General features: G+C 43.9%; 4 protein-coding genes across 4 annotated transcripts; 2 read left to right on the plus strand and 2 right to left on the minus strand.

Annotated features, from left to right (window-relative positions):
- Positions 1 to 13,483: 13,483 nt before the first annotated feature.
- Positions 13,484 to 15,172, minus strand: LOC115531110 (putative nuclease HARBI1). The gene has a single exon (XM_030340164.1). It carries the CDS (start codon positions 14,567 to 14,569, stop codon positions 13,523 to 13,525), a length of 1,047 nt encoding a protein of 348 aa, XP_030196024.1. The 5' UTR covers positions 14,570 to 15,172; the 3' UTR covers positions 13,484 to 13,522.
- An 11,607-nt stretch (positions 15,173 to 26,779) lies between these two features.
- LOC115531109 (uncharacterized) lies at positions 26,780 to 28,539 on the plus strand. Its single transcript, XM_030340163.1, has 2 exons — positions 26,780 to 27,750; positions 27,958 to 28,539. Exons 1-2 carry the CDS (start codon positions 26,926 to 26,928, stop codon positions 28,288 to 28,290), a joined length of 1,158 nt encoding a protein of 385 aa, XP_030196023.1. The 5' UTR covers positions 26,780 to 26,925; the 3' UTR covers positions 28,291 to 28,539.
- Positions 28,540 to 28,689: 150 nt separating this feature from the next.
- On the minus strand, positions 28,690 to 32,542 carry LOC115531105 (uncharacterized). Its single transcript, XM_030340156.1, has 3 exons — positions 32,287 to 32,542; positions 31,257 to 31,332; positions 28,690 to 31,114 (listed from the first exon to the last, which is right to left on the minus strand). The coding sequence occupies exons 2-3, from the start codon at positions 31,329 to 31,331 to the stop codon at positions 29,225 to 29,227; spliced, it is 1,965 nt and encodes a 654-aa protein (XP_030196016.1). The 5' UTR covers position 31,332; positions 32,287 to 32,542; the 3' UTR covers positions 28,690 to 29,224.
- An 18,750-nt stretch (positions 32,543 to 51,292) lies between these two features.
- On the plus strand, positions 51,293 to 57,511 carry LOC115531636 (uncharacterized). The gene is made up of 8 exons (XM_030340994.1): positions 51,293 to 51,336; positions 52,146 to 52,237; positions 52,377 to 52,454; positions 52,590 to 52,934; positions 53,041 to 53,315; positions 56,650 to 56,772; positions 57,061 to 57,166; positions 57,495 to 57,511. Exons 1-8 carry the CDS (start codon positions 51,293 to 51,295, stop codon positions 57,509 to 57,511), a joined length of 1,080 nt encoding a protein of 359 aa, XP_030196854.1.
- The last annotated feature ends 14,578 nt before the right edge of the window (positions 57,512 to 72,089 follow it).

Consider the following 72,089-nt stretch of genomic DNA (forward strand, 5'->3'; position numbering starts at 1 on the left):
TAATCTATTGTTAATCACTTCATTAACTGAAAGGCAGAAAAACAAGCACTTACTTAGTGTACCTAGGTACACTAAGTTAGGTACACAGTTAGGTACACAGACTGTGTACCTAATTCAGTGCAGACAGCTGCAAGGGCTCCTTCTCCTTGTTCTCTTGTGATTCTCACTATTCTTTCTACAGCTGAAAAGAGTGAATTCCACCTTGTCGGCACAGGCCTTACGAGTTGTAGTTTACAGTAGTCCTCAATTACTTCAGCTGCAGTGCTTGATCTTGAACTTTTGTTCCACAAGCTAGAGCATTTGGAAAATGTGTTGTACAATGGGTTGCTCTCTGCTTTAGAAGCATCAACTGTTGACACTAAATTGAGCTGGTGGCAGGCGCAGCGATGGTGCTTGGGTAGCTGGTATTCCAAGTAGTCATCTTCTTTTAACAGGGCTCCGGCATCAACAAATTCAACACCCTCAATGCTTTCCTCTTCATTGGAATCATCATTTTGGCCACCGTCATCCTCTTCTCCATCACCCTCTCCTACAGGTTCAGGATTGTTGTTCTCGTCAGAATGCCCATAAACTCTGAAGGCTTTCAGGAAGTTCGATCCGTTGTCGGTTGTAGTGCGAACGATCTTCTCTCTGATATTGAATTCTGTGTGAATATCATTTAGGGCACCAGCCAGGGCATAAAAGGTATGTGACCCTTTGAGTTGCTTGCATGCCAGGGCAGCACAGGATCTCTGCATGGTCTGGGGGTTAAACCAGTGTGCAGTGACACCACTGAAACCACGACGGTGTGCCGTCCAGCAGTCTGTTGTTGTTGCTATGAACTCAATTTCACTTAGGGCAGCTTTCAGGTTTTTTTTCATTTCAACAGAGGCCTTTGTGACTTTGTTTACAACCGTATTGCGCGTCATGACATTTGTATTTGGCTGAAGATGTTGCACAAGCTCAATGAAGCCCTGTTGCTGAACAATGTGTGGGGGGTGCAAGCCTTGGACAACGAATTTGAGGACTACTTTATCCACACTTGCCTGGGACACTCTTCGAGTCTCCCACAGCTTGGTTTGTTTGGAGGGTGGTGTCAAAGAATCTTCAGTGGATGGCTTCCTTTTGAGGGCTGATGAAGAAAGTTGTGTGTACCTCTCTAGACGGGTGCGGCGGCCGGGCGGCTCGCTCCCTGTTCAGCGGGCACGAGCGCGACGTCTAGACAGCTCGTTGTTTTTACGGCGGCTGGTTCTGGTACGTCTCCTACGCTCGCTGAGCCTCCTCCCTTTCATGGGAAGCCCCCCCTGGTTCACACGCAGTGTGGAGGCGGTAGGGGCATAGGGATACGGGTTATTCCTGGACGGTCTTCCTCAGCTGTCGGCTCGCCCTCTCTCCGACCGCTATGCGTGTTGGCAAGAGCGGTGCGTTCTGCCATCGTGGTTGGACACCACGTTGAGATGGGGCCATCCCATACAGTTCAAGCGTCGTCCCCCACCCTTTATGGGGTTGGTGGAGACCACGCTACGGGACCCGGCTGCGAGCAGGGCTCTCGCAGCAGAGGTGGCACGTCTCTTGGTAAAGGGGGCCATCACTGTCGTTCCCCCCCACGAGTGTCACCTAGGGTTTTATTCCCGCTACTTCCTGGTTTCCAAGAAGTCAGGGGAAAAGAGACCTATTCTGGATCTTCGTGTGTTCAACAGATTCGTTTCCACGAGGAAGTTCAGAATGCTCACTGTCGGAGCGTTGTTCCGGTGTGTGAGAGAGGGCGATTGGTTCACATCCCTGGATCTCAAGGATGCTTACTTCCCCGTCCCTGTTCGGCAGGCGCACAGGAAGTTTCTCCGCTTTGCCTTTATGGGGATGGCGTTCGAGTACCAGTGTCTGCCGTTCGGCTATTCCCTGGCACCTTCTCGAAGTGTGTGGAGACGGCGTTGGAACTGCTCAGGCGTCAGGGAAAGAGGATTCTCTTCTACCTAGACGACCTGCTTATTCTGAGCAACAGGCCCACGGGACGGTGCACCACCCGCCCGATGTCTCGGGACGGCTGTTGGTTTGGCTCCTGAGAGGTTGATCCTGCAGGGCAAAGGTTTGCCTGAGACGGTTATCAACACTATTCAGAGCGCTCTTGCGCCTTCTACTTCTTCCCTCTATGCGGCGAAGTGGTGCGCCTTCTCTAATTGGTGTGAGAGGAACCACGCTGTCCCATCTCAATGCAAGGTGGGAAGCGTGCTTTCGTTTCTGCAAAACTTATTGGAAAAAGGTTTGGCCTTCTCCACTATCAAGGTCTATGCGGCAGCCGTTTCGGCTGGCCATGCAGGCTCTGATGGTGGACCGATCTTCAGCCATCCACTGGTCAAGAGATTCTTGCATGGGGCTAGACGGGTTAGGCCTGTTTTTCACGCCTGCTTACACCACGCTGGGATCTCCCGACCGTGTTGCGCGGATTGTCCAGGGATCCTTTCGAGCCTCTTTCTCAGGCCCCCTTGGATGCCCTGTCATTTAAGACGGCACTCTTGTTGGCCTTGGTTTCTGCCAAGCGGGCCGGTGAGCTACCCGCTCTGTCTGTCAGCCCGAGTTGCTTGTTGCTAAACGAGGACAGCTCCTTCGCGTTGCTCAGACCTAATCCTGCGTTCCTTCCGAAGAACATTAGTAGTTATTTTCGGTCGAGGGATATTGTGCTTAAGGCTTTTCATCCCTCGCCTCATTCTAGTGAGGTGGGCGTTGGCTATGTGCGTGAATCGCTCTGCCGCGTTCCGCTCCACACAACAGTTGTTTGTGTGTTATAGCGACGCTAGCAGGGGCCGCGCTCTCTCTAAGCAGCGGTTTTCTCGCTGGGTATGTGAGGGTGTTTGCTTAGCCTACTCTCGGCAGGGCTTGGCGCCACCATTGGGCGTTAAAGCTCACTCCACACGGAGCGTGGCCTCTTCAACGGCTCTACTCAGGGGCGTTTCGGTGGAAGACATCTGCGCGGCTGCGTCTTGGTCTTCCCCTGGCCCCTTTGTCAGTTTTTACATGTTAGACATGTCCAGGGGCTCACTCGGCAACTCTGTGCTAGAGTCCGGGACCCCTTTTACGGCTTAAGAATGAAGGCATGTTCTTTAAAGGTGGTTGGATTTTCTCTCGCCGGCTGGCGAGTTGGACTTGATTACCAGTCTTACTCTCCCACCTTTTTTCAAATAGAAAACAGGCTAGGGGGGTTTATCTATTGGCTCTCCAATTATCAGGTGGCTTTGTTTGCCAGTGTGGCACTCCCGCCGTTTTCTTCTAATAAGAAACGGCCGAGAGAGTCCCCTTATTGGAGAGCCGGATTCTGAGGCTCCGCCCCCGGTAGTAGCGGACCTAATGGAAACCGTGTTGCTCTGGTTTTTCTTTTCCTTTTCATGGGTTCCATGAAGCACGGATTAGAGCCGGAGTCTTTACAGACTCACTTTTTTCTCCCTTGATCATTGCCTTGCTTGATTTAGGAGGAATTCATTTTTTATTAAGCTGTTGTGTTTTACACTTCCTTGGCTTCTTTGAGTCTTAATGTGTTCTGGTGACTCAGGTCGTTTTTTTTTTTTTACAATTTTCTTTTTATTCATCAATAAGAACGCAAATACAAGTCATCAACAACATCGACGACCATAATTGAAAATTAAACAATAAATAATAGAAAACAAAAAACAAGGAAAAGAAAAGAAAAACCTGCTGTCATGTCAATTCTGTGTCAACTGCCATAGGGTCCACTTCCTCCATTTACTGTCCATCTGTGGTCCTGTCAGCCGTAGCCTGTGTGTCAGTCTTTCCATCATATATATTTCCCCCACTGTGTCCACCCATTGGGTCAGAGTGGGTAGATCCTCACCCCCCCATTTCCTTGTAATTACCTTTTTCCCAGCAACCATAAGTATCTTGAATAGATATGAGTCTCCATCATGTACAATATCCTCTGAGTAAATATACAGATACATCAGCTCATGGTTCATAGGAAATTCGTATCCCAGGATCTCTTGTGTTAACCCATGTACCATTCCCCAGAACCCTGTTATTTTGTGACAATTCCAGAAAATATGTGCATGGTTAGCATCAGATGACCCACAATTCCTCCAACATGACTTTCTTTTCTCAGAGTAGTTATTAGATATTTTAGGAGTGATGAAAAAACGTATACGATTTTTCCAGGAAAACTCTCTCCAGGCTCGTGAACAGGTTGTTGTCTTATGTTTTCCCACATATAATCCCATTCATCGTCAGGTATTTCCATGTCAAATTCTCTTTCCCATTTTTCTTTAATATATCCTGTTGTGCTTTTGTCATCCATTAATGCCTTATATAATATAGTTATAGTCCTGACCCGGTTCCCTTTATATGTATCAGCCAATACTTGTACCACCTGGTTCATTTCTAGTGAGAGCTCCTGTCCAATCCGTTTCCCATAATAATCCCGTATCTGTAGATATTTGTAAAAATCCCGCCAATCCAGGCCATATGTAATTTTTTAGTCTTGAAAACTCATTATCTTCCCCTTTTTCACCAGTGTGCACCATGCCGTAATGCCCTTGTCCGCCCACTGTCTGAGTCCCCCACGCTGCCCATCTGATTTAAAACTGCTATCAAAAGCCACCCATTTTAATACATTTGCATCCTTCTCCGCCTTATTATGTCTAAGTAATTTGAACCATAATTCCAAGGTAAATTTTGTGATCGAATCCATTTGATTGCTAACCTTCTTAAATGTTTCTCTATCTCCTATAATACTCTGTATCGGACACATTCCAAATGATTTTTCCATTAATTTCCATTTTGCTTCATAATCTAGTTTACACCAACAATGTACATATCTTAGCTGGGCCGCGTGGAAGTATTCTCTCAGGTTGGGCAGACTCAGGCCCCCCTTCTCCCTCTTTAGCTGGAGGGTTCTGAATCTCACTCTTGGTCTCTTCCCCCCCCATATAAATCTAGATATCATCCTGTCCCATGTTACGAATTGCGTTTGAGGTATCTCTATCGGTAATGCTTGGAACAAATATAAAAGTCTGGGTAGTACATTCATTCTTATTAATTCAATCCTTGAGCTAAAATCCAATGTTAGGGTGGTCCATCTATGTATATCTTTTAATAATTCTCGGTTAATTCTATCATAATTCGCCTTATATAGTCCTGGTATGTTTCTAGTCACTTCTACTCCTAAGTAGTTTATTTTCTTTAGATTCCAGTTTAAATTGAATTTTTCTTTAATCTCCTTTGGTGGTGTATAATTGATGGTGAGTATTTGGGTTTTAGTGATATTTATCTTGTATCCTGATAGTTGTCCATATGTGTTCAAGAGATCTAGAAATTCTGGCAACGACTCACTAGGCCGTTCAAGGAATGCAATGACGTCATCTGCAAAGAGGCCGACTTTATGCTCTACTCCGCACACTGTCACTCCTTGGATTCTTCTATTTTCGCGTATGGCTTGGGCTAATGGTTCAATAAAGTAAGCGAACAGGGTTGGTGACAAACAGCATCCTTGTCTGGTTGATCTCTGTAGATCGAACTTGTTAGATAGGCTTCCATTTATTTTAATTCGAGCTGTAGGTCGTTGATATAGCGTCCGGATAATCTGTATTGATTTCTCATTGAATCCGAACTTCTCTAGCACTGTGAAAAGGAAAGTCCAATTTACCCTGTCAAACGCCTTTTCGGCATCTACGCTAACCAGTATCGTGCCTCTTTTCTGTTTGTTTGCCTGATCTATAATATGCAGTGTCCTCCTAATGTTATCGTGCGTCTGTCGCCCGTTCACAAATCCTGTTTGATCCTCGTCGATCAAATCCCGTGTAAAGGCGTGCAGTCGTCTAGCAATGATAGATGTATATAACTTGTAATCCAAATTTAGTAGCGATATTGGTCTATTATTTCCGCATATTTCCCTATCTTTCCCCGGCTTAGGTATGACTGTTATTACTGCTTCTGTCCATGATGGTGGTATTTTGCCTTTTTGTAATGTCCAATTAAAGGATTTAACTAACAGCAGAGACAGTTCGTCTTTGAATGCCTTATACCATTCTCCCACGTAGCCGTCACTCCCAGCCGCTTTCGCGTTTTTTAATCTGTTTATGGCCTCCACCACCTCCTCTATTGAAATTTCCCTCGTTAGGGAATCGTTCTGTGTCTGTCCAATCTTTGGTAGGTCTAGTGTGTTTAAAAAGGAGTTGATCTCCTCTCTTGGTGCAGACTCTGGCTGTGTATATAATTCCTCATAGTATCTCTGGAATGTTTTTTCTATTTCCTCTGGCTCTGTTATTAACCTGTTCGTAAGGGGGTCCCTAATTTTATGTATTTGACTGGTTGCGAGTTGCTTGCGGGTCCGTCTCGCCAATAGTTTAGTGGCTCTCGGGCCTATCTCATAGTAACTTTGCTTATAGAAGAGCATCTTCCGTTCTATCTCCTCTGTTAGATGCTTTTCTATCTCTAATTTTACAAGCTTAATTTTCTTTTGTGTATCTAAGTCAGCCGAATTGTGGTGATCTTTTTCCAATTCTCTCAGTTTCTCTATATTTTCAGAATACGTTTTTAATTTCATTTTTTTTGCGTAAGTCGCTTCCGAAATTAATCTGCCTCTCATAACTGCCTTCAAGGCGTCCCAAACCATCGTTGGCTCGACCAGCTCATTGTCGTTTTCCGTAATATATTTTTGTATTTCTAATTTGATTTTGTTCTTCCTTTCTTCATTATTCAGCATACTCACATTCAATCTCCAATTGGTTATTCTTTTCCGGTTACTAATGCCTATGTCAAGGTACAACGAGTTATGGTCGGACACATCTGCACCTCCTACTGTATATGGCAGTCATTAACCCTGTGGGCATTACCTGTATCCACAAACAAATAATCTATTCTAGAGTGTACTTTATGCACCGCCGAGTAATGTGTGAAGTCCTTCTCTAGTGGGTGTAGATTCCTATCGACTAATCCCATCTCCTCCAATAATGTATTTACTTATCTTGATATTTGTATTTTAGATTTTTTTAAGGCTCGTTGTGTCCATGTTATAATTTAAAACAACATTCATATCCCCTCCACAAATTAAAATTCCCCTCAGTTTCCGCTGCGATAACATCAAATAGTAGTCTAAAAAAGTGTTTGTCACAGTCTGGGGGCGCATACACATTCACCAGAGTAACCTTCACATTATCGAGCTTCCCTTTCACAATAATATACCTTCCCTCCCCATCTCTTATCTCTTTTTCGTATTCGAATTGTAACTGATTTGATATCATAATCGTCACACCTCTTCTGGGACCTCCCCTAAACTAACTACTGTACACATGTCTATATCCGTATCTCTTAAGCTTGTCATGTTCTACTTTGTTGAGGTGAGTCTCCTGTAGGTAAATAATTTGGGCTTTGTCCCTCTTTAATTTAGTTATAACCCTGTCCCTTTTCTTGGGGGTATTTAAACCAATAACATTAAGTGACACCATTCTAACAGTCGTACCCATCTAATCCTAGATCAAAATCCCTATTAAGCACCATGAACAGCAGTAGGTTGAGTATACAAGGAACATTTAACATTGCATAACGTGCAATAAAACAGAACATGAAATTATAAAATGCAATAAAACAAAACACAAACTTCTTCCAAAGAAGGGGATGTCGTCTCCCCCAAGTCCCGTTGGTAGGTTGAGGGGGTATCCTTCCTCTCAGAAAGGGCCCCTCCCTAGAACCGAAATCAAACCCATTCCGTAGGGCTCCCCTCCGTCTAGTCAAGTCCAACTATCTTATTTTAGTCTCTCTCAATCAGCGTCAGTTACGTTGTATTTAGTAGAGGTCCGTTAACATACCTTGTAGGCCTTCAAACTGGGCCTTAACACATCCATTCGGGTCAGCGAGCCAGGCTCATTTTCCCCTTTGAAACCCCCTCAGCTTCTCCTTGGCAGCAGCCGCTGCCATCCTCCCCGTCCTGCTTCGAGTCGCCTGTTGCCATTCTGCCCGATCTCTTGTCTTCTCCCTCCCTGCGGTCGCGGCGCCTTCTCTCGGGAGATCCACCTCGTAACCTCTCTCCTTCATGTCCCTCGCCACGTCCTCTGCACTATCGTAGGTCTTGACTCCGCTTCCCCAGTGTATGCGCATCCTCGCTAGCGGTGTCTGGAAGCGGATCTGTTCTTCCTTTAGTATTTTTTTAATGGGTCCGTATGCTTTTCTTTTCTGGACCACTTCAGTTGCATAATCATGGTCGAAAAAAAAATCCTCTTCCCTCCCAGGTGAATTTTCCTCTTCCATGCACCATTTCTTTGGTCTCGAATTGTAGGAAGTTATCTACCATTGATCTTGGGGGTGCGTTCGGCGGTGGTTTCTGTGCCAGGGCCCTGTGTGCTCTCTGTATCTGGAGTGGAGTGTCACTAGGTAATTCGAGTTCGGTGGTTAGGAAGCGCTCCAGATACTTGCTTGTTGAGTTCCCCTCCGTGTCCCCCGGTATGCCAAAAATGCGAATGTTATTCCTCCTCAACCTCCCCTCGAGGTCCGTCATTTTCTCCTGCATTGTTAGGGTCTGGGTCATCATAGCTAGCATCTCGCTCTTAGCTTCTACTTGCCATTCTTCCAGTTCAGCTACTCGTGTTTGGGCTTCCTCCATGTGGTCGTGCTGCGTTTTCATGTCGGCATTAATTCCTTCGAATTTGCTGTCAGTTTCTTTCCGGAATCTATCGAATTCTTCCTTTACTTCTCTCCTCACATCTATTATCCCTTGTTTGACTTCTTTGACCTCCTTTTTCACCTCATCCAGTTGTTTGCCTATGGGTGCTAGTAAGTCAATGAGTTGATTTAGGCTAGCTGGTTCTGCACCTGCCCCATTCTTCTCTTCCCGCTTTCCTTTGTCAGAATTTGGATCCATTTTTCTCCTTTTTTATTTTCTTCTGACATGATTTTCTTGATATATCCGGCCTCTTTTTTGGTTCCCTCCTATATATTATTGAAAGTATTTGTTTAAATTATGATTTTTGAGGGTTTATCGTCGCCGAGTTGAGAGAGCTCAAAATTACGTGACTTTTCACTCCAACATCTTGTCACCGTTTTTGACTCAGGTCGTTTTGACTGGGGTCCAGCAGGAGTACATTGATCGGGCTCCGCTCGCAGCTTCACCTTAGCCCATAAGGCGAAGCCTAGACGGCGTAGCCTACATGAAATAGAACGATAGTTATGTTATTATAACTCTAGTTCTATGATTGTAGGCGTAGCCGTCTAGTTTCCCACCTGCTGTACCCTCCAAATGCTGAAAGAAAAGCGCGGAAGATGAGCGACGGTATGCACCGCGTTATATAGACACGATACCGTGGGGAAATGTGGGCGGTGCCCACGCTGATAGGTGCATAGTTTGAATTTTCTTTTTTTTTAGGGTCAGCCCAGCAAACGGAGGCTTATGTGCACCTAAGGGTGACCCACAAACATGTTGTCAAATAAATGCACCACTGATCATTTGCAATGTTTGTAATTTGTAATGAACGTATATAATTGTATTTTATATAATATACTTATGTGTTCAAAGCACTGGTAGATTGTAGGTATATATGAATGAATCGATCAGTTAAATAATATATCCAAATAAATACATGTTTCTCATCACTTTCTTTGTCTTTTTTCCCCTGCATAATAGTAATCAACCATACTGTAAATGTGATGCATGAATTAAGTTCTCAGACAATTTCACTTAGTTTTATAAAAATTGAATGGATTATTTTTTTAATAAAGACGATTCGATCAACCGCAACAAAGCTTTTTGTGACTTCCTCAAAGAGGCTCCATGCGAAGGAGACATGACCGCATTCATAACAGACAAAAGTCAAATATATATCGATCAACTTGATTGCTGCCATGTTTTATTCATAAGCGCACATGTGTTTACAAGCGTAAACGCAGTATTAAAAAGCGGAAGCGGAAGCGCTTCCTCACTAGCAAGTCGTTCCAAAGTTCGAACGTTACAAACGCTAGGAAGCACTCGAGCTAGCACTCTAGTCTTATCTCCATAGGACGCGTCCTAGCAAGGCTGCAGCCTTCACATTGGGAAACAGCCTCTCTGTAATGAAAGGAAGTATGAGAGTCTGGTAGGACCATGCTACTGTGACTCCACTGTAAAGGCGGAGAAAAGGAGTCAAACCCCAACCAAATGTTTTGTGCTAATGCGCAAAGAATCGTCCCAGCACACGATTCTCCGACTTATTTTGTGCGACACAGAACGAGATTCAAACCATAGCCTTTCAATTGGGAGATTTTGTTCGACTTCAGAAGGGGTGTGCTCAGATAGTACAGTGCACCCTCTAGTTATGTGTACGTCAAAACAACAAATGCAACAAAGGGTAAATGCTTTGTTTTATGGATACCCTTGATTTTTTGGCAAAAAGGAGTCGAACCCCAACCAAATGTTTACATGTAATTTAATGATATAGGGCCCTATCTTGCACCAAGAGCAATTTACTTTCTACACCTATGCATGTATGGTTGCTAGTTTGCACCCGGCGTGGAGCGGTCTTTTCCATCCAAAGGCACGCGTCGGGAAATTAGGGTATGGTCTTGCGCACCCAGGGGTGGTTCAGCAAAAAGAGGCGTGTTTTGGCTCAAACGTTCCCCGGTGCCATTTTGAAGTTTCAGTAAACAAGTCTCCCACGGACCAGGGAAAACGTAGTCTAAAGTCAGGAGCGCATTATTCAGATGCTATTTTAAAGGTTGTTTCATCGATGTTGGGTGACGTCACCTCTGTTGGTATTTGAAGCGAGATCCCAAACAAACAGTGACAGCTCGCCCCTCCCTTCCGTGTTTCGTGTGGAAGTGGTTGGTGGTACCATTTGTTTTTGTTTACGATCTAAGAGCATAGGCTGCCTACAGGGACGCGTTTTTTTAGGCTAAATTTGTTATCATATAATCCACTGTGCTACTGCCAAGAGGTGAGCAGAAGGTGGGTCTTCCCAAGGAGTCACCTAAACCTACCGTTAACAAATCTAATTAAATCTCCGCCTGTGACGGATATATTTTTTGATATTTTCATCCAAATTGTTGAGTGGTCCGAATAAATTTTTGTTGTATGTTTTGATATTTCAGATTTGTACCAAATTATATTGCCTCCTGAATCTCTCCCTCTTTTTATCCCTGGGTTTTTCACTGAGGGAACGAATATTTCTGTGTAGTTTGGGGGGCAATGAATATCGGTTCTACACCAGGTTGCTTGAAGAATTAAAAAATCTAAATCAATTGAATTCTAGAGGAAATCTTTTGAGTTGTACTTTGGTCCATACAGGGAAGAACGTATTCCTTGTATGTTCTATATAGAATTTTTAAGGGGATTCATACCGTGTATAATAAAATAAACAAATGCGTAACATTTTAGATTGTGATAAACAAAAATTTGTAAAGATTAGTGAACAAGTTAGTTAAATGATCGGAGTGGTGTGTGTTTCGGTTTCAGTGTTTGTGTGTCTGTGTTTCTGTTTCAGATTTTCTGTTTGTCTGTTGGCGATTTATACAACCTGTCTGATTAGTTTGGTGAATATCAGGCTGAGGGGCTGTGTGATCGCCCCTATGTCTGCATTGTTCCTGCTGCTTGGTCTCTGCAGGGCCTGGGCATAGCTCAGCTGCTGGACCGGGGGGGTGGGTGGGAAGGGCTGGGCTGCTCCGTGGGGCGTGGGCTTAGTGAGTGCTGTGCTGGGGGGGATGATAATGTGCCCGGGCTGACCCAGGGTGGGCTCAGTCAGCAGCTCGAGGGCAGTGTCTGTTGGGCATCATACTTTGCAGTCTTTTTTCCCTGGGAACGGCTGTCCTTTGTTGATCAATTTACCGTTTGAATCCATTAAAATGATAATGTCAGCGTCTGTGGGTATCTTTGGCTTTGTTTTGTTGGTAGGAGGGGTTGTTGTGGTGGTAATAGTCGGCATTGGTTGTGGTGTTGTTGTGGGGTTGTTTTTTCTTTGAGGCCTTCAATTTGCTTTGTCAAATTCTCAATCATTTGTCTTTGAGGAGCAACTCTTCTTTGACGGCGCTGAGGCCTCTCCTCATCTCCTCCCTGTCCTGCTGCAGCTCCTTCAGCTCTCCTCTGAGCTCCAGCAGGGAGGCCCTGAACTCAGCCCCTAACAGGCTCCTCTGCTCTTCTAGGTGCTGCTGCTGCTGCTACTGGCTGCTGTTGTTTAGCCGCTCCTTCAGTTCCACCAGCTCAACCTCTTGAAGAGACAGGCTCTGCCTCAACAAAGCCACAGTTGACTCCAGTGTGGAACAGCTCTCCTCTTCTTGGGTCTTCTCTATCACTGTGTTGTGGTTAATGTCTGTTGGGGTCTGATTTGTGGTCCCAGTCAGGCTTTTTATTGTTTAGAAATTTTGGTTTATGGAGCTGAGGCTTGCCAGACTGCCTTGAAACATGACAGTGCCATTGTGGTATATATTGACGGTGAACAGGGGGTCGCGGTCGGTCTCCTCAATTACAATTTGTCTCCAAGGACAGACCCCCCTTTTCTTGTGGTGGCTGTAGTGGGTACATATGGCCTTATGCCAGGCTTCAGTGTTCTCCCTGAACATTAGCAGGCTGTTTATGATGGCCTTTCCTCCAGTCCCACTGAGGTCAGTTCTCAGAGTGTCTGGCTGCTGCTTAGAGTGTTGGCCCTGTGAGCCTTTCTGGCCTGAGGGCTTTTTGATACATTCTTGTATTCTATGTGTGGGGGGAGGGGCAGAGCTTGCAGGTGTGTCATCAGGGGCCGATATTTCAAAACTTGTAATCCAGATCAGAATGATCCGGATAACCAAATCCCCCTGTCCTCAGCCACGGATCAACCTGATCTATCCCGGTATTTCAAAACTTTGCTGGATTGGATCAGAGTGATCCTGATACCGGCAGATTGGGATGTCCAAATCCGTCCCGCCCCCTGGATCACAGACTGGAAACAGGAAATGGAGCCAACATTTTACAGAAAAAGGAGAAGCTAGCTCAACTATTGTCTCTGAATTAAAGTATAAACTTAGCCAGTGTTGATGCGTCCTCAGACTAGATGAAAGGCAATCATTATATTGGGTTAACCAATTATGTAAATCAGCACAAAGTTGAAAGAAGAGCTCGGCGATCTCTAATTAAGCAGAGTTCGCGCTAATGCGAGCTAACGCTTCTCCATTGACTCCTGTGTTAAGGAGCTAACAAGCTAGTAAATAGGCTAGCGTCTGTGTGTCGCGGTCCACAGTCCATTTGAATGCATTCACTCGCAAGGCATTGTGTGTAGATGTTAAAATGTGTTGTACATATCTTTTTAGGAAACAGTTGTTAACAAAGGGGACAGCCCTAAAACCTTAATATTAGATTTTCTTTACAGATGTCTGTGGGAAGAGACTTGCACAGACTTGCTCCAAATGGCATTACTTTTTGAGCTTTGGCTATGAAAATTAAGTTTGTGTGCTGAATGCATGTGAATAAAAACATTTGACAGAGTTTCAGTGGAGGCCTTTATCAGTGGGTAACTTAACAAAAAAAACTTACTTAAATAAGGCATTCATATTCAAACTTAAACAAATCGAAGTTTTGTTAAACAAAAGCACCAGACCTTATCAATGAGGATCAAGAGAAATACAAATTAACCATGGCATTTCGAACTGCTCTTCCTGCTGGTTCATCGGCTTGATGTGGTGGTGGTGGTGGCTGCAGCTGTGGTACTTCTGCCTCAAGTGGTGGTCTGTCCAGGATGTCTTCATTCAGAGGAACTCTTCTCAATTGGGCAATGTTATGAAGAACAATGCAGGCAGATATTATATTGCAGGCCTGCTTCGGCTCCACACGAAGATAGTTCAGGCAGGCAAATCTGCGTTTTAAAACACCATTGATACGCTCAATTGTTCCCCTTGTTGCGCTGTGTGCATTGTTATACCTCTGCTGTGGGTCACATGTGACAGTAGCAAAGGGGGTCATAAGCCACCGTAGAAGTGGGTAGCCACTGTCACCCAGGGGGATACCATCCGGCGCAGTTTGTTGCAGTCTTCTGTAGAGATGACTTTCTCTTAGAATCCGTGCATCATGTACAGAACCAGGCCATCTCACAACACAGTTGGTTATTTTAAGGTCAGCATTCCCTATGAGCTGCACGTTGATACTATGCCGTCCCTTTCTGTTGACAAATTCCCATTCTCTTTCATGGGGTGCCTGAATGTGTATGTGGGTGCAGTCAATGGCACCAATAGTGTTAGGCATCCTGGCAATTGAGAAGAATTTTCTCTTGGTTTGTGTTATTTCTTCCTCAGTATCTGGAAATCTCACATACTGGTGAATTAGACCAGCCAGGGCTGCTGCCACTGAATGCATGACGTGTCCCACTGTAGACTTTGTCACAGCCAGGCCATCTGCAATGACTTCATAGAAGGATCCGCAGGCAAAGAAACGTAGGGCAATAAGCACCTGCTCCTCCACAGTTAAGGCATGACTCCTTCTTGTAGGACGTTGAAGATGTGGGCGAAGAATTTCACATATATACAAAATATCTTCTCTTCGAAATCTAAACCGTGCATAAAGCTCATCATTTGAGTACTGCTCAATGAAATTACCTCGTTGGACATACTGACGAGGCTTGTATCGTCTCTGACGGTGCCGCAGGACATGTACTATGGATGTCATGTTGCAGAAGCAAAGGTCATTGACCTAACGAGCCCAGTTTTAAAGTCTGTGACCTGTTCTTTCTCACCTGCTTTCAATTTAGCTTTATGGTATTTAAGGCCTTCCTTAGTGATAGGGCTTTCTCAGACAACATGGAGAAGAATAAAGGAAGTAATTTCACAACAGCAGAGACAACGGCCCTTTTGGAGGGTGTTCGTGCCAATTACCAGGCCCTTTTTGGAGGTTCTAGTGGTCCTGGACAGAGTTCTCTGTCCTCAAAAGTAAAAAATAAAATATGGGCCGACATAACAAGGCAAATTAATGCCACTGGTAGTGGCCAACGGCGGAGTGTTGAGCAGGTTCGGCTTAGGTGGAAAAACTTAAAGCAAAAGGCTACGAAGGACCATTCTGAGGCGAAAAACCCCCAAACAGGGAACAAGTCCATAAAACGTGGGGAGTTCACTGATACGGTTTTGGACATCATAGGAGGTGAGAGTTCCCAAGCCTTGTTTGGAATACTGCCAGCTGGTACAGGGGAGTCAATCGACCCCACGGAGCCTCTGAACCTGTCTGCTGAATTGGTCACCCTCACCCCTGTGGAGCTGGCATTTGAAGAGCCCAGCACAAGCCAGAGCCCTGTCTTGGAGGAGATGTGGAATCCACCGGCACCACCACCACCATGTAAGCGCAAAAGGCAAGCTGAGAAGGGGGATGGCTACAATGAACTACTGAAGGTGGAAACGGAACGGGCTCAGCAACAAATAATTCTAACAAATTAACAAATCAAACTAACACTTCTTAAACAAGAAGAAGTGAAGTTAAGAATTCAGTTGCTGGAAAAGCAGTTAAAAGACTGAAATGTATACTGCATAGTTTAACACTGTTTGTTTAATAAATCACATTGTTTTTCCTTCATAATTCCTTGTTAATTGGAGTTTGTAATGTCACTTACACGCAGTAGTGTAATGTTTATTCTGTGTTGCACTTCTGACGCCGATTTGTTAAAGCATTGCAGTGAACAGCGTGCATGTTTGCAGAAAAAAAAAAGGAACGTGAAAAGGAAATAAACATTGATCAAACAGCAGTGAAGCTTAGTTGTATTAAACAAAGAACTTTGGGAGCAGTTACACTTCAACTGTTCAAATCTTAACATGTAATCTCCCTCAAATCCACCTCTGAGGTGGGATCAGGGTGATCCTGATTTTTAGGATCAAACTGATCCAGATTTCCCACTTAAGTTTTGAAATACTCAACAGCAGCTTTTAATCCGGATCAAAGGCAGGATTGGATTGCCAAATCTGAATTTGAATCTTCAGGATCAGATTTGCTTTGAAATACCCGTTTTTAGGATCTGATCAGGATTTAATCCAATCCAGGTGGATTAATCCTGTCGGATCATTTTGAAATACCGGCCCCAGGGGTTGATTTGCATCAGCCAAGATTTTAGGTAGCATGGAAGCCCTTAGCTTAAATGACCTTCAAAAAGCGTGTGTTAAATTAGCTTTTGGGCTCTAGCCCTATTTTCGAAAAGGGTAAGGGTAACGACTTCTATAGGTCTCAATATAATTTATCCATATAGCTTGTCCTTTTTGTTTTGGTGTCCATGATCATGTCTCATTAATGTTTTGAGGATTTTTTGCTTCCTACATCTCTTCTGCTAGCAGCCTGCTTGATGGGCTCTCCTCTTGGTTTTTCCTGTTTTCCCTATCGGCTGTCTTTCTTCCATTAGCTGCTGTGCTCAAGGGCTTCCTTCAGTTGGTCATCTTTTAAGTTTATCTCAATCTAAAAAGTTAAAACACGTGTAATTTGTCATTTTGAGTGGAGCTCTAGTGAAACATGACTCTTCCTCCTGTTCTCTCTCACTCGCGTGCGCACACGCTGTCTACCAGCCATTAGTTGCACTGACGTACTGCATTGTCACTACTATACTACTATAGAGCTCGTAAGTGCGCCCCTTCCGGTAGACCCCTCATGGGACCTCTTGGCGAGGAAAATTAGAATGGGAGTCAATAGAAAGAAATTAATTTTTTTCTGATGCCAGTCATTGAATGCCTTGGATTACCCGTATGTTTTTTGTGGGTCCAAATAACAATTGTTTGTGAAAATAGTTTGACCGTTTATTGTGCAATCAGTTAAAGGCTGTAGAGAAAACACAATGAGCAAGACTACATGTCTCGTCTGTGACATAACCCCTGCGACCGGCGTGGACAAGACCGACAATCTCCCCATCTGCATAACTGAAAATCTACACATGCCCCGACTTATAATGGTTTTCACCTCTTTCGATGCTGTTATCCTCCCTTTGGAAAAAAGCGGTGAAGTGGAGAAGAGAGATCGCCAAGTCTGTACCTGAGTGGTGGTGACGTATATCATTCACGTCGAGAGCAGCGAGGGGCTGTAGTTCACAATGCGGCCTCACACAAAACCTAACTTTATCAAACTTCTTTGCAATTATTTTTTGCTTTCTCGGCATGAAAAATTATAATTTAAATCCACAAACAACATATCCCAGGCATATAAAGACTGGGACCAGAAAATAATTACTTTCTCTCCATTGAAACCCATTCTAATTTTCCTAGCCAGAGGTCCGAAGGGGGGCTCCCGGAAGGGGCAGACTTACGAGCTCTATATAGGCCTATGTTCCAAGACAAATTAATAAAACCTGTCAACAAATAATGTCAATTTGATGTGTCATGCCTACTCCACAACACTAGCAACACATTAACAATCATTCAGACACTCAGTAATGTTAAACAGTTAATTTGGTATATCAAACATCATTGCCGGTGTTTCCACATATATTATTTTATAGTCCATATTATAGTATTATAATTATATAGTAGTACAGTTAAAATTGCTTTTTAATGATGCTTTGTAGCCAGACAAATCGTTTTCCTTTCAGGGATTTAAACCAAGAGTCATTTTAACAGCTTTAACACCAAAACATGCACATATTTTCGACAATAAAAGCAACACAGCCGCAAATCTATTGCGGCCACTGAAGTGTGCTATATCATTTGTGGATACCATTGTGGTTCATATTAGGCTGCAGTTGACTGAAACATAGTAGACCTAATTGCATTATTTTTACGCTGTTACAACTGCATCGTCGTAATTATAAGAATGACAAATGAACATCATGTTTGAGAAACAAAAGTGCCCACACCAACAAGCAACATTTTAAGAAGTGCGGGGAAAATAGCTGAGAATGATTGCGGTCACTGGCAACACTAGGTCCGATGTGGTGTGAAAAACCAGTCTTGTATAAAGTACTTGAAAGCGATGCTTGAGTAAAAGTACAAGAAACAAAATTACTTTGGTAGAAGTTAAAGTCACCTTTTAAAATATTACTTGGATTAAAGTCTTAAAGTACCTCACATTTAGTGTACTTAAGTATCAAAAGTATTTGTCTGACATAAAATGTACTCAAGTATTAAAAGTAAAGGCATTTAAAAAAAGGTGAGTTAGATGGTTAGAATTTAGATTATGACAGATATTATGGCTTCCTTTCAGTGAAAGCATAATATCCAGGCACAGGAGAAAGAGGCTTGAAATTTTTCAAAATCCAAAATTAAACTTCTTCCATCATCAATGTTGACTAGCACTCTCTCTCAACCTCCCTGTGTGTTATATGGACAAACTGCACGTCTTTCAACTTGCATGAAGTTTTCAACTGAAACTGAAAAGGTGTCTGTTCATCTTCACAAGAAGTTGGTTTTCAAAGTTGCGAGAATTCAGTCTCGCTCTTCTTGGACTGAAGACAAGTCCTGCGATGCTGAAGAGCCTTTCACAGGCCGCTGAGGCAGGTAGAGGAGGGTTCAGCTTCACGTAAAGCTTGCACACCGCTGGAAAGGATTTCAGCAAGTCCATGTGATCTGCTGAACAGGCCAAGTATCCAGTTGTTTGGCACCATCTTGAGCTTGGGACGACTGCAGGGCAGAGAAGAAGTCATCGTCATCAGACGAACTGGACCGGTTGGCATCTGCTAGCTGGAGGGATGGTTTGATGTTCTTTCTGATGTAGTCAATTCCTGAAATAGTGACAATGAAAATATAAATTATAGATCTAATGCAACCTTCTAACATGTTATGACCCCAAATTTAAGTTTTGATTTAAGGTTTGTTATTTTAATTTTATGTCCTATCCATGCATTCATTATTCAAGATTTATTTATTAGTAACCACGGATAAATTTGTTGTGTGGACAGATTCAAAATATACACTTATTTTTTCACTATCCCAACCTGTTTTGATTGTGGATTCATCCTTCGTCCACATTGTACGGAATTTTGGAAGTAGAATTGCTGCTGCGATCAACTCAGGGTCTCCTGACATGTGCACAAAACGGTTCTTGATTCCAACCTGCAAGGCAATAGCCCATTTCAGCAACAAGCACTGACACAAAGTGCCAAAGTAACACATTTTGAAAAGGACATTTGAATATAATTGAAATCAATCATTAAAGAGTTAAGACAATAAAAAATAAATACAAGAATAAAAGTTACCTGTAAAGCATCCACCAGAGGCTTGCAATACTTTAGTGGCAACTTGACTGTCCAGTTTGATGGTCAGCAGGTTGATGGTTGGAAGCAGCCATCCCATCATGGCATTTGCTGCTGCTTGCAAGGTGTTGGTTGCCTGCACAACTGGGCTGATGGCAGCGCAACCCAGTATCACGCGATTTCGTGTTCATGCGCACAAACATTAATCTATTGAATCGTGCCCCAGAGCACGATTGTCCGACTTTTTTCGTGCTACACAGAACGAAATGTAAACCAATGCATTTTGAATGGGAGCGTTTTTCAGCGCAGACAGTACAGTGCACCCTGTAGTTATATATCTGTCAATATTTCCAATTTTTTAAGCAGAACTCTTCAAAAAGTGAAACGAACGTGCTCCACAGACCGCGCGTTTCTCAGACAATTAACTTGATCCACAGAACGAAACGAGAGCGAGAGCGAGAGCGAGAGAGAGGCTTCAGAAGGGGTGTGCGCAGTGCACCCTCTAGTTATCTGTCAATCAGAGATGTGCAGTGAGGTCGGTGGCTGGTGAGGCACTGACTTTTTTCAGAGTCAGATTTACAAATATATGAACCCAATTGTTATATAGTACCGGCCTATCGCAGTAGAGAATCTATTCTTGATGATCCAAAGTTTTACAAAGAAATTGGTTTTGAATGCGAGTTGTTGATCTTTCATGTTTGATCAGGCTTCTTGGTAGGTTTTTCAAGTCACCAAATCCTGTGTATGTCCAGACATTTTGTAGAGATGTTGAGAACAAAAGACAGGGAAAGCAGAAAAGGCGATTTCAGGTAGCACAGCCACACAGCCAGTCTTTTCGGCGGTACCCTCTGTTTGAAAAGACTGTGTTAATTTCTGTCCCCTTGTTTAAAGCAACCCGTTAAGCTCCGGCATTGGTATTGCATCATTTATTACCTATTTTTTTGATCGAAAGTCCAGTTTTGAGAAATTTCTGAGCTTGGCTATTGAATCATTATCTTCCATGTTTGCAGTCAGAAATGTTTTTTTTTAAATAAACAAACTGATGTAGTGCACTTGACTGCTTAAAAGAAGTTAACGGAAGCATCCTGTAAGGGCTCCCTTCTACGCCCCCTTCAGTGAGGCAGCCGTACTGGCTGCATCACTTCATGCGTTTTCAGCGCGGTTTTATGTCAGATCAGAATATTTAGTCTTGCAGCAAGACTAAATATGTTATACACATACCTCAAATACTTTAACTAGTTTAAGTAAAGTGCGATCATACAATAGAAGTGTCTACAAACATTACATTGGTGACAACGGTGAAATAGCAAACTGGGTTGAGCGCATGCGCTCTGAGGGATTTCTCAATTCTAGGTGAGGCAGCACTGCTCGCTGCCTCAGCCGGCCTCAGCCCGCGTATCTCTCAGCGATTTTGATAATAAAAAATATTTAACTTATTGGAATCATACGTTAATTAAATTTAGACCACAGATCAGTAGACAAAAACCAATATATAATATTTTTTAATGATTTAATTTTATCATTTGTTTTTTCTTTTCATGATTTTCTCCCCTGACTGCATGTCACTGATGTCAATATTTCCATTTTTGAAGCAGACCTCCTCAAAAACTGAAAATAAATAAATAAATAAAAATAACCATGCTCCACAGAACGAAATGTAAACCAATGCATTCTGAATGGGAGTGTTTCTCCGATTTTTACGTGCTACACAGAACGAAATGTACACAATAGCGATCAGTGTCTCTCTCTTTTCCACTGTGTTTCGAGAAATTATATCGATATAACGAGAAAGGATGTAATGATAACGGCAAGAAAATAAAGGCTCCATGGTCATAATAATTTAAAGATAATTAAATTAAAGCGTGTAACGAGAAAATGAGACGATCTAGTTGTGGGCCAGCAGAGGCTGAATTTCAACTGAATACGGCCCCTAAACTTATTTTGTACATTGTTTTTATATTATGAATATTTTAATATTTTCTGGTATAACGGAACCACACTTAGGCCTACACATTGGTGGAAGTGCAGATAGGCTACAGATCTTGTTATAACGATAATTGAATAAAAGCCACATGTCTACTTATAATATTATAACTAAATAATTTTATATTTATATCTAATATATATTTTAATATTTAAATAATTCAATATTAAACCAATGCATTTCAATCTGGTGACTTTTTTTTTGACTTCAGAAGGGGGGGCGGGCTGCGCAGTGCACGCTCTATACAGATCTTGTTATAACAATAATTGAATAAAAGCTACATGGTCGACTTATAATATTATAACTAAATAATTGTTTATTTATATAGGATATATAGTCTATATTTTAATATTTAATCAATTCAATATTAAACCAATGCATTTTTAAGCGGTTGATTCTTTGACTTCAGAAGGGGGGGCGGGCTAGTTATGGATTGGTCAAAACAGCAACCGATTTTTGCAGCAGACCCCCTCAAAAACTGAAACCAACCACGTCCCTTAAACACAGTCTCACACCACAATGTAACTAAGTTGGTCCACCGCAGAAAATGCATTACAATAACGGCTGTTATCATGACATGCCCTATTCTTTTCAATGGAGCTGCGTCCACGTCACTTGACTGTCATGGTTGTTATGGTGGTTGCTATCGACCGCCCCCTCCGCCCCTTGCATGGCTCTAAAAACCACGCGGCACGGAGCTGCCGTCAATTGTGTTGTTTTTTGTCGTAAACTAGGGTCCGATGGATAAAAAATAGTCTGATATTCCAAGGTTTCCTTCTAAAGGCACCTTGGATGTTTTTATTTTCTGCAGTTTAGACTTCGTCTATAACCTATTTTTGAAAGCAAAACACCAAGCTCATTGATTTAACGATGCAGGCTTATTTGAAACAATTAACTAAATATGTCTGCGAGGTCATTCCTCCTCCTGAGTTTGCTTCCTATTTATGTCTAGTGTACACCCCTACTGTCCACAAGCCTGGGCCTCTCTTTAATAATGACATAAAGTTATGAGAGAAATGCACATTCACTTTTTGTTATCTCATAAGCGGCGTGGTGCCGGCTCCTTTTGACCTTTTGACCCCAGTCTTCAAAACCTTGGCCATAGGCCAGCTGTGTCTACACACCTTAAGCCACAAATGTATAACTTCATCCCACAAAAAATGGGGACTAGAAACTAACCTCTGTCTTACATACATTTACTCTACTTGGAGGTCACGCCCCTATCCGGCCTTTTCGAGATAGCTATAGATTCCAAAATGTTTACACACATTTCCCGGGGTCCTGAGAACAACATATCCGAGATTTGGAGTTCTCTAAAAAAAGTTTTCCCAAATGGGCTGTGATTTGGACATAGCCCCTCAGAAGTGTTGCCTTAACGTTTGTGTGCATGAGCACGACATCACGTGATACCGGGTTGGGCAGCGGCATACTCGGAAGGAAGGCAAATTCAGCTGGATTGAACCTGTGACGAAAACAAAGACACAACACCATTGTATATAATAACCCTAAAACCATTTCATTGGTTCAACAAAATAATTGCTGGATGAGTAATTAAGTAAATTGGATCAATGATAAATGGCAGTTGGGATACAATGTGAAACTTATTATTCTCCAAAAAAGGATTGGAAAAATAAATCATAAGACTTCATGTTTAATTGTGATGGAATAAAACAAAATAAAATATACATAATTCTTACTTACATTGGAACCTTTAAGTTCGTGCAGATGCCTCTGATGGCCCTGTCAAGGGGTAGAATGTCGAGCGATCTTAGGATCAGCACAAAAGGCAGTGGTGCAGCAAAAATTCATTTTATTTACATTTTCCAAAGCATATACACAGAGCATGGCCTAGCTTCTGCCTTCTAGCTCCCCCCCCCCCATCAGGACTGACACGGCTCCTTTATATGGGCTGACCCGAGATTGGTGCATACCAATCCCTCAAATATCAGCGGGGGTGTTTACATATCAAATCAACAAAATATGCACCAAAACTGGTCAAAACAAACATATCTTAAATGAATTAAACTACAACACCTTATTTAATATTCGTGCGTCTATACCCGCCACAACTTACAAATTATATATTCCAAAAAAGATAATTGATTTGGCGGAAACGCCACGGCGCAACTCGCACACGCCCCGCACCATATAGCTGTCCCCAGTAGTGGTGCCGAGATGATGCCTCATGAAACGTCAAAGCCTCTCAGCCAGATGAACCACCAAAGTGGTTCGTGCTCGAAGCTTCAAATGAGTACCCTAGGGACATCTAGTGGTGAATGAAATTATGACAACCCAACCCAAAATGTGATTTTTGCTTCGTGTGCCGATACAACATTAAATCATTTGAGAATGGAAGTCATTTCAGTGATACATGTGTGTGAGTGTGCCATTCATAAAATGGCACAGAGCTCATGCTAGAAAATAAATCATTTGGCAAAAGTGTGTCTTAGCAGACGCTTTTATCCAAAGCGACTTACATCGGTAAATACACACATTGACACACCGACGGCAGAGTCAACCATGCAAGGCGACAGTCAGCTGTCAGGAGCAAAGTGACAGGGACACAACAACACTGAACTTGGAGGACCTGGGGATTGAACTAGCCACCGGTTACAAGTCAACTGCTCTACCTCCTGAGCTAAGCCGAGCCACCCTGCATGACAACTGAGAAGGAGTTATTGATGTAATAACGGCGCGGCGCGAGACACGGCGCGACACGGCGGCGTCAGCGCACTGAACTTGTGATTCTGTGACATTCAAGGAATGAATTGGAACAGACAACTAAAGCTGGAGGTTCTTATTTGAAGTACAAATAAACTCAAGACCTACCTGCACCAATATTTTAGGAAAAATAAAATAAATAGTAACAATATAGGTACAACAAGGCAACTAACTAAAATAATGAATGCAATGCACATATTGTCAGGGAGGGCAGCCGACTGAGGTCTAAGGACATGGAAGGCTCCTAGGATGTCCAGCTCCTGGAACCTCCTTTTCAGTTCTATCTCCAGGCCAGTAATGTAGGGTTGGATGACCTACAATGAACAGATCAGCACATTTTCTCTACCAGGAACAGAAGGATCGAAATTACTTTCCCTACTCTTATTTTTTTAAAGTTAAAATCTACACTAATCTGTTTCCACCTCACCTGTTGTTTCAGCAACATTTTGTCTGCTGTCCTCCTGGCCTATATTAATCACTATCTCTCCTGAACAGCCCAGCCCCTGAGAAGCACTGGGTTGTTCAGCACTGTTTGATGCCTAGGAACATTCGAAATAAGTTTATTATATATTTAATAAAAATGTACTAGCCACAGCCATTTGACTGTTCAACTTAATTTCAGACTAAGCTAACTACCTCCTCAAGCTGCTCCGTCTCGTCTGGACGAGGCCTTTTTTGGTGCAGAAAGAACTTTTCAATACTCATCTGGATTAAAGCAACAAACATTCAGAGTCAGAATAAAATAATATTAAGAACAGAATGTAATATATGTTTTCTATTCTAATTGATATGGGCACCGTATAGGCCTATCTAAACTATAACCGCATTTCATCTTAATCGCAGTGTTCGCTGCGTTACCAACGACGTCTATTGCCGCTTTTCCACTGCATGGTACCAGGTCGACACGACTCGACTCAGCTCGCCTTTTTTGCGTTTCCACCGCGAAAACATGGTATCTGGTACCTGAAGTGGCTGCTTTTTCTAGTACCGCCTCGCTCTGGGTTCCAAGCGGCTGAGCCGATGCTAAAAGGTGACGTCGGCAGACGGCCGGCCACTGATTGGCCAGAGAGTGTGACGAAGTCACGAGAGCGACATGGCAACCATGCTGGTAACAGCCATAGCAGCGCCGCAGCCAACATATTCCACTTCTTCAACATGCCAGCTAATAATACGAACACGAATACCATCGCATCGATGTTCTCCATTGTTGTTATGTGGGTTCTGTCCATGTGTGGGTTACGTAGGTGTTGTTTGCGTCGCATACAAAAATACGTCACGGCCCTTTCGCGCAGCCGACCCCGCCCACGTCCCGGAGGTACTATTTGCGGTGGAAAAGGACCCGCGCTGCTACCGTGTCGAGTCGTGTCGAGTCGTGTCGTGTCGAGTCGAGCTACATGTGCGGTGGAGAAGCGGCATATGATGACGGGTGCGGGATGTTCAAGATCAATAACGTTCAGTTCATAAAGCTAATATTACCTTTTCTGAGTTAAAAAAAAAATTGGGAAGGTGTGTTAGACCACAGTATATCATACTAACCTTTGGTAAACTGCAAATGTCGCAGACCGTCTTCTCTGTGCCAAATATATTTTTCTCAAATACCTCAAGCATTGCGCGTGGACAGGAGGAGCGGGCGAATCAGCCATCAGTGAGTGTGCATCTAACTCCGCGTTTACACATCTGATCCGCATAGATGTGGAAGAACAGCTCAATCGGAATAGAAAAGTATCATATATATACTCAATCGGTTCGGAATAGAATGCTATGCGGAATAGAAGAGGTGGTGTAGTCCGCTATAAACACTTATTCCGATTAGTTTGGGGTTAAACTTAGAGCAGCTGCAGATGTTCGCAATTGGTCCACTCCGTCTGTACTTTAATGCACACCGAACTTTACCGCTGTCAAGGAAAGTGGATTTATTGCCTGATTCACGTCTTTGTTATTATCACTCCGTAGTAGTTACAGTAGTCCGGTAACTTATCAACCCCAGCGTGTCCGGTTGCTAAGCGACGGGTGACATCGGTGGGTTCATGTGTCAGCGTATCGTCGCTCTCGCTCCGTGTGTGTGTGTGTGTGTGTGTGTGTGTGTGTGTGTGTGTGTGTGTGTGTGTGTGTGTGTGTGTGTGTGTGTGTGTGTGTGTGTGTGTGTGTGTGTGTGTGTGTGTGTGTGTGTGTGTACGAGAATGACAGGGAGAACGAGTGCTATGCGGAGATGAATGGACGGAACGATTTTTAGATTTCCAAATCGCGTTATTAAAAAAAATAAAAAAAAGACCAAATCAATTCGTGGCGCTCGATGTTGATTCTGTGGCGCCGCGCCACACAATGGTCTATGTATGGGAAACACTGCCATATTTCGAAGCAGTAGCCCGAGGCGAAGCCTCGAACGTCACACCCTACGTCATTTCGCCAATGTGAATCCTACTCGAAGCGGAGCTTCGCTGGGGGAGGAGCCGAGGTACTCGACACACGCCCCGATGCCTCGACGCAAAACGTAACATCACTAGTCCCCAGTCGGGGGCGCGCTTCCTAGAAGCCGCAGGGAACGCACAGCTGACCACGACGGTGAGCAGTTCTACTTTTTTAACACTCCATAAACAAACCCGCCCCACGATCGCATCAAACACCAAACAAATATGCAGACACTATGCAGAAAGTTGATTACGGGTAATACGGACGCGTGAGGACACACACCCACCCGCACTCTCCGGTCCTCCTCTTCCATTCAATTCACTGTGCCTCCCGCCCGCCTGGTTACCATGGGGTCCAGAGCCTTCAGCAGATCTGCCCCCCACCTCTGGAACACCCTCCCACCTATGGAAGCCCATTCCCGCCACAGGAAAAAAAAAAAACACCACAAACTATCTCATAATTATGAGATTAAAAGTCATAATAACGAGATTTAAAGTCATAATTACGAGATTTAAAGTCATAATTACGAAATTTAAAGTCATAATTACGAGATTTAAAGTCATAATTACGAGATTTAAAGTCATAATTACGAGATTAAAAGTCATAATTACGAGATTTAAAGTCATAATTATGAGATTTAAAGTCATAATAACGAGATAAAAAAGTCATAATAATGAGATTTAAAGTCATAATTACGAGATATAAAGTCATGACAGTAGGCTGCATCTAGATGGTTTACATTAAGATCAGTGTCGTAACGTCATGGAGTTGGATCACCACATTGAGCAATATTTCCAAAGACGATATACAAATGATGAAATTCTGGCAGTATTGGCTGAGGTGCATGGGGTAGTGCTGAGCAAGCGGACACTTGAAAGGATTCTGAGAGAGAAAAGATTGTGGCGCAGGAAGGGCAAGACAGATGTGGCCGAGGTGGCAGCTTTCATTAAAGCGCAACTCCAAACGTCTGGGCAGTGTCATGGCTACCGTTGGATGTACCAAAAATGTTGGATAAATGGCATTATTACCGACAGGGAAACAGTACGTGTTCTCTTGCGGCTGTTGGACAGTGAGGGAGTTGACCTGAGATCAAGAAATAGACTACGGCGGAGAGTATATCACAGCCGGGGTCCCAATTACGTCTGGCACATTGACGGCTATGACAAACTTAAACCGTATGGGATCTGTATAAGTGGATGCATAGATGGTTTTTCTAGGAGACTCATCTGGCTGGAGGCATACAAAACTAATAATGATCCGAACGTGATTGCTGGTTATTTCATGGATGCTGTACTAATAGCTCAAGGTTGCCCTGAACGATTACGGGTAGATTTAGGGACAGAAAATGTTCGTTTGGCCGAAATGCAAAGATTCATGCACTTTTCAGAGGGTCAACTTGAAATCGAACATGTCACATTTGGTCCAAGCACTGGCAACCAGCGCATTGAAAGATGGTGGCTGACATTACGCAGTCAGTGCGCCCAGTTTTGGATGGACTTTTTCGATAAATTGAAATCGGATGGATACTTCGCTGACACCTTCCTGGACAAGTCATTGGTCCAGTTCTGTTTTCTTTCCACAATTCAGGTAAGTTTCACTATTCACTGCTTTATTTTTGTCTGTGGCTTATTCTTATTTGTATTATTTTATTTTTATTGTTACACTATACTATTGATTTGGTTTTACCAAAAAAGTTAAATACAAGAACCACACATTGCTTTCTGTCTGCAGGAAAGCTTTTTCATGCAATTCATTGCATTTCATTTGTATTCACTTTGAGCCTTGTCTTATCAGGCAGAACTGGAGGAGGTCGCATTCATCTGGAATGAGCACAGGATGCGTCGAGTGCACAACTCACGAAGTCCTCATGGCCGTCCATCCATCATCCATGCAGTGCCTCAACTCTACGGGGCCACGGACTACCTGTATCGCCCAAGTCTGGAGAAGATCGAGGCCTGCTTGGGGGAGTGTGTTTACAAAGACTTCCCATGTGATGAAGATGTGTTTCACATTTGTGTGGGGCTTATGTCTGAGCATGGCCTTGAATTAACTAACGACGTGTACAAGACAGTAGATCTGTATGTAAGACTTAGACAGCTAATTAACAATGAATTGCTACAGCCTTAAAAGCAGGGGTAGTTGTTTGTGCTAGATGAGCTGCAGTAGGCCTAATTCAGCATTAGGCCTACTGCAGCTCATTTAGCAAAACTTAACTTGCACCTATTTGTAACTAGAGTAGGCTTTAACTGGTTCTGCAACAATACAAGCCTAACAATATACTGTGTGTCTTAACCCCTTTTTTCCAATCGTTGTAGTGTCTTTAACATTAAGTTGACATTTCTACTGCAAAAATAAATATATTTGATATAAACATTATACTTAATATATTAATCATGCGTCAATATTGATTATTGGGAAATAACTAAACAGTTAGCCACAATTTAATGAACTTTTATTATTTTATTATTTTATTATTTTATTATTTTATTATCTTCCCATAAAACAGCTTTAGAAAACAACATATAATAATTTTATTATTATTTTATTATCTTCCCATAAAACAGCTTTAGAAAACAACATAAGTATTGCTGGGGATATATATAAGCTGCTGATGGCAGCTGAAACGGCTAAACGATGTATTGGTGGTGATAACTTTAATACATTACATTAATACAATAGTTCATTATATAATTAAATATTTACACATTAAATATAATCTAGCATCTCAAAGTCTCTACATTAAATCACATTACATTATATAATTTCCTATTTACATATAATCCAGCATCTCAAAATCATAAAATTAAGTAATCTCGACATGAAGAGGCTGTTGATGGCATCTGAATCTGCTAAACTATGTATTGGTCGGGATGACTTCAAGACATTTCATTAATACAACAGTACATATAATAACATATTTACATAATCCAACATATCAAAATATGTACATTAAATCTCATTACATTAATACATCAGTACATTATATAATTTCATATTTACATATTACATATTGCATTAAATCATCTTGACATGAGGAGGCTGCTGATGGCAGCTGAATCAACTAAACTATGTCCATTGCCCACACACCACTCTCCAATACTTTGTTCATTTCGTGTCTGAAATCCGGGTAATTGTCATAATCAATTGGCAACTCCAAGTAGCATCCACATGTGTGGGCGATGGGCCGTCTCTGCATACCTTGCAAATTCGTGAAGCTCAAAGTAATGGTCTTACCAAGAAACAAATCAGAGCCAGTGCAAAACCGAAGGAATAGAGACAGGTGCTGTGCGTCAGATTCTCTAAGGTAAGTGCTAAGATGCTTTCCTATGTTCTTCTGCTGGTCGTTCGTAGTAGTGGGGTAAGAGATAGACCTAATCACCTTCCTCAGTGTTGGATGAAGATTTACATACGCTTCTGAAATGCCTTCCAAATCTGACCTAAAGGGTGCAAGCACCTTGCTCCACTGCTCTAGGACAAAGGCGGGTTCTTGAACCAGCTTTTGGTGGGCAAGCTCCTCCAAGAGCTGTTCAATATTATCAGCGGTTGGCATTCTTCGACAGCTGTGGAGATCCATTACTTCAATCAATTCTTCCTGATCCACACTTTCAAAATCTGAACGGCAGGATTCAAACACCAATCTCTCTGACTCTGTGACATATTTCAGGAAGCAGTCAACAAGACTACTCTTCACACTTCCCAGGGCAACTTTCTCCAAAATTACTGGGGCTATTTTTATAGGCAGGTACTTCTCTTTTTGCCAACCCATTGCTATTATTCTGCCAATGCTTTCCCACTGCTGCTTACCAAAATCATGGCGTAGAAAAGGCACCTTGAAAGCATTTCCTAAAGTGCATTGCTCATAAAAGTCCAGCCAAAATTCAGTTAGCACATCCCTTAACACGCCACCTTCATCAACTGCCATTTCCAAACTTCCATTGGGAAGAATTACTTGGATGAAAACATCATCTCGCATGACACTCGCGTCCAAAAAATGTGTGATTAGTTCTCTCAGGATCTGCCCACGGTGAACAACAATTATTCTCTTTGTTCTTTCACTCTGATCAATGGGCACATGAGCAATATCTAGGGTCGGAGTAGATGAACTTGATGCCCGAGGAGACGTTTGTAAGGTATCATCAAGGCTAACCCAGTCCAGATCATGTAGGTGTCCTTGGAAAAAGGTAACTGTGCCACTATTCTCAGAGTCATCTACAGCATTGGCGGCATCAACTTCGCTCACACTAGCCCAATCTGTCATTTCAACAGTGGAGCAATCGAAGGGCTCAGGATCACTGTTTGTATCAGACAGGACATTGCTGCTACTAGCATATACCACATCTGCGGTTTCCTGACCTTCAGCTAGAGGTAAACTAGGCCTAGGGGGGTTGGGTGAGGCTGCAAGCTGATTCTCACTGCAACCATCCCTCTTGGTTGTTGCTAAGTAAAAGCGTAAAATGGGCAGCTTTGTTACTTCATAAAGATCCCCAACTGTAGTCAGGGGATCTAACGGGCGCTCCTGAAAATCAGTTAGTTCAATCGCAAAATCTTGAACATTTCCTTCTGCATTTTTCTGACCAGGGAAAAACAGGTTTTTGGCCTGTTCAATTAACTGATCTTTACAACAATTCTTGGACACAGAGATTTTCCTGGTCCCGCCCCCCTTTTTGGCCCTCATTTGTAAGAATTTCCCGTCACGGAAATTCAACCAGCCAATTTCAATTTTACGCTCTTTCTTCTGAGCATTTTGACATGGTAACTTCTCAGACAAGTGTTCACGATCGTCACTTTTTGCTAACTTGGCTTTCAGTCGCTCAAAAAGTTTTGATTTGCGGGCAACAGGATTCTTCCCCTTCAATCTGCAATATCCAAGGACAGCCAGTCGGTCTCCATATGATGGTAGATACTCGGTTAACTGGTCGTCGTTCATGAGCAGGAGGACATTGGGATCGATCTTAAAAAAAGAGGAAAACACACACACACAGCCACAAAACAAATATAATTTAACATAAACAGAAGCAGTAATTAAAAAAAAAATCAAAAAATGCATAAACACACAATTTAGCCTATCTTTCCCCCATTAACAGACTAGTTACCTTATCGTTTTCCAGTTGCTTTATGTTTTCTTCTGGTACATTCCGCGACCTCAAGAACTCGCACAACTCATCCATCCTGTGAGAGGCCAACACAAATATTTAACGAACGGAACAGATGCCAACTACATTGTGATGCATTGAGCACATGGATGAGCTAACATTATGCATTGTACATATTTATAATTCGAAATTCGTCCCACGCCGGGCCATTTTTACTTACTACTAGCGCCACAAGAGGGGTCAAATGACCCCTAAGTCATTTGAATGAGAGGCTGTGCATTTGCACATAATGATCACTAGGTGGCGCCAATGAGCTATTACCGCGCGAGCGCCACATGTGCGTGTCTGTCACAAGCCTAGTCCTCACGATTTTGTCATAAATGTACATATATGAAGTACAAACAGCCTATATTTTCACTAAGGGTTTAAGATTGAATGATGCAAATAAAGTAATTAAATTAATTGAGATATGCCTATATTGTTATCGTGGATATTTTCTCAAGACCACTCCATTCCATCAACTTTATGAACCAGCAGTTGGCTGAGTGGTTTAGGCCCTGCAATACGGGCGACCTGAGTTCGCGTCCTGTACGTCATTTAATTCTTGCCGTTGGCTTATTTTGTAATTTCCTTTATATCAGAGAAATTAGGCTTAACAATTTACTTTTTATGTACTCAGAATTCGAACACCACTACAAAATGGCGAGCATCCTATATAGTGCACTATATCCGTGATAGGGAACGATTTCGAACACTTTGAACTAGTTTAAAAAGAGAAAACATTTTGACTAAAAGTTGACTACAATTTAAGGACTTTTTGTCGACTAAAACTAGACTAAAACTACAAAGGAAAACAATGACTAAAATGTGACAAAATCTAAAATAGCTGACAAAATTAACACGGTGCTAATACTAGAACTAGCTAACATAGCTGCAGCAGAGTGCTTTTTCAAAGGAAACATAAACCAGATGAAAAGACGCTGAATTACTGAATATAGGCTTAAAAGAGCATCTCTACAAATTCGGTTACCTTGCTGTTTCGCCTTGCGAATAGGAGGATGACCGAGAGAAGTGATGACTTGCAGGTTCATCAGCCTCAGGTCCGAAATGATGGCGCCGACTGGTAGCCTAGTAGCGCGTGCCGCTCTGTCGTGCCGATTTCGAACTTGAAGGAAGTGAGGTCAGGGGGCAGGCTAACCGTCGAAAATCTCGTAATTATGACTTTAAATCTCATTATTATGACTTTTTTATCTCGTTATTATGACTTTAAATCTCATAATTATGACTTTTTTATCTCGTTATTATGACTTTAAATCTCATAATTATGACTTTAAATCTCGTAATTATGACTTTTAATCTCGTAATTATGACTTTTAATCTCGTAATTATGACTTTAAATCTCGTAATTATGACTTTAAATCTCGTAATTATGACTTTAAATCTCGTTATTATGACTTTTAATCTCATAATTATGAGATAGTTTGTGGTGTTTTTTTTTTTTCCTGTGGCGGGAATGGGCTTCCATACCCACCTGACATCCGTAATTCCGACACTCTTTCCACTTTTAAGTCTCGTCTCAAAACACATCTTTTTAAACTGACATATTCCATCTAACCCATTTCACCCCACTTATGTAAATTGCTCAATGTATCTTGTTCATGGGTTTTTTATGATTGTTGATTTTGTTTTTTGTTTTTAAACTGCCCTGTAAGGTGACCTTGGGTGCTTTGAAAGGCGCCCTCAAATAAAATGAATTATTATTATTTATTATTGGATGTTGCTTTCATGGCATCAACTGTAGCTATTAGGTTGAGTAGGTGACAAGCACAGTCCTGGTGCTGTGGGAGATGGATTTCTAAGCCATCATCTTCATTCAGGAGCACTGACACATCAACAAACTCCACTTCTTCATCCCTCTCTTGATCCTCTTCATCCTCTCCTGGTTGAGGTGCATTAACAGGATCACCATCACTTCCGACTGCATTGTTGTTCTCATCTTCACCAAAAACTTGGGCAGCTTTTATGAAGTTGAAGCCGTTGTCGGTTGTTGTTCGCACAATATCCCCCGAATTTCAAACTCGGAGTGGATGTCATTCGGCACTTGCCAACACATCAAATGTGTGCGAGTCTCTCAGTTGTTCACTGGCTAGGGCTGCTAAGCATCTTTTGAGACTGTTGGGGTCAATCCAATGGCCAGTAACGCCAATGAAGCTCCGCCTTCTGGCAGACCAGCAGTCAGTAGTGGTGGCAATATGGTCGACTCTCCTCATGGCCTCAGTCACCGCCTTCTTCATTCCCAAGGAGGCATCATCAATCATGGAGCACAGGGTCAGCCGTGATATAATTTTTGCACTAGGCTGCAGATCCTTCACAAAATCTTGAAATGGTTGTTGTTCAACAACATGGAATGGCTGGAGCCCTTGGACCACATACTTCAGGATAGCTTTGTCAATGGATCTCTGAGACACAGTCCTGGTGTTCACCAGTGTGGTCTGCCTAATGGTAGAGGTGGTGGGAAGTGTCTCAGGAGCCCTTTTTCTCTTTCTTGATGTCAGCTCTTCATATTTTTTGAGGTGGCCCACATGTTTTCTCTGAAACAGTAAGAGAAAGACATTTTATAAGCAAAACAACTTAAGCTACAGGGTTTAAAAGTTACTCAACAATAACAGTCAAAAGACCATTATTTGATATAATCTTTCCCTAAATGAAAGAATTATGAACACTCATGGAAGCCCACAATATATAACATTAGCCTAACAACAATAGCCCACGGAGAGAGGCAAAGCAAGGCAACTTTATTTATATAGCCCTTTTCATACACAAGGCAGACTCAAAGTGCGTCACATGTAAACATTGTCATACAATAAAATTAATAAAAAAATAATTAATAGATAAAACATATGCAAAAAATTTGTATAATAGATAGGCAGATAAAGGCAAAGTTAAATAAAGCATTTTAGAAAGTGTGATGTGTTTAAGATCAGATCACCATTCTCTCTGGTACTCCACTCAAACCCTTATCCTTTCTCAGATCATGTTTCTCTCTGGTAAAAAGAGAAAATAAAGTTAAAAAGGCCTTTTTCTTTTTTTAGAGAGTGCAATGTATTTAAGATTTAACAGAAAGCTAAAGCAAACATAAAAGTCTTCAGTCTTGTTTTAAAAGTGGTCAGAGTTGGGGCAAGTCTTAAATCCTCAGGGAGTTTATTCCAGCTATTTGTTGCATAGTAACTAAATCCTGCTTTGCCATGTTTCGTGTTTACTCTGGGGATAATTAACAGATTGGTCTCAGAAGATCTTAGTGGTCTAGAAGGCTTATGTAGTAGAATCATATCAGTTAAAAATGTTGGCCCTAAACCGTGTAGAGATTTATAGGTTAGCAATGTGATTTTAAAATAAATTCTCTGACCTATAGGAAGCCAATGTAACGATTTATGAATTGATGTAATATGTTCACATTTGTTGGTCTTTTTTAGAACCCTAGCAGCAGCATTCTGAACAACCTGAAGTTTCCTCAGAGTTTTTTTTTGGGAGACCTGTAAGGAGACCATTGCAGTAATCAAGCTTACTAGTGATAAAGGCATGTACAAATTTTTGTAAGTCTTCGGTTGACATGATCCCTCTAAGACTTGCTACATTTTTAAGGTGATAATATGCAGATTTTGTAACTGCATATCCTCCTTCGAGGAAAAGTATACCCAGAAGTCAGAAGTAAGAGCGCGGAAAATATCCGAGCTGAGAGCTCAGTGTGAGAGTTCTACGCAAGACTTCACACACTCATTTACAGGGCAGCAACGCGCAAATTAATGCTCACTTAAGATTGAATGGATTTTGGGGCAACATAAAAAAACTTTCAGTGACGCGACTGTTGTGAAGGAGTGCTTGAACGCCGCTGCCGAGACATTACTTGAAGGTAAACAAAGGGATGAATTGTGTGAAAAAATAAAGCAAATCCCAATGTCAGCTCCAACGACATCCAGAAAATCCGAAATGTTATCAGATGACGCACTGTCACAGCTTGATACGGCTGTTCCGAGTTCCCCATGCATATCCTTAGCCATTGATCAGTCATCAGATGTAACGTATAATGCCCAGCTTTTGGTTTCTGTGCGATTTTTTCATCAAGACAAGGAAGAGATCTGTGAGGACCTGTTTGGTCTAACTCCACTTGAGACACACAGAAGACGAGAAGTTATTCATGAGGCTATTAAGGAGATGCTGTCAAAGAGGGGGCTTGATCTCAAAGAGGTTGTCTGAGTCGCTACAGATGGGGTACCTGTTTTGCTTACTTGAAATGAAGGCCTAATGCTCTTTTTGTGTTTATTTGAAATGTAGGCCTGGTGTACCTGTTTTGCTTACTTGAAATGTAGGCTTAATGCACTTTGGGTTTATTTGAAGTGTAGGCCTAATGTAACTGTTTTGTTTACTTGAAATGTAAATATGCATTACTTTGTCTTACTTGTTTTTCATTGTTAAAAGTAAGCTATTTGGAAATTGAAAATAAATATGTCTGAAATAATAAGGAAATATGGTGTGTTGATTGTATTTGACAAAAGTAGGCTATAAGGAGGTGGTAGGTTAGTAACTGGACCTTGTTCAATTTTAGTTGAAGACCTCTGGTCTACAGTGTTGAGTGCAGCACTGAGGTCTAGTAGCATTAGTGTTGAGGTTTTGTCTTTGTTAAATGGTTATTCCGGCGAAAATTTAACCCAGGGTCTTTGTTTTGGCATAAAAACCCGTCAAATAAGGGAGTCAAAGCCAAAGTTCCATTCCCCCAATTCATTCTCAACCATGGCTGAGATAACCCCCACTACGAGTCTCGTTGTAGAAATACCAGAGACGAGAGTCCGACGTGTTATGCGCCATCACACCAACAGCAGAACGGTTATCCAAATAACAAGGAAGTGTACAACACTTGCGTTACAGTCCTGGAGCTCTGCTCTATATCTAAATAATATCATATAATACATAGATATCTATATCAAATAATACATATTATCACGGCCAAAAGCTGTGTGCACGTCCAGACGATATAATGAATCACAAAGGACTTCGTCGGGTTCTCCGACGTCTCTGGTTCTTCCACTTCCACATCAATCTGAAGTAGACGCGGTCGTTTGAGATTCATAATAACCTATCGTCTGGAGGCTCACACAGCTTTTGGCCGTGATAATATATATTATATATTATTTGATATAGATATCTATGTATAATATGGGTTTCTAAGAGCCATTACGATACATCCACCGTAAACAGAGCGCATGGTACCGTGGCTACAAGTTGCTCAGGGCCAGGTGATAATATATATTATATATTATATGATATAGATATCTATGGATAATATGGGTTTTTACGAGCCATTGCGATACATCCACCGTAAACAGAGCGCATGGTACTGTCAGTGGCTACAAGCTGCTCAGGGCCACACCCCCACCCCCCTCCTTGACCTGCCTTGACACGCCCACCGTATACAGAGCGCATGGTAGTGGCTACAAGCTGCTCAGGGCCACACCCCCACCCCCCTCCTTGACCTGCCTTGACACGCCCACCGAAACAGCGCGTTTGAGGGAAGCTCAATGTGCGACTGTTTCGGAGTGACTGTAACTCTGCACCACGGCTGAATTTCGGGGACGTCTTTGAATACTGTGTTTGTGGCCCACTAATACCTATATTAAAGCATCATAAAATAGAATGGCATGGGATCTTTAAAGCATGTCCTCATTGCCACGTTACTTTTGCCTGAACAGGGTTAAGCCATTTTGCTGCTTTTTACTTTTAGCAGAATTTATATCTTAGTTTTGAAGCATGAAAAGTTTTGGTATGATGAAATGATTTGGTATTATTATCTTATTTTAATTTTGTATAATATTTCACGTTTGTAAACGTCATGGCTGACATCACAGGTCAAAGGTCATAAAGTAAAGAGGTTGGCCAAATGTTGGGGTTGGCCGATGGATGAGAGTAGCGAGGTTAAACAATCTGTTTTGGCCACTAGTGTCGATATAACTTATTTCTTTGATATTTTTTTCGTTAAGATTACATTATTTAACTTATTTACAACTGCCTTGGATTCATTTTTTGTTATTGGATAAGATTGAATGAATATTTTTTTACCAAGATATCGAGAGTGTGCGTTACAATCCACCCACTCTTTACATTATTCATCTCCTTAAGAACCGTAACTCGAAATGGACACGACAGGGTTGTGGTCCAACATTTTTGTCTGAAGTGGAGATATTGATGGCGTGTCTGATACCTTTAATTTTATCAATGTAAAATGATGCAAACTCATTGCATTTCTGCATGGAATGGAGATCAGATGGAATTTGTGTAGGGGGGTTGGTCAGTAGCCTATGTCAACAGTTGCAAATAGGGTTTTTGCATCATTAGTGTTGGTTTCAATAATATTGGAGAATATTGTTTCTCTAGCACTTCAAATCATCAGTATGAAAATTGAAGTCACCAGTTATAACTAGACAGTCAAAGTCTGTGGAGATGCTAGACAATAATTCTGTGGCAACCTTGGGTTCAGCAGATTATGCAAAACTTCCTTTATACTGTGTCTATGGCTGAACCCTTTTTTTTCTCAGTAATACTCAGGACTACTATCAGTACGGGGGGGGGGGCTGGGGCGCCCTCTGCTTGGGTGTCATCAGCCTGTGGTCATGACGTGTCGATGCTATCATTGACACAGATGCAAGTTTGATGCCAACATATTCCAGTTTCTTAATTTCAGCTGGAAAATCACAAAGGGAGGAGACCGTGGAGCTGGAGTTGTTGTTGTGGCTATGGGAGAGATGAGGCTGGAGGTCATCGTCAATGGGGGAGTGCAGAGGAGGGGGGTGGCCGTTCCTTCGCCAAGCCAGTATCAGCGATGGGGGAAGGCACGGTGTCCATGGCGTCGGGCAGGCTGTTGCCTCTCTTCAAGGTCTGTGGTCTGTCTGCTATTTGTGTGTCAGATAGTGGCAGAGTAGATGTGTGGGGGAGGCTGTAGTCTTGCTTCTTCTCAACTTGTGCTCTGACTGTGTTTTGAGCCTAACCTGTTTGGGTGCAGGCCATCTGCTCTAAAACTATATTTACGCCCCCAGAACAAGTTAAAATTGTCAATAAAGCCCCTTCCTCTTCCTCTTTCATTGCAGACTCTGGAAAGCCATGTATTCAGTGCAAGTAGACGACTGAATCTGTTTATTCCCCTGTCAACTGCTGGTATGGGTCCACTGATGAATGACTTAATGGGTATTTTGTCCAGTGTGTCCAATAGAAAGTGTAATCCCATTTCAGAAGCTCTGACTGTCCTCTTCGAATTTCATTAAGTGCTGCATTCACAATTACCTGATATTTTTTGGGTTTTCCAATATGATTGTGGCTAGTTTCTGGTTGATAGCACTAACCATCACATCTGGGAAGTAGCAGGTTTTGATCTTCTTACCGGTTATATCCTTGATGGTTGAGTCTCCTATAATCAGAGTGTCTGGTTCATCTGCTTTCTGTGAGATGGGCCCTTGTTGGCTTGAGGTGGCGGTGGCAGACGCATGCACAGCTCGCCTCTGTGGCGACTGGTTCTTGTTCCATCTCTGTCCGCACCGTCTGTCCAGACGCATCTTGGGGCTCAGGGGTGCACGGGTGGCCGACAAATGCACAGCTCGCCTCTATGGCGATAGGTTCATGGTTGGTCTCTGTCCGCACTGTTTGTCCGGATGCATCTCGGGGCTCAGGCGTGCATGGGTGGCAGGCTCGTTCGTGGACTCTTGAAGTGGCAGGAACCGGTTCTTCAGCGGCAGGGTTAACTTCAGCGACGGGCTAACCTGGCTGATACATGCAACTTTAGCTTTGGGTAGCTTAGCATTTGGCGTTGAGTGAACTTGTTGTTTCACTTCGGTATGTTGTTTTGGCTTAGCGCCGACTCTGTGCCACTGAGACGCAGCTGGAACTGCCTCTCTCTTGTCCAGCTTCGGGAAGGATACATTGTAGCTTTGATCATCTTGTTGTGTATTTGTCGGAGTTAGCTCAGCCGAGGAGGACTGGTGGGGGATCCTGGGTTCCTCATCCTCCTGCCATTGCTCACTTGAAGGATCTCCCTCTTCCATGATACCCGTATGGATATCCCCTGGTGATGCCTTGGGAGAAGCCTATGAAGCCTATGATGGCCATGGCTCGCTCTTCCTCATCGTTGAGGGCCTGCACCGTGTTCACCCCCGCACCAGTCAAATTGGTTGTCGAAATTCCGACGCTTCCTTTTTGGTAAGACTGACAAAGACTTGCCATTTTTTCCGGATGTCCACATTAGACCTAGTGATGGCAGTGACCGCAGTCTTTCTCTCAGCTATTTCTCCACACTTCGCTTGTTGTTGTTGTTAGGCGGGTAGTCAGGCAGGCAGGAGCTCGGCAACAGGAGATCAGGGTAACGGACGGAGAACTACAAACGGAGGGCAAAGGGTTACTGGAGGACAGAGGAAACGGGCTAGACAAGAGGTAATGCTGGTAGGTACAATACTAACTGCGTAGCGCTAAACGACGAACTGGCGCCGGCAGACTAGAGATCCCCGGCTTAAGTAGGGGACGGTGATCGTAAATCGCAAACAGGTGTGTAGAGGAGGTGAGGCCCAGTGGCACCAGGCGGCCACTAGATGGAGGTGTTGGACCATGTGACAGGACGTGACGTGACAAAGAGGCCGTTGTGTGCCTCTATCTCCTCGAGCAGAACGTTCAGTTCTTCAGCCTTGAACAATGCTCTCCTCTTACGCGCCTTGTCCGCCATTTTGCAGAAGCCCTACCCTTTTTCCGGAAGGTGTGTTATAGGTGTGTAATTTCACATGACCAATTAATGAATGGAAAGCAATGTAGCAAAAAAGCTACATATGGCAATATAATACATGCGCAGCCGAAATGTACCGATCAAACGCCACGTCACAAGGCAACCCTATCACAAGGAATATAATAAAATCAATTGATTCCATGTGTGGGAGTTCGCTTTTCGAGCTGCCGTCTCCCTCTGATTTTAATTCAACCATCGTGGTTAAAATATCCTCATGGTGATCAATCACAGAAGGCATGAATGAATCATGCTGAGACCAGCGGTTGGCTTCATTCATAAAAATGATGCAAGTTATTCTAAAGAGGTCTAGACTCCGTGCGCTGCCACGCCTTCTCCAGTGAACCAAGAAAGCCGTGACGAACAGGGGATTTGACCCCCTCGGTTTTACACAGGAAACTTGAGATAAGACGGTGATATACAACCTATTTTTGATTTTTGTAATTATTTCAGAGGGGGAAATTCCGTGAAAAAATGTACGCGCAGTGCGTTCAGGATTTGGACTGATATAGCATATGTCGGCCTAGGCCTAATCAATTGTGTTTTAATATCTTTAGCATTTATATTATTGCAGTCTATTCTTTTCGTAGGCTATTCTGCTGTTGGCCTTGATGGGGAGATATTTAACCCTTTTTAACCCCATCTTCCTGCGACAATCCTGCACGTCCTCCTCCTACTGAGCCCATTTCAGCACCGTGTCAGTGGACAGTTAAAATCCTACGAACGTCGCTAGTGCAGTGCACACGCGTTCATGCTAAGAGGAGTTTCGGGAAACGCTCAAAAGGAATTTTGGCTCGCAAGATCCATCGTGAGAAAAATCGTACGAGCATGGATCCATCGTTATCGGGAAACGGGACCAAGGATGGTCTCACGAGGCTACAAACAATGGAGAGAAAGAGGGATTTTTTTTCTAACACAGCAACAGTAGTCATCAGTGTTCTAGACAGGATCTGTCATTGTCCAATCAGATTCGTCAGATTCAAGTTGTGTTTCGAATGGTCCCTCCTCTCTGGGGCGATTTCAATCACATGAAAATTGCCCCAGGACATTCACATTGACTCTCATGTAAAATCATTTTTCTCGAAAAACAATGGGTTTGGGGAGAGCTCGCACCAACGGGCTTACGTCATACGTAACTGAGCAAAGAGAGGGAGGGGGTATCTTCGATCAAGTCACGTACTACCTTCCAGATCGCGACTGTACAGTGCGTTGTGTCTTTGTAAGTAGTTCCTTTTAGTCGGCGATCAAATTCAGCCAAATTGGCATTCAATTCACCAAATTGAACAGGCTTCTATAAAGCGAGCCGAGGATTTTCAAAAAATTGTCTAGCAGGCTGCCACGGCTTAGCGGAGGTACTTAGGCGGGCGGAGCCAGGCTACCCTTATGTAGGGCTGCACAATATATCAAATTTTTATCGCGATGACGATATTGGCGTCCCACGATGACACGTAGTGTTCTCGCGATATTTTTTTTAAATAATGCATCCGCAAAAAAAAGAAAACGAAAAAAGAAACGAGCCCCGCCCATGCAGTATACGCTCTACCTCCGCTGCAAAGCAAACCAAGCGCTCCCTGTACACCTGTCTGCGACTGCGTGAGTCCGGCGCGAAGCGTGAAAAGGGGGAGGGGGGGGGGCGTGGCCTGGCGGCAATTTGCCGCTGAGCACAGTGTGTGGCTCCCCTTATGGCGCTTTTCCACGTGAGGGTGCGCGTTGGTTCGGTGCAGATTGGTGGAGTGGATGGTAGGGGGGGCATGCAATGAGGTCATTGGGACCTCATAGCAGCCCAAAAAAAAAAGAAGAACGTGCACAATGAGAAAAGATGAACCATGTAGGACGTCTAAGAAGAACGGCAAACTTTTGTACGACATTTTCTTCAATAACCGAAGCTTTCGGCGTTATCCAGAAATACCTCGCGATTAATGTGTTTATTTATTATCCCCCTGTCTCACGGAAGTGCGATTCTGTCGACCAATCAACGGACTGCGTGTGTAGCTCGAACTTTTCGGCACCGTTTCAGGCGTCTCAGTTGTCCCTGAAGATCGTGGATCTAACATTAGTTTGGCATTACATTAATTGATTAACAGTTTTATTTAATTTTAAACCGTGTATTCTCCATGTAAATCCATGCACCGAACCGTGACGTCCGTACCGATTCGGTTCAATTCGAATACATGTATCGTTACACCCCTAGGGTGGACACAGCGATATCCTCTGCTGGCGTCTGTAACTGGGGGGTTGACCGTACCCCACCCAGTCCACCAGATACTGGACCCCACGTCCACGGCGGCGGGAGTGGAGGAGACGCCGGACAGTAAACACCGGGCCTCTATCGACGAGCTGAGGGGGAGGAGGGGGCGGAACGGGAGGAGCCAGAGGGCTTTCCTGGACTGGTTTGACCCTGGATATATGGAAGGTTGGTTGGATCCTCATGGAACGAGGAAGCTGAAGGCATACCACCTCTGGGTTTATGATGCTGGTTATGGGAAATGGTCCTATGAACTTGGGGGCCAGCTTGCGACTCTCCACTTTAAGGAGCAGGTCACGGGTGGAGAGCCAGACCTTCTGGCCAAGTTCTGTCGTGGCAATTTCTCTATCAGATATTGCGTCTAAGCAGATGAGATATTTAGATGCAAAAAGCACACAATACTTGCAGGCAATTGCTGGTCATATATATTTGTAATAAAAGTACGAACAAAGATACATCACAACATGCATCAACAAAAAACATAACAGGCATACATTACAATAATCTGCGGCCTCAGATGGGAGCTTCTCTTTGCGTGTTACTTCATACTCTAAAGCAGGCGCGTCGTTAGACCTGGGCATTCGGGGCTATAGCCCCGGATCTTTTGGGATCAGCCCCGGATCTCTGCCGTAAAAAAAAAAAAAGAAAGTGTGTATATATATATATATATATATATATATATATATATATAGCTGCTTTCATACACGTAAGTACTGGCTGCTCTTCTGAATATATGCTGCATCGTTGCAGCAACATTGAAGACGATCGCGTTGACTTCTGCGGTCTGTTCTGCCTCCATGCTGTCTGCGTCAAACCAAAACAAATCTGAGTGACAGCGGCCGCACTTATCCCGCCTCCTGCAAATGTACGTAATATCCCTCCCCTTGCAATGCCGGCGCTGGCACTGGCCGCGGGAGCAAGATGTTATTCAAACAAAAATGCATCAATCATTGTTTTATTCTTTCATTACACAATTTCTTTCATTCTTATAAATAAAAAAATAATATAAATACATATATAAATCTAGCCAACTTGTCAATCAAAATTAGTCTTGTCTTGTCCCTCTGGTTGTTCATTCTAAAACACTACAATCTTTTGAGAAGCAAATGGTTGCAGCCTCTATAGGCGCTGATGTGAGTACTGTATGCATGCAATACTACTACTCATAGTAATAATCGGAGAGGGTTGAGAAACAGTGGGTTGACAATCCATTCTGGTACCTCATTTTGAAAATCCCCAAAAAAGAAACTTCACGTAGGACTGTCTTTCGATTTTTAATACATTGCTTTGGAGGTTTTCAATCTAACATCCCACTGGTTTGATTTTACCTAAGAGAATTTTTTTTATTTTTTAAAGCATCCACAGCAGCCATAATAATGAGATTATGAGACAATGAGAATGAAGCGGCAACAGTGTGACTGTGCAGAGTGAGAGAGATGGCTTCAATGGATGACCAGGGATTGGTGGTGGCCAGAGCTATAGAGAGAGAGAGTTGCGACACGCTATGATCTCGCCGACAGGGTGGTCACGTGGTTCATGTAAGCCTCAATAGTTCCAAACACGCCGCGCTTTCAATGTTATTCTATGGGACGACAGCAGAGATTTCAATATTAAATGGTAAATATGAATGAAAAAATCACATGCAAGTATTTGTCTGACTGTTATTGCATTATTGCATATTTGTAAATGTCAGTTTTACATTTAGAGCGGTAGGGGGTAACTGAAAGCTATCTATAAGTACTATTACTTAGATACGTTTTTAAGTTTTGGAGGGAAAGCTTCAAGTTCGTGTTAGCATACTGGCCTAACCTTAACTTGTACCTTACATCTGTGTTGAAATCAAAGTATTCAAGATGTTCTACCATGATCATTTAAAGATATAAGCCACACAAAGTATCAAATATAAAGAACAACAACTCATTACGCTTGGATGAATGAAATTGTATTTTTTTTTATTAAACAATTAGTGTGACAAGAACAAGTAATTGCGATTGTGTGAACAGATTCAACAATGGACACAGCAGGGAACACTATATACTTAGGGCAAACCATTAACATATAACGTTGCAAATATACTATACTTTATGCCATTACAATACTTCGAATAGCCCTAGGAAATTCAAAATGGGTTTAGGAGGGAGGATCCTCGTTTGGTCATGAACTCTGACCTCTAACCTATTCTCAAAAGTCAGGGCATAAGTGGTTGAGGAACAGTTGTTACCCGCTCTGTGATCTTCAATGGTGTCATGGTTCATTGGTTACAACTAACATTTTACAGATCAATGGTCATACTATGGTTGGCTGTGCAGCATTTGGATGCTCCAATCGGTCCGAGAAGGGTTCACGGCTTCCCCAAGGACCAAGAGCGCAGGGAGAAATGGATGGCAATGGTCAGCCGTCAAAACGTATTGACAGTCAGCAACAGTCAAAAACGATGTAACGTAATGTTCAGATCACTTGCTAGCATTTCAAAGGGCATAATAATTGTAGTGTAGAGAATTATGACTTTCCAATGATATTTGAAGTGCAACGGAAACTGATATTAAAGCCTACCTACAGGTACACTTTGGAAATGACCAATTCAAAGCCACAAAAGTAGATAGGATGTTGAAGTTGAGGCCCGATGCAGGCCCAACAGGTTTCATCCATCGCCCTAAACCGAAGAGGAGGAAACCCCCTTCTGTGAGGGTGCCTCCGGAACCAAGTGCAACGGACCACCCATATTGCGCCAAATTAAACTTCGGTATGATCCATGCAGCTTACAATATTCCCCATTTCATGTAATTCTAGGATAGACTACACTCCTAATGAGATTACATAATTCATATTTGCACATTCAGTTTAAAAAACAACCAGAAGGCAGGGATTCTCTGAGGATTTGCACACAATGTAGATAATCGACACATTTCTACCCAATTAACAATTGCCGGTAGATCCATTTATAAATTGTATTGGTTTCTGATTGTGGCAGATGATTTAATTCACATTACAGAAATGTTTTGCTTTAATTCATTTTCTTACATTGGAGATGACAGTAGTTGCAAATGCAAAGGCAAAATACATATAACATCAACATTACCTTGTAATTGTTAGAGATTGAGGGAGAAATTTTGGTGGATTTCAAGAGCGTTGAAAAGGACATCACAGGAGACAGAGAGCAATCAAGAGGCCACATTGCCAGTGGCAGGTGATCCAGTGGCAGGTGATCCAGTGGCAGGTGATCCAGGGATTTGTGTGCCGAGGGCCAGTCAGTCAGGGGTCAACAGTGAAGGAATAACTTTTGCCAGGGCCAGCTGCTCCAGGGACCAGACTGCCAGGGACTGATGGGGCGACTGTGGAGGACCTAATAAGGCAACTAGAAAAGGAAAAATTAATGAGAAGGAGAGCAGAGAGGGCTATTGCAAAACAAAAAAGAATCAATTTGGCACTAAGAAAGAGAATCAATTTGGCACTAAGAAAGAGAAACAATTCAGTCAACAAGAAGTTATAACGAAAAAGCCATATAGGTTAAATTCACCGCCCATCGTAGGGCTTCATGTGCTGAACATCACCCTTTCCAGGATATAATTAAACAAACACTGTTATTTCTACTAGCTATCGCATCATAAAACCCGTCCTTAAATCAACCTAAATTATCCTAGTAATCCAACATAAATAACTAACTAAATAAAAGTTAGATTCACTAGTACTGAACTTTGTAATTGTTGGTGTAGATACCATCACATGGTGCAGTCGAGCTAACAAACTAGCAGGCAATCGGTCGTCTACCAAGATAAAAATATATATAATTACGCTGTGCATGTACAAATAAATATCAATATATGCATCATAAAGGTCCTGATACAATATAGACAGTTGACAATTCAAAAGAGGTAGCTATTAATCAATTTACCCCTGGAGATACCTTCACAGATGGTGAAGTTGAGCTAACAAACTAGCAAGCAATCGGTCGTCTACCAAGATGAATATATATATAATTACGCTGTGCATTTACAAATAAAGATCAGTATATGCATCATAAAGGGCCTCTGATACAATATAGACAGTTGACAATTCAAAAGAGGTAGCTATTTAATCAATTTACCTCAGAAGTTACTCGGCGGCCAGCAATGGAAATGAACGGTCTCCTACGCCGTAAAATGGTTGTTTGGAACTATTCGAGGCTCCATACCCCGGAAGTAGGCGCTACAACGGAGTCCAATGGAAGTGTCGCAACTCTCTCTCTCTATAGCTCTGGTGGTGGCGTTACCCAGGAAGGGCGGCTTTAGTTAACTGCAAGCAACAGAACATGAATAGTGAAGTGGAGGAAGGAGTCGAAATGAGACTTCATTAACAGATTCATGTCCAGCTCAGATTTATATGGAGATAAGCTTCTTAAACAACTTGCATACAGCATAAGCAAGTAACAGAAAGTAACATATTATTTTTTCATTATTTAAATCTACATCCTGGTTACACGTCGCGCGATAGCGCATATCATTTCATGCAAGCGAGTGTTTACTTCCTGGTTACAGGTCGCGCGATAGCACATATCATCTCATGCGATCTTAAAGAGAACTTGACGTGAACAGTTTAGGAATGCATATTCCGGGAAAACATTAGAACTCTGAAATTCTGACTAAATATAAAGCATGTTTTTATCTGTAACATTAAACCTACACTGAAAATAAGTAATAACTTAAAAATGAAACATAAAAGCAGACCACTACTTACTTGACGTTGCCTGGCTGGGGGAGAAAGGTCCGTCGGAGCAGCGATGGCTTCTTGACATCGGGTAGGTGCACGCAGGCTATATAGGCTATTCTAATGTCTTATTTTTGCCCTGGCACTCGGCATAGGCGACCTATGTGTTGGGGGCGCCCTTAATTAATTAATCGATACATTAATTAATTAATTAATTAATTATTTAATTAATTAAGATACTGTAGCACGCAGGAGTCAGGACGGTGCTCCCCCCCCGGGCTAAAGCCCCGGATGTTTTCAATTGCTAACGACGCGCCTGCTCTAAAGGTACGCTCGGGAGAAGTCCCCTGAGTAGCTAAAGTTAGGAGCTTTTATACACTTAGATCGGATCCTTGAGGGCAGTTGTCCCCCAATAAACCAAAAGCCTTTGTTAACCAGATGTTAATCTATTGATTGAAGTTTCTTCAGACGTTAAGAAGGTGGTTGAGGCTGTTCCTTATCACCCTTTGCTTCTCTACGCTCCCCAGGGGGTCAAGTAAAACAGGCCCAAACCAAACTACATACAACACGGAAACGGAATGTGAAACCAGATTACATCACATGAAACACTAAGAATTACATTTTAGAAGACCCTGCAGAATAGCAAGATTCCAAGAACGGAATGTGAAACCAGATTACATCACACGAAACACTAAGATTTACATTTTAGACGACGCTGAACGTAACATGTAGATTTTCCATCACAGTTCATAGGCAGGGGTCGGCGTGCAGTGTTTGTTGGCAGCATCAGTGTGGCGATCTGCAGACTTGGAGAGAGCAGTGCGTGCCAGGATCCAGGTGCGTCGACAACGATGGATCAGTGCTTGAGCCAAGGGGCAGGATAGGGGTGGTAGATACCCGTAGGCGCACTGAAGGGGAGAGAGGCCGGTGGATGAGCAGGTAAGGGTGCTATGCGCATACTCTACCCATACCAGTTGGTCGGACCAGGATGCTGGATTGCGGTTCACCAGGCATCGGAGGGTGGTCTCTAGATCTTGATTGACCCTCTCGGTCTGTCCATTGGACTGCGGGTGGAAGCCGGAAGACAGGTGGGCAGTGAGAGGTCTTATTCTGGTTACAAACAGGACAGGCGTTGAGAAAGCCCCGGACATCCTCCTCCAGTGACAGCCACCAGAAGCTCCGTCGCAGGAAGTCCTGGGTCCGCTGGATGCCGGGATGGCAGGTGAGCTGGAAAGCATGGCCCCACTGGAGCACGTCGGAACGGAGTGTGACAGGAAAAACGGGCGGTCAGGGGGACAGCAACTTAGAGCTGGCTGGTCCACAGTGGTGGTTCATGCTCTCTCCTCTATCTCCCAGGTGACGGAAGCGACGAGGCATGAAGCTTGGCCGATGGTGGAAGGCTTGACCGTCTCATCGGGACACTCGGGGAACTGTCGGAAGAGAGCATCAGGTTTTAGGTTACGAGAACCGGGTCGATAGGACAAGGTGAAGTTGAACCGGTCGAACAGTGACCAGCGGGCCTGTCTGGAGTTCAACCTCTTGGCGGACCGGATATACTCTAGGTTCCGGAATCAGTCCAGACCAAAAATGGAACCTTGGTTCCTTCTAGCCAGAGCCTCCACTCCTCCAGGGAAAGCTTCACCGCCAGAAGCTCCCTCTTGCAGATATCATAGTTTCTCTCCGAGGAGGTTAGACGGCGAGAGAAAAAGGCGCAGGGATGGAGTATCTGGTCGGTGGAAGAACACTGGGAGTGGATCGCCCCTACTCCCACACCGGATGCGTCCACCTCAACAATGAACTGCCGGTCGGGCTCGGGGATCTGAAGGATGGGGGCGGTGGTGAAGCGGGTCTTGAGGGTCTCGAAGGAGTTTTGTGCCTCGTTAGACCAACGGAAGGGGACCTTGGGCGAGGTGAGGGCCGACGCGATGGAGCTGAAGCCTCTGATGAAGCGCCGGTAGAAGTTGGCGAACCCCAAGAAACGGAGCATCTTGAAGGCAGAGGAGAGTAGTGGAAGGGGGTAACGGTTCTTTACTGTGATGTCGTTCAGTCCTCGGTAATCGATGCAGGGCCGTAGGGACTTGTCCTTCTTGCCCACAAAGGGCACCAGCGGGTGACGAAGAGGGTTGGATGATCCACTCTGCTAAGGAGGACCGGATGTACTCCTCCATGGCTTGTCGCTCAGGGGCGGAGAGGGAGTGCAAACGTCCCTTGGGGGGTAAGTGCCCGGAAGGAGATCAATGGCTCAATCATAGGGACGGGAGGAGGCAGGGAGGTGGCCTTAGCCTTATTGAAGACGTCCCTCAGTTCATGGTAGACTGCAGGGACCCCGGAGATGTCTGAGAATGGAGCAGCAGCGAGGAGGGAAGGCAACGGTGATTGCGTCTTAAGGCAAGAATGCAGACAGGTCACTCCCCACTCCCGGATGGAACAGGTAGAGCAGTCAATATTGGGGTTGTGCCTACGAAGCCAGGAGTGACCCAGGATGACAGGTTGGCTGGGGGTAGGCAGAAGGATAAACCGGATGGTCTCCCTGTGACCCCCCGGTAGGAGCATGTGCACAGGATTGGTTCGGGAAGTTACCCTCTCCAACACGTGTCCATCCAGGGCTCTGGCAGAGATCGGCGACGGTAGTCTCTCAGGGTGCAGTCCCAGCCGAAGGGCAAGGGACCGATCCATGATGCTCTTGTCGGGCCCTGAGTCGACGAGGGCGGTAATGGGATGGGAACCGGAAGGCAACAGGAGCTCACCGGAAAGAGTGGGTCTTATGGGAGGGGCAGAGTCTGCGACGGAGCTCACCAGTATTGTACTGTTCTCTGTTTTTCTTCTAAAGTGTTGACATAGATAAACAGTCAGCCAAACTCCTTTTCAAGAGCCAGGAAGTGAGCGTGCTTGCTCCTTTATTGACCTCTTAAACAGCAGGTAAGTCAGGATGACGGCATTGAATCAGAGTGAAACTAGAAAAGAAAGATACAAAAAATGCTTTGATGGACTGCTATGAAATAACAGGTAAGTATATGATGGTACATTTGTCTTACAGGCTCAAACACATTACGCTGCTACTTTCTTACAAACTTGCATATCAGTAAACTCGTCAATATAATCATCAATATAAATTGTTCAACATGTAAAGAATGTTTAACACTTACAGTCATTGCTTTCTGAGGGATACACACAAAGGATTACTCAAGGATTAACAGCCATGAGATCATACAAACATGCCATCATATCTTCTCACTGTTTACACTGTTACTTCCTGCTTCCTGTAACTAGGTTGCTTTCAAAATAAAGGCTCAACAATACCTTTGCAACAATAAAATGTTTCAACAGTCAATTTAAGAGTCTTTTAACATATAAAACATATTCAGGGCAGAACAAGTATGCCTCTGGTTACTGGTGAGCTCTGGCTTTTACCGGGCATCGATCAGTGTCCTGGCTGACCGCAGAACAAACAGAGGTTCTGCCTCCGTCTTCTCTCCTTCTCCTCCGGGGAAAGATGGGTGCGACCCACCTACATGGGCTCCGTATCCCTCCTCCTCAAGGGAGCGGTTGGGGTCAGCGGAAGGAAGGCGGGGATTACTGGGGACCAAGGGCGAGAAGGGCTGCGTGGTGGGACCTCAGAACGTCTCTCCCTCCTGCGAGCCTGGATTCGGAGGTCGAGGCGGGTAGCGAGCTCGATCAGGGCTTCCAATGAGGATGGCGGGTCGTGGGCAACGAGCTCATCTTTGATGTACCCAGCCAGCCCTTGTAGGAAGACATCACGGAGGGCGGCCAGGTTCCAATCACACATTGTGGACCCTGGCGCGGAACTCGATAGCGTAGTCCGAGACAGAACGACTTCCCTGGGACAGGGCCAACAATTCTCATCCGGCCTCAGCTCCCAGAGGACCGGTTCCGAAGATTCTCCTAAACTCTTCGGCAAAGGAGCGGAAGGGGCAACAGACGGGGGTCCCTCTCTGCCATTCAGCGGTGCCCCAAAGACGCCCCTGTCCTGAGAGATGGTCTATGTGTAAGCCACCCGGGCTTCTTCGGAGGCGAAGGTGAGCGGCTGAAGGGAGAAGATTATGGAGCAATTGCACAGGAAGGTGTTGCAGGTGGTAGGGTCGCCATCGTGACTTTCAGGGGCTCCCACATTTGGCTCACAGGAGTAGTATATAATATATGCTGTTTGGGTCCATTCCTATCTGAACACACTTCCGGTTGGGGAGGGGTGGGGGTGGAGGGGGCTATCCCTATTCACAAGAGCCACTTCCTGTTTATGGTTTATGACGGGTCATAAAACATAAAACCCATTGTGTAGGGATGACAGGTGTAATGCCTGTGGTGGACCTGCAGGGGTCGCTGGGGTGCGGGATCTGTATAGGCAGAGGTGTGTATGTGGGTGTGTTTAGTGTATGCGTGTGTGTGTGTGTGTGTGTGTGTGTGTGTGTGTGTGTGTGTGTAACGTATTAATGTGTTTTTTAATCTACCCTACTATTTTACGAAACCGGCAGATACATTTATATATAGTAATGGGGGTACCGATAACATATCCGTAATCATCCTTATATATACTATAGATATATATAAATATTTATAGATATATTTACATTAGGATTAAAAGGAGGGTTCACCAACGGTCCATAGAACTAGCATAGTGAAGATACGGACTGTGGTACACATTGCCAATATATTAGGTGATATCATGATACTATTAAGCGCTTTGAGTACGTGAAAAGCGCTATATAAATTGAATCTATTATTATTATTAACAGATATTCTAGTGATTTTCATCTAACATGGTGTATTTGGATCAACTTTATTTTACCATTAGTAGATTGTCTGTCTATGATGCGTTGAGTGGGCGTAGGCCTGTGGTACCTACGTGTGCGTGGGTCCAGTACCTATTGGACAGGCGTCTATGACGTCGGGGCCTTAGGTGTGAATGTCTACCGAGGGACTGTTATCAGGCATAAATATACGGGGCCCCGTGATACGGGAGCGTACGACCTCCGACCCTGACGTTAGACACGCTATTCTAAGTTAGTAAACGCGTCGTAGCAGTTGGAAGAAAAAAAAAACAAAACAGCGATCCGTCCTGCACAACTATGCCGACTGACTGTAAGTATTCATATGAGTGTATCATGATTATATTATGACTGTCTATGTGAATCAGCTGTTTATATCTGACCGTAGCTGCGATTACTTCACAGCGAATTGCCGGTGCCGGAGGCGAGAGCGTGAAACAGCAGCAGGGTCCACGTGGAAGTATGTTTTTTGTTTTGTTTTTTATAGCAGCGTGTAATATATAGTTCCATAACACTCACTCTATCATTATTATTATTATTAGTTATGGTATATTCATGTAGAACAAAGATTAAATTTGTGTTTTTCCAATGTGTAACAGATTTGCCTGATATTCGGCTCAACATTCAAAGACCGATTCTAGCAGACCAGACTAATGTGCTGACAAGCGGTAGTTTTGGTAAGTTGTTAATACGACCGCCATTAATATATCTATAGGTGTATTACCAAAATAAATTATATATTAATTTAACATCTAAAACAACCAAACCTAACCCCGAATACTCTTGTATTTTGTTTTTTGATCCACGTTTAGTACCTATCGAGGCCAATGTCATTCAGCGAACCCCCGGACCAAATCGACTGTCCAAGAAGAATTTGAAAAGATCGGCGGGGGTAGTGGTGGCTATACCCTGTTCACCACTGGCCATAGAACAGCTACAAATTCCTTATAAAAAGGCTCGCAAGGATGCCACACATAATGGTTTAACTCCGGAGAATATTACCCAGGTTATACAGGCAGTCATAAATCCGCAAATTGCGCCACATGGAGCGGCATGGACTGATCCCAAACACCGGGTGATCGGGGACGTGGAGGTGTATGTGCATGAGTCGCCTACAGAGACCGTCACTGTGCAACCGGATGGGACTATACAGCACGGTAGGAAATTCAATGAAAAAAAAAAGCATGTATATATTCTATAGAGTGTAATGATTATGATGGGATTGATACTGATTTATTTTCTTTTTTTTTCTATTACAAGCAGCCCATGGAGATCCCCAGTGTGCGCCACCACCAGAGCTGACCGCCGACGATTGGGCTGGTCTTGACGACATCTCGTCCTGGACTTCATCGCTGTTGGAACATATCGACTTCACTCCTGCGCAGTGGATCGACTCTCCAGCTACATCCGTAGAGGCTACCACCAGTGCAGAGCCTGTACAACACCATCAGCCTGCAGATCCTGCATCTGGACCCCTACAAGCCGTTCAAGACCCTATGAGCGACCCCCCGTGCACCGTGAGTCCCATCGCTCATGAGGTAGCGGTGCCGAGGCTACCAGCCGGTCCCGCAATTGCTGTTGATGAACACCATGCAGGGGTGCAAGGTGATAAATGGCGTAAACAATTTGCTGATAAACTAGCTGTGTTAACTGCGTCGGTAGATGTAAACTCCTTAGGCATTGCTCGTCAGCGTAAACTGGGGGTGGAGGCTGGTAAACGTGTTGACAGTATATATCAGAAGCTCGAAGAACAGACGAAGAAGTCCTTCACGGCTCTCAGGGCCGAGATTGCGCGTGATCGTATGACTGCTGAATCCCCAAACACTGAGACCAGTAATGGTCGTGCTATCGTTGCCCTTCAGCGTAAGCATTTGGATGCCGTGGCAGCTGTGCGTGTCAACACGCAGGGCATAGTGAGAATTAACGCGCAAGAGGGGTTAAGAGCTGCTAAAACCGCTCGAAAATTCTGGTTAATGCAATCTGCTAGCGAAGCCAACGTCAATGCCTATCGGGCAATGAGTACCGAGATGTCTGTGATTAATGAAACACTAGCAAAGCTTACGATGAATGCTATTATTTGATTTGTGTTTTTGTTTTTAATGTTTTTTTCTTTTATTTCATGGAGAGGGTATCTTTTGTTTTAAACTGCATGTAATAAAACTTTTTTTCTTTTAATACCTGACTACTTAACGTTTTTTTTTTTTTTTAAATATTATTATTTATATATATATATATATTTTTTTTTTCTATCTATTGGCATAAAAAACTATAGCTGTACACTATGCATAACGCCATTAGCCCTAGAAAAAGGAAATTCAAATCTATAGACGTAATCCCAAGAGACGGCGTAGATCTGATAGTGGGGGTAGCATTATGGATTTAGAACTTGAAGAGATGGCAATGAGGTATGACGCAACCGGCGATACGTCTCATTTGTCGGCCGTAGGACATGTGGGGGGTGGGGGCATGTATGCAGAAGGTTGTTTAGACATGCGGGAAATGTGTGTTGGCATAGATAGAACTAGGCGTGTGTTAATTGCAGCTGATGCATGGGGGCATAGCATGGCTAATGCTCTATATCAGGCAGCACAGATAAATGTTTCGAACGAATCAGGTCTAGATGAGATGGTGGGGCTAGAGGCGCCAGGAGATTTAGACACTAGGGGTGTGTTGTATGTGGGGGCAAACACACGAAAGGTACTTAACGCTGTCGGGGGGTGGTTGGATAGTGCACAAGAGAGTCTATACATATCAGCGCAGATCGATGTACTGCATGGGTCGCAATGTGATGAAGGGATTGGCGAGGGTTTTCAGGACCCCCCGGCTGTGGCAGGGGTCCCTATAGAGTCGAATATACAGGTCGGTGGGGGCGGTGTGGTGGGTGGTGGCGGTAGTGGCGTGGGGGGCGGTAGCGGTAGTGGCGTGGGGGGCGGTGGCGGTGGTGACGGTGATGGTGGTGGCGTGGGAGGAGGCGATGGTGGTGGTGATGTTGATGGTGATGGCAGTGGTGACGGTGATGGTGGTGGTGACGGTGATGGTGGTGCTGCTGATGCTGATGATGGTACACCTGTGCCTGCTGTAACGGGGGAAGATAATGACGAGTTGCATACCAGATTATTTCCCCATTTTAACGGCTTTGAGGTTAGACAGGCCATTGATCTGAGAAGTATATCCCTTGCAAATTTACAGGAGGTCCCTGATTTGATCAGGGAGAGGCTGTCGGGTGTCATAACGAGCTGCTCACAAAGTTCAGCCGATGGTAGTGTCTTAAACGTGGTGCTGAGAGGCCCTTCATTGGCCTCTGATGTACAGACTGTGCTCGTATCGGGTGACGACTACAATGCGGATTTGTTTATGGACCATATTAGCCAAGTCATGCAAAGTAACGACACAGGTCTGACGGATGACGTGCTAGAGTTGGTGGTCACAGGGGTCCACAACAAGCGGGGTGGGGCACGTTTGAAGTTAAAAAACATTCCCTATGATGAAATCATATACAAGAAGAAGCTAAGTCTCTACACCCCGAGTAATACTCATAACAATTTGTGTTTCTCACTATGCATAACACATTTTCTGCATGAAGGGGTAACCGGGGGTGACACAGCGTCCGAAGAGACTAATTTGGAGGCGGCTCGCAAATTACACAGTGATCTGGGGTTTGACCCGGATCACTCTGTGGGTTTCTCGGATGTATCCAAATTTGAGAGACATCTAGATGTTAAAATCCTGATATTTCATCATAATGACACATTCAGGAAGCTGGAGATGTTCCAGACACATACAGCCCAGCATCCTAAAGCAGTATGGCTGTACCTCCATGATAACGATTACCATTGCATAGAGAACAGAACGGCATTCTTTGGTACGGGATATGTGTGTGAATATTGTTACAAGGCCCATGAGGGAATTCTATTCCACAAATGCCCGATCCATTGCAATGTGTGTCTGACAGTGTGCGATAGACTAGCAGGTCGTACGATAAAGTGCAAGGACTGCAGTCGTATATGCCGCTCGCAGGTCTGCTACAACACACACAAGAAGCATTCTGCCAAACATGACATGATACCTTGTGAAAAGCTCAAATACTGCGATCGTTGTTGTAGACAGTATATCATACCGAAGAAGAAGAAGAAGGGGGTGGGGGAGGGGGAGGAGGAGGAGGAGAAGGGTGACGCTAATGGTCATGTATGCAGCGATGCAAAGTGTCGTAAGTGTGGGGAGCCGATGCCCGAAGAGGGAGTACATGATTGCTATATCCAGCCGTACGACAAGAAAAAGAAAAAGAAACGCAGGGGTGGTCCATCGGATGACGATGATGACGACGCTCCACCTAATAAATACATATACTATGATTTCGAAACGCGCGTGCATGATGGTCGTCACGAAGCAAACTGTGTGGCGGCTATTACGTCTGAAGGCATAGAATGGTATGCTACCGGTCTAGATTGTGTAAGAGAGTTTGTGAAACGCTGCAGAACAGGGGAGTATACGTTGTATACATTTGTGGCACACAATGCGTCGGGCTTTGATAACTATATCGTCCTGGACTACATGACCAAGCAGGGCATTAAACCCGTTTTAGTCATGAAGGGTAGCAGAGTCATTTTGATGCGTGATGACGCCTACCAACAGAGATGGGTCGACTCGTTTAGCTTTTTGCCCATGCGACTGGCTAATGCACCGGAGGCGTTGGATTTTGATGATATGGTAAAAGGTTATTTTCCTCATAAATTCAACACACGGGCCAACGAGTCTTATGTCGGTGCCTACCCTGAGATCTCATATTATGGTTATGATTCCATGACTAGCGATCAAAAGACAGATTTCGCTATTTGGTACAGATCTGTACGACACAAAAAATTTGACTTTCAGAAACAGCTGCGTCGCTACTGTGTCAACGATGTGATGATCCTGTACACAGCGTGTGGGATCTACAGGGAAAATTTCATAGAGTGTGCCAATATAGACCCCCTGGCCTATGCCACCCTGGCTTCGGTGTGCATGGCCACCTTCAAAAAGTCGTTCTTGAAGAAAAACGTCCTGGCATTGACCTACGAGGGGGTCTATAGGAAAAAGAAAAAGTCGTTCTCATGTGCATCCATCCAGTGGCTTGAATATCTATCCCGCTCCAATAGCCTGGAGATTCGGCATGCTCTCAACCATGGAGAGGCTAAATATGGGCCATTCTTCCTAGACGGACATGCCCCGTCTATAAACACAGCCTATGAATTTGCAGGATGCTTTTATCATGGGTGTGAACATTGTTACAACGCTGGACACCAGAACCCTGTCCTCAAGAAGACCTATGGCGAATTGTGGGTGCAGTTTCACCTCAAAGTCAAGGCTCTCAAAAGAGATCATGATTTAAGAGATGTGGTCATGTGGGAGTGTGAGTGGCACCGTCTGAAAAAGACCAATGCTGCAGTGCAGGCATTCTTGGCTACTCTGAAGATACAACCCAGGATTGATCCTCGCGACTCTCTCTATGGGGGTCGCACCAACGCCATCAAAATGTATCACAAGGCCGAGCCCGGTGAGAAAATACGCTACTATGACTTTACCTCTCTCTACCCCACAGTACAGGCTCGCTGTCCTTATCCGTTAGGGCACCCCCAGATCATTTTCAGGAATTTTGGTCCTTTGGATGGGTATTTTGGCATCATCAAATGCACTGTGTTGCCCCCCAGAGGTCTTTACCATCCTGTGCTCCCTTTCAGGTGTCATGGGAAGCTGATGTTTCCCCTCTGTGGTACATGTGCCGCTGAGCTCAATCAGACAGCCGCGTGTCATCACAGCAACGATGAACGGGCTCTGGCAGGCACCTGGGTGACTTTTGAGCTACAAAAAGCAGTTGAAATGGGCTACGTGTTAATCCAGGTGCATGAGGTGTGGCACTACCCCAAACGGTCAGAGACTCTGTTTAAAGGGTATGTCAAAACGTTTCTCAAGCGTAAACAGGAGGCTTCAGGATACCCCAGCACAGTGGATACTGCGGAGAAACAGCGGGTGTATGTGCAAAACTACCTGGCAAAGGAAGGCATACTGCTGGATCGCGACAACATGTGTGTGAACAAGGCCATGCGTAATTGCAACAAGTTGATTCTAAACAGTCTGTGGGGTCGCTTTTCACTACGCCCAGACCTACCCACTTGTGAGCTAATTTCTGAACCTGAGAGGTTCACTCAGCTCATGTTTAGCGACAGCTATCACATTAGTCACTTTTGCTTTATCTCTGATGCTGTGGCCCTTGTACAATGGAAACACGTAGATGCACGTCTCGCAAGGGCGCGGGATGTCAACGTGATTGTGGGGGCTGTGACTACCGCCCATGCCAGGCTCATGCTCTACGATCTTCTAGACAAACTACAGGAACGTGTCCTCTATTGTGACACAGACAGCATCATTTTTGTTTCTAAGGAGGGTGATTGGGTACCCCCTTTAGGCCCTTATCTGGGCGACTTGACCGACGAGATAAATGATGGTGATCTGTATGGTACCGAACAGGAGGATTACATTAGCGAATATGTCTCAACAGGTCCTAAAAGCTATGCATACCACACCCGTCACCACAAGTCTGTCGTCAAAAGCAAAGGGGTGACTTTAAATGCGGCAAATGCTGCAGTGGTCACCCAGCAGACACTGAAATGTCTATTGGATGATTTTGTCAACCAACGGCCTCAAACCCTCGACATCACCACCACAGTAGATACCATCCAGCGAGATAAGACTAGGTTTCTGCTTAAAAACGCTACTGTAGTTAAACGGCTTAGGGTAGTTTACAACAAACGCAGGGTCTTCCCCGACTACACCACGCTTCCTTACGGTTATTAACTATTTTGTTTATTGTTTTTCGCTTTTTCACATGATCCATGTTTTTTTTTCTTCTTCTTTTTTACATATCGTTTTCATATGATCCATGTTTTTAATCATTTTATATTTTTTGAGGGGGGATGCATATTGTGTTAAGAAAATCAAATCATACTATGCTATAATCATGTTATTAACTATTTTGTTTTTTTTATTGTTTTCAAATGATCCATGTTCTCTTCTTTCATCTTTTGTATTTTAATCATTTCTGTATTCATATTGTATCTGTATATACTCTTTTAGGCATCATGTATTAATGATGAATGACTGTGCTAATAATCATGTTGGTGTTAATAAAGAATGTTAACTGTCAAATGTTTCACGGTTCTATGGTCACAATACATCCGTCCATCAGAGGGGGTGCACACAGACCGCAGAGATGGCTGCTGTACACACTACGTTCGACCCTAGACTTCAACACCCGTTCAGCATGGTAGTATCGGGACCTTCAAACAGCGGCAAAACCTACTTTGTCAAAACAGTCATTGAAAATATGGATCGGTTATTCTCAGGAAAGATTGAAAATATAGTATATGTTTATTCATGCTGGCAGCCCATATATGATGATTTGCTTAAAATAAGGAACATTCACTTTGTAGAAGGGATCCCCAAATCTCTATGTGATGATGCAATCTTACCAGTCCATACTAGAAATCTGCTCATTATTGACGACTTGATGAACGATGCATGCAATAATATAGAGGTTCAGTACGTTTTTACCAAATATGTACACCATCGTAATCTCAGCTGTATGTATCTGGTTCAGAATTTATTTATGCAGGATAAAACCAGCCGTACAATTAGTCTAAATACCAATTACATGGTTTTGTTTAAGAACCCTCGTGACAAATATCAGATTATGTTGATAGCCAAACAGATGTTTCCATGCAAGACAAAATATTTTCTAGAAGCCTTCAACGATGCTACCGACATGCCTTACGGCTATCTGCTTGTAGACTTTAAAGCCATGACCCCAGACAACATGAGACTTAGAACAGATATATTGTCAGACCGACATGTTGTATACACTCAGAGAGCCAAAGTGATTAGCCCAAAAGACCATGTCCTCACGTATAAGTAGAAACCGTGAGCGTCTTAAGCAACTATATAGCGCCCCTCCGGCTCAGCGTAAAGTTATCCTCAGGACAGCCAACGCCGACCTTATCAACTCGCTGTGTGAAATAGCCTTGAACATTTTACAGGGCAAAATACCTCTGACTCCACGCCAGCATACGAAATTGCGTAGACGAAAGAAGGACCTCAGAATACTCGCCAATAAAAATGTACTAATATCTAGAAAGAAAAGACTAATCCATCAGACTGGTGGATTTCTTCTACCCCTACTGTCTGTGGCCATACCGTTGTTTACAAGCCTGTTCTCAAGAGGCGGGTGATTATAATGGATCATACGCACAAGATGTATCTAGTTCCTCAACATCAACTTGATGCCTTAAAGCATACCCAACCCAGGGATTCTGTTAGACAGACTGCTGAAAATGAGCTGGATAAGGCCATTGCGATGGTGTTGAACACTCCCGATACAGACCTATATGAAAAAGCGGCCAGGTACGGTGCTGTCCTGCAGCGTTATCTATCCATGATAAAACAAGGGCAACGCGAACACGGAGAATTAACTCTGTCACTTGCTGAGGGGGACCCAGTTCATACGCCTATGTCGGCACGGCATGGTGTTGATGACGATGATGGCACCGGCGATCATATTTATAAGGATATAATGAAACATATACCCGTCAGAAGCAAGAGCAATACCAGACATATCCTGGACTCTTTAAAGAAATCTAAAAATGTTTCATGGACGGACAAGGGGGAGATCATATTACAAGGCGAAACTATTAAGGGGTCCCATATGTTTGATTTGTTAAAGAATGTTACCGCCCCTTACCATGTTGTCGAATCTGTCAGACCACAGGGCTGGAATGTATTTCTGAAATCTTTAGCCAGTAATAATATACCACTATCGTCTATCCCTAATAAGCAGCTCAGACAAACTGTAAACATGTATAAGCATAGTCCCGTCACTACGGACGACAATGCGATGGCCTCCGTCCCTGTCTCGTCTGATAAAAGGAGGAAACGCAAGCAGCCATTGTCACAGTTTGCTTCTTGACGACCATCATGCACGCGCGTTTCGAAATCATAGTATATGTATTTATTAGGTGGAGCGTCGTCATCATCGTCATCCGATGGACCACTCCTGCGTTTCTTTTTCTTTTTCTTGTCGTACGGCTGGATATAGCAATCATGTACTCCCTCTTCGGGCATCGGCTCCCCACACTTACGACACTTTGCATCGCTGCATACATGACCATTAGCGTCACCCTTCTCCTCCTCCTCCTCCTCCTCCCCCTCCCCCACCCCCTTCTTCTTCTTCTTCGGTATGATATACTGTCTACAACAACGATCGCAGTATTTGAGCTTTTCACAAGGTATCATGTCATGTTTGGCAGAATGCTTCTTGTGTGTGTTGTAGCAGACCTGCGAGCGGCATATACGACTGCAGTCCTTGCACTTTATCGTACGACCTGCTAGTCTATCGCACACTGTCAGACACACATTGCAATGGATCGGGCATTTGTGGAATAGAATTCCCTCATGGGCCTTGTAACAATATTCACACACATATCCCGTACCAAAGAATGCCGTTCTGTTCTCTATGCAATGGTAATCGTTATCATGGAGGTACAGCCATACTGCTTTAGGATGCTGGGCTGTATGTGTCTGGAACATCTCCAGCTTCCTGAATGTGTCATTATGATGAAATATCAGGATTTTAACATCTAGATGTCTCTCAAATTTGGATACATCCGAGAAACCCACAGAGTGATCCGGGTCAAACCCCAGATCACTGTGTAATTTGCGAGCCGCCTCCAAATTAGTCTCTTCGGACGCTGTGTCACCCCCGGTTACCCCTTCATGCAGAAAATGTGTTATGCATAGTGAGAAACACAAATTGTTATGAGTATTACTCGGGGTGTAGAGACTTAGCTTCTTCTTGTATATGATTTCATCATAGGGAATGTTTTTTAACTTCAAACGTGCCCCACCCCGCTTGTTGTGGACCCCTGTGACCACCAACTCTAGCACGTCATCCGTCAGACCTGTGTCGTTACTTTGCATGACTTGGCTAATATGGTCCATAAACAAATCCGCATTGTAGTCGTCACCCGATACGAGCACAGTCTGTACATCAGAGGCCAATGAAGGGCCTCTCAGCACCACGTTTAAGACACTACCATCGGCTGAACTTTGTGAGCAGCTCGTTATGACACCCGACAGCCTCTCCCTGATCAAATCAGGGACCTCCTGTAAATTTGCAAGGGATATACTTCTCAGATCAATGGCCTGTCTAACCTCAAAGCCGTTAAAATGGGGAAATAATCTGGTATGCAACTCGTCATTATCTTCCCCCGTTACAGCAGGCACAGGTGTACCATCATCAGCATCAGCAGCACCACCATCACCGTCACCACCACCATCACCGTCACCACTGCCATCACCATCAACATCACCACCACCATCGCCTCCTCCCACGCCACCACCATCACCGTCACCACCGCCACCGCCCCCCACGCCACTACCGCTACCGCCCCCCACGCCACTACCGCCACCACCCACCACACCGCCCCCACCGACCTGTATATTCGACTCTATAGGGACCCCTGCCACAGCCGGGGGGTCCTGAAAACCCTCGCCAATCCCTTCATCACATTGCGACCCATGCAGTACATCGATCTGCGCTGATATGTATAGACTCTCTTGTGCACTATCCAACCACCCCCCGACAGCGTTAAGTACCTTTCGTGTGTTTGCCCCCACATACAACACACCCCTAGTGTCTAAATCTCCTGGCGCCTCTAGCCCCACCATCTCATCTAGACCTGATTCGTTCGAAACATTTATCTGTGCTGCCTGATATAGAGCATTAGCCATGCTATGCCCCCATGCATCAGCTGCAATTAACACACGCCTAGTTCTATCTATGCCAACACACATTTCCCGCATGTCTAAACAACCTTCTGCATACATGCCCCCACCCCCCACATGTCCTACGGCCGACAAATGAGACGTATCGCCGGTTGCGTCATACCTCATTGCCATCTCTTCAAGTTCTAAATCCATAATGCTACCCCCACTATCAGATCTACGCCGTCTCTTGGGATTACGTCTATAGATTTGAATTTCCTTTTTCTAGGGCTAATGGCGTTATGCATAGTGTACAGCTATAGTTTTTTATGCCAATAGATAGAAAAAAAAAATATATATATACAGGTGCTGGTCAAATTATTAGAATATCATGAAAAAGTTGATTTATTTCAGTAATTATATTCAGAACGTGAAACTTACATATTATATCAATTCATTACACACAGAGTGATATATTTGAAATGTTTATTTCTTTTAATTTGGATGATTAGTACTGACAATTACTGAAAATCCCAAATTCAGTATCTCAGAAAATTAGAATATTAGTTACGACTAGTACAAAAAATGATTTTTTAGAAATGTGGGCCAACTGAAAAGTATGAACATGGAAAGTTTCAGCATGTATGGCAATCAATACTTAGTTGCAGCTCCTTTTGCCTGAATTGCTGCAGCAATACGGCGTGGCATGGAGTCGACCAGTCTGTTGCACTCCTCAGGCGTTATGAGAGCCCAGGTTGCTTTAATAGTGGCCTTCAGCTCTTCAGCATTGTTGGGTCTGGCATCTCGCATCTTCCGCTTCACAATACCCCATAGGTTTTCTATGGGGTTAAGGTCAGGTGAGTTTGCAGGCCAATCAAGAAGAGGGATACCATGGTCCTTAAACCAGGTACTGGTAGATTTGGCACTGTGTGCAGGTGCCAAGTCATGTTGGAAAATGAAATCGTCACCTCCATAAAGTTGGTCCGCGGCAGGCAGCATAAAGTGTTCTAAAACTTCCTGGTAGACTGCTGCATTGACCCTGGACCTCAGGAAACACAGTGGACCAACAGCAGTAGATGACATGGCACCCCAGACCATTACTGACTGTGGAAATTTTACACTGGACTTCAGGCAACGTGGATTCTGTGCCTCTCCTGTCTTCCTCCAGACTCTGGGACCTTGATTTCCAAAGGAGATACAAAATTTACTTTCATCTGAAAACATAACTTTGGACCACTCAGCAGCAGTCCAGTCCTTTTTGTCTTGAGCCCAGGCGAGACGCTTTTGACGTTGTCTCTTATTCAAGAGTGGCTTTACACGAGGAATGCGACAGCTGAAGCCCATATCTTGCATACGTCGGTGTGTGGTGCTTCTTGAAGCACTGACTCCAGCTACAGTCCACTCTTTGTGGATCTCCCCCACATTTTTGAATCGGTTTTGTTTGACAATCCTCTCCAGGGCGCGTTTATCCCTCTTGCTTGTACACTCTTTTCTACCACATCTTTTTCTTCCCTTTGCCTCTCTATTAATGTGCTTGGACACAGAGCTCTGGGAACATCCAACCTCTTTGGCAATGACCTTTTGTGTCTTGCCCTCCTTCTTTAAAGTATCAATGGTCATCTTTTGGACAGTTGTCAAGTCAGCAGTCTTCCCCATGATTGTGTGTCATACAGAATCAAAACGAGAGACCATTTAAAGGCTTTTCCAGGTGTTTTGAGTTAGTTAGCTAATTAGAGTGTGGCACCAGGTGTCTTCAATATCTGACCTTTTCACCATATTCTAATTTTCTGAGATGTTGAATTTAGGGTTTTCATTGGTTGTCAGCTATAATCATCTTCTTTTTGGCAAAAAACACTTATAATGTATCAGTCTGTTTGGAATGAATGTATACATTCTACAGGTTTGACTTTCTAAATGGAATTAATGAAATAAATCAACTTTTTCATGATATTCTAATAATATGACCAGCACCTGTATATATAAATAATAATATTTAAAAAAAAAGAAAAAAACGTTAAGTAGTCAGGTATTAAAAGAAAAAAAGTTTTATTACATGCAGTTTAAAACAAAAGATACCCTCTCCATGAAATAAAAGAAAAAAACATTAAAAACAAAAACACAAATCAAATAATAGCATTCATCGTAAGCTTTGCTAGTGTTTCATTAATCACAGACATCTCGGTACTCATTGCCCGATAGGCATTGACGTTGGCTTCGCTAGCAGATTGCATTAACCAGAATTTTCGAGCGGTTTTAGCAGCTCTTAACCCCTCTTGCGCGTTAATTCTCACTATGCCCTGCGTGTTGACACGCACAGCTGCCACGGCATCCAAATGCTTACGCTGAAGGGCAACGATAGCACGACCATTACTGGTCTCAGTGTTTGGGGATTCAGCAGTCATACGATCACGCGCAATCTCGGCCCTGAGAGCCGTGAAGGACTTCTTCGTCTGTTCTTCGAGCTTCTGATATATACTGTCAACACGTTTACCAGCCTCCACCCCCAGTTTACGCTGACGAGCAATGCCTAAGGAGTTTACATCTACCGACGCAGTTAACACAGCTAGTTTATCAGCAAATTGTTTACGCCATTTATCACCTTGCACCCCTGCATGGTGTTCATCAACAGCAATTGCGGGACCGGCTGGTAGCCTCGGCACCGCTACCTCATGAGCGATGGGACTCACGGTGCACGGGGGGTCGCTGATAGGGTCTTGAACGGCTTGTAGGGGTCCAGATGCAGGATCTGCAGGCTGATGGTGTTGTACAGGCTCTGCACTGGTGGTAGCCTCTACGGATGTAGCTGGAGAGTCGATCCACTGCGCAGGAGTGAAGTCGATATGTTCCAACAGCGATGAAGTCCAGGACGAGATGTCGTCAAGACCAGCCCAATCGTCGGCGGTCAGCTCTGGTGGTGGCGCACACTGGGGATCTCCATGGGCTGCTTGTAATAGAAAAAAAAAGAAAATAAATCAGTATCAATCCCATCATAATCATTACACTCTATAGAATATATACATGCTTTTTTTTTTCATTGAATTTCCTACCGTGCTGTATAGTCCCATCCGGTTGCACAGTGACGGTCTCTGTAGGCGACTCATGCACATACACCTCCACGTCCCCGATCACCCGGTGTTTGGGATCAGTCCATGCCGCTCCATGTGGCGCAATTTGCGGATTTATGACTGCCTGTATAACCTGGGTAATATTCTCCGGAGTTAAACCATTATGTGTGGCATCCTTGCGAGCCTTTTTATAAGGAATTTGTAGCTGTTCTATGGCCAGTGGTGAACAGGGTATAGCCACCACTACCCCCGCCGATCTTTTCAAATTCTTCTTGGACAGTCGATTTGGTCCGGGGGTTCGCTGAATGACATTGGCCTCGATAGGTACTAAACGTGGATCAAAAAACAAAATACAAGAGTATTCGGGGTTAGGTTTGGTTGTTTTAGACGTTAAATTAATATATAATTTATTTTGGTAATACACCTATAGATATATTAATGGTGGTCGTATTAACAACTTACCAAAACTACCGCTTGTCAGCACATTAGTCTGGTCTGCTAGAATCGGTCTTTGAATGTTGAGCCGAATATCAGGCAAATCTGTTACACATTGGAAAAACACAAATTTAATCTTTGTTCTACATGAATATACCATAACTAATAATAATAATGATAGAGTGAGTGTTATGGAACTATATATTACACACTGCTATAAAAAACAAAACAAAAAACATACTTCCACGTGGACCCTGCTGCTGTTTCACGCTCTCGCCTCCGGCACCGGCAATTCGCTGTGAAGTAATCGCAGCTACGGTCAGATATAAACAGCTGATTCACATAGACATAGTCATAATATAATCATGATACACTCATATGAATACTTACAGTCAGTCGGCATAGTTGTGCAGGACGGATCGCTGTTTTTTTTTTTTTTTCTTCCAACTGCTACGACGCGTTTACTAACTTAGAATAGCGTGTCTAACGTCAGGGTCGGAGGTCGTACGCTCCCGTATCACGGGGCCCCGTATATTTATGCCTGATAGCAGTCCCTCGGTAGACATTCACACCTAAGGCCCCGACGTCATAGACGCCTGTCCAATAGGTACTGGACCCACGCACACGTAGGTACCACAGGCCTACGCCCACTCAACGCATCATAGACAGACAATCTACTAATGGTAAAATAAAGTTGATCCAAATACACCATGTTAGATGAAAATCACTAGAATATCTGTTAATAATAATAGATTCAATTTATATAGCGCTTTTCACGTACTCAAAGCGCTTAATAGTATCATGATATCACCTAATATATTGGCAATGTGTACCACAGTCCGTATCTTCACTATGCTAGTTCTATGGACCGTTGGTGAACCCTCCTTTTAATCCTAATATAAATATATCTATAAATATTTATATATATCTATAGTATATATAAGGATGATTACGGATATGTTATCGGTACCCCCATTACTATATATAAATGTATCTGCCGGTTTCGTAAAATAGTAGGGTAGATTAAAAAACACATTAATACGACACACACACACACACACACACACACACGCACGCACGCACGCACGCACGCACGCACGCACGCATACACTAAACACACCCACATACACACCTCTGCCTATACAGATCCCGCACCCCAGCGACCCCTGCAGGTCCACCACAGGCATTACACCTGTCATCCCTACACAATGGGTTTTATGTTTTATGACCCGTCATAAACCATAAACAGGAAGTGGCTCTTGTGAATAGGGATAGCCCCCTCCACCCCCACCCCTCCCCAACCGGAAGTGTGTTCAGATAGGAATGGACCCAAACAGCATATATTATATACTACTCACAGGGTGGAGGGGCGGGAGTTTCGGTCGCCTCTGGGGCCGGACGTGGGGCGGTGGCGCCGGCCTGGACGTTCGCCGATTCCTAAGGGACTTGTGCCAGGTCTTGCTGTCCCTGAGCTGTGGCGGCCCTGGTGGCGGCCATCACCTGCTGCAGCGTGTTCTCCGACCGGGAGAGGGGTCGGCAACGGGAGGGCAGACGAGGGGCAGGAAACAGGGAAGCAGACAGGCCGGCAGGCACTCGACAAAAGGCGGGTGGTCAGACAGGCGAGGGGTCGGCAACGGGAGGGCAGACAGGCAGGCGAGGAGCAGGAAACAGGGAAGCAGACAGGCCGGCAGGGACTCGACAACAGGCGGGTGGTCAGACAGGCGAGGGGTCGGAAACAGGCAGGATCAGCGTTGTAGAAACAGTTCAGGAGTTGCGGGAAAGCTCTGTGAGTACGAGAGACGATCTGGCAGAGACTGAGTGGAGAGAGAGAATTTATATAGAGGATCACAGGTGAAGGTGGTTGGGTTAATTAGGGGAGATCAGGGTGGCAGGCAGGTGAATGGGCAAACCAGGGGATGCGTGAGGTCCTGGTTACTGGCAGATCCACCTCCAGTCATTCGGCGTGTTCGATTGTTGCCAGCAAGCTTGGCCTTACCTCCCCTTCGGACATCGTTGTAGCCCTCTGATGCAACTGTGGCGATTTCTGCCCAGGCCTGTTTAACTGACGCTATTTTGGGTGGGTTTCTCCCATCCCCATACAAAGTAAGCGCTCTGACGAGCACATCGGTCTCCTCGGCTGTGAACCGTTCCTGGTGTGCACCTGGCAAATGCCATAATAATAGAAATCCGCCATGGAACAAGTGTGCCTCGCTTTTAAAGTGAATGTGAGATTACGCTCTGATTCTGTTCATTGCACGTTACGTCCAAACCACACCTACAGGTAATTAGGCTACTTCAGCGCAACCCTTTTTCGTTTGCGAAAGAGTCATTTATCCGCCGGTACAATAGCAACATCGCCATAGAAACACCGACAAAGCTACTTGCGTTTGGCGCTTTTCACTTGCGTTTGATACCGTTAAAATAGGGCCCTGTGTGTGATGGAGTTGCTTATCTGAAAGCGTGAAAAATACACCGAGGTTGAGAAAAGCGTCACTTTCGCCAACCCGCATTGCGCTCAAGGAGTGGACGAGCAGACAGCTGATAAAAAGCTGTCTGCCCCCTCCCACCTTCACATAGTGTGTGATGGAATGGCTTGTCTGCAAGCGGTGAATAACACTGCAGGGCAGCTGCAGGGTGGCTATGGAGGTCAGCGATGGAGGAACATTCCACAAGCAACTTTGAATTCTCCTTACAGCACAACCGACTGTAGAGAGAAAAGGGGGAAATGTCAGGGTCTAGGGGGATCCCCCTTGGGGTCGGGGTCCATCCCCCCTCGCTTCAGTTGTTTTCCTCCACCTTGGCACCGGCAAAGCGAACAGCATGGCTCCACGGGGGCGCAGGGGCCACACAAGGCCTGTTGCTGGAAGCGCCGCCAGGCAGGAGGAGCAGAGAGGCCGTCCCTCTGTGGGCTCCATCACGCCGCCGCTGCATTTCTTCATCGTAGATGGTTCGAGACTGGTTGAAGCAATTGCTGAAAGAAAAGAGAATGACCGCTGTGTTGAGCCGCTTTATATACACATTGCCGTGGTGAATGTGGGAGGTGCCTAGCTGAAATTATCATTGCACACGAGCGTTCACGGGTCAAGCCCATAAGGCGAAGCCTAGACAGCGTAGCCTACATTAAATGGAACAGCAATCTCCACATATATTTAATAGAGCTCTTCTATGGCAATATGGAACACCAGGCCATGTATCATTAATTGCAAAACTTTACAATAAACCAGTCTTCCAAAATCACCGCACTTTGTCTAGGGGAGCCCAGTTAAAGTCACCTAGGTTGAGTTTAGTACAGCCATTGCTACAATGAAGATGAAAAGGAAGGTAAAGAGATAGAATTGGACGGTAACAAGGTTGCATCAAAAGCTCCTACATTTGATGGGGCACTAAAAAGATTAAGTATAAAGTGTTCTTTGTGTATGTTACGCCCCTGGTGGTGACTCATTAGAAGGGCGCAACATAAGGCAACAGACGTAGGGTGAGGGTGCAGTCTCACAAAACCACGAAACGAGGTATCAAACAGTCATGTTTATTTGCACCAAAAAAACAAGCAACCCAGGGGTCAAGGAGGACTAACAGTAGCTCCAAAGTAAACAAAAGGAAATAATAACCCCCCCCCCCCCCTTGACAGCAGATGGCAAAAATACAGCAGATGGTGCACACTCTAATCTAGGGTTGTAACAACAGGTAAACCTACTTGATGCAAGATATAGAACCCAGGGTATCCTCCTGTCCTCACTTGCTCCCCAAAACAGCCGCCCTCAACTGAACACAAAGGGGACTATATATCAGGTGAGGGGAAGCTTGATTGCTGATCAGGAACAGGTGGGGCGAATGATGAACTCAGGGGTAGATCTGCGAAAAGTGACAGGAGGGAGACAAAAACACCACAAAACAGAACCAAACAAGACATGCCTACAAACATACAGCATGCATAAACCCCAGACGTAACAGTGTATGACTGGTATTGTATAGAGGCATGTCTTATATTGCTCATATATATGTAAGAAGGTGTACTTTTTTCAAATCACTAATGAGCCATTTACTTGATAATGATTTGACAGAATCAAAACAAGTTTCCTCTGCCCAAACTGCGGGCCTAACCATTCGGCCAACCAAGCAAACGGTAAGGGCCAAATATTATTGCAACAAAACCAATAGAACTAATAGAGCTATGATAGAAGTGATAGTTGATAGCGCGAAAGACATGCCACAAAACAATGCTTGGTACTTGTACAAAGCGAAACTTCCCTTTCAATGCCATCCCCCTTACATTTCTATATCCTTGTGTTTTAATATACCATTGTCTTTCCTTGAAACAGATTCACCCCAGTTCCGTGCCCCCACAACCGTCCTGCACAAACCAGGTGATAATTATGGGTTCTGCCTTATTTATTCTGGGCTTGGCAAACAAAGAAGTACAAATATAAAATCGAATGCTGATCTCTCTCTGAACCCTTTTCTTCCAATGAAACAGATTCAGTCCAGTTACATGACCCTTTGAACCCTACACACACAACAGGTGATTCTATTCTAGGGACTGTACTGTGTTCAGCATAAATTATGTATTGATGTATAATGATGTATAAGATGTATTCTTAATTGTATCTATTGCATATCTCTCTAATATCTCACCCTTGCCCTTCATTGAGCTGATTGAGCTCAGTGCAGTGCACCTTCCATCTTGCACACTAGTACATAACAGGTCACTATTATGGGTTCTGTAAAAGTAGAACTTGGCGCGTCTGAGCTTTGTTTTTTCAAAGGCAGAGCAGGAAACCTAGTGCTTGTTTTACCCCTAACGCAATTCTAGCTACTGGGGGACCATAGGCAGGCTAGGGGAACTCATATTAATGTTAGAAAACCTCAAAGTGAAATTTTCCTGCCATGGGACCTTTAACTAAGTGGAAAGTATTTTGCTCTCATTGTAGGAATTTCAAAGAAACTGTTAGCAATCAGTATGCAGAAAGACTGAGAAACTCAAGAAGTGAATGAAGAGCATCAACAACCACATGCTCAACCTCCGGGCAAGAGAGAATTGCAAAGTGGACCTTGATCCTGAACCATGTTTGAGATGTCCATATACATGAGGATCCTCTCTACCCCAAGTGCGAGCATTCGATCCGCAAGACAAATGACCAGAGTAAATGGCTCCAAGTTGGTATTTCACCAATATACAGGTTAAATGTAAAAAAAGACTACACAGTTATTTACCCGAGGACATTGTTGTAATATGCTGAACTGTATGGTTAATGGTTTTCCAATATAATATTTTCTTATGTCTGCAGCAACTCCCAACTTTCTACAAGTTTTTATGTTGCTGACATGATTGAACTTATTTTGTCTTTCCCAACCTTACGCCATACACGAGGCACTGTTTGAGATCCCTGTCACAGATGACCGTACATCACAGTATGAGAAGCCTGACAAGGAGGCGGTCATCGGTAGCCTTGAAGGTTCAAAAGGGGGGCCGTTTAAAACCAACGTATAGTGGCCTTCCTCATTAGAAAACTCTGAGCGGATGCGCAAGACCACACAAGCTGGAATAACCCGGATTCTGCGTCCCAGCACCAACTCGCAAATGAACGATAGGAGAGATACCTGTAGCGACTGAACAATTGATTCAGTGGATTTAGTCTTGCAGAGATTTATCAATGCATTGTGTTATTATGAAAATAAATATTCCTTTGCTCCTATGGATGGCTTGTTTTGTAACAATATACGTGTTTTTTTTCTATCTTTTTCTATCTTGACAAAATTAGGCACAAGATTTAGAACAACTTTATTTATCAGTTTATTACATTTTGTAACAAAGCACAACTTACTGGTGTATTCCTCGAAAATGCAGAGGACCATAGTCAGCTCTGTATATTTGGCTGGCATTCTGAAGAGAGTAGAAATTGAGGCAGACAGGCTCCAATCTACAGATGAACATTTCAACAAAACAAAAAATATGTATGTAGACTTTAGGAAACTCCCCAGGGGAGAATCAACAAGAATCAACTAGCATAAATGGTCAAATAG

Source organism: Gadus morhua, chromosome 18 (genome assembly GCF_902167405.1).
Source record: "Gadus morhua chromosome 18, gadMor3.0, whole genome shotgun sequence".
Lineage (NCBI taxonomy): Eukaryota > Metazoa > Chordata > Actinopteri > Gadiformes > Gadidae > Gadus > Gadus morhua.

Excerpts from the sequence above, each read along its gene's own strand:
- LOC115531110 (XM_030340164.1), bottom strand. The coding sequence starts at position 14,569 with ATGACATCCATAGTACATGTCCTGCGGCACCGTCAGAGACGATACAAG.
- LOC115531109 (XM_030340163.1), top strand. The coding sequence starts at position 26,926 with ATGGAGTTGGATCACCACATTGAGCAATATTTCCAAAGACGATATACA. Across the intron at positions 27,751-27,957 it reads GTTTTCTTTCCACAATTCAG|GCAGAACTGGAGGAGGTCGC; the intron begins GTAAGTTTCACT and ends TTGTCTTATCAG.
- LOC115531105 (XM_030340156.1), bottom strand. The coding sequence starts at position 31,331 with ATGGATGAGTTGTGCGAGTTCTTGAGGTCGCGGAATGTACCAGAAGAA. Across the intron at positions 31,115-31,256 it reads AGCAACTGGAAAACGATAAG|ATCGATCCCAATGTCCTCCT; the intron begins GTAACTAGTCTG and ends TCTTTTTTTAAG.
- LOC115531636 (XM_030340994.1), top strand. The coding sequence starts at position 51,293 with ATGACAGGTGTAATGCCTGTGGTGGACCTGCAGGGGTCGCTGGG. Across the intron at positions 51,337-52,145 it reads GACCTGCAGGGGTCGCTGGG|CTGTTTATATCTGACCGTAG; the intron begins GTGCGGGATCTG and ends TATGTGAATCAG. Across the intron at positions 53,316-56,649 it reads TGAGTCCCATCGCTCATGAG|AAACAGCTGCGTCGCTACTG; the intron begins GTAGCGGTGCCG and ends TTTGACTTTCAG.